This window comes from Crassostrea angulata, unplaced genomic scaffold (genome assembly GCF_025612915.1).
Source record: "Crassostrea angulata isolate pt1a10 unplaced genomic scaffold, ASM2561291v2 HiC_scaffold_253, whole genome shotgun sequence".
In the NCBI taxonomy this organism is placed as follows: domain Eukaryota; kingdom Metazoa; phylum Mollusca; class Bivalvia; order Ostreida; family Ostreidae; genus Magallana; species Magallana angulata.
Window position 1 is genome coordinate 6,661 of NW_026441806.1, and position 72,089 is coordinate 78,749.

A 72,089-nucleotide genomic window follows, 5' to 3' on the forward strand; every position below is an offset into this window, starting at 1 on the left:
TGTTACAAATTGGACTTAGACAATTTTCCTCTAATTTGCCATCTGTACATGAGCACATGGATAGTGCTTGGAAATGGGCAGTGAATGAGATAATTTCCAAGGTGTATTCTTATAATGGAACACATTTATGGTAGTGAAAAGCATGTGAACCATTTACTATGAAAATAGTGAGTACAAACTGGGTTTTTACACCATTTATATGATAAAAGATGAGATATTGATCAATAGCACTTGTTTTAAAGTGTTTAAACAGGACATGTTTATTATTTATCTTTTAAGTTCAGCTTACTCTGATGAGTTTATAACGGTGAAATCCTAAGATATAATAGAAACAAGGTAGCTGAGTTCAATGGAGAAGACCTTCAACCTATTTAATGTAGAGCGCAATGGGGTATTTGATTGGGAGGAATAATTATTGATGATGTGTAATGATTAATGAATGAAAAGTGTGATCTTGATCCCATTTATAATGCGGAGGAATGGTGCTTGTTAGAATTGAAGACTCTGAAGGAGTTCAAGAGCAAACTGAAAATGTTGTTACAAATTGCACTTAGACAATTTTCCTCTAATTTGCCATCTGTACATGAGCACATGGATAGTGCTTGGAAATGGGCAGTGAATGAAATAATTTTCAGGGTGTATTCTTATAATGGAACACATCCATGGTAGTGAAAAGCATGTGAACCATTTACTATGAAAATAGTGAGTACAAACTGGGTTTTTACACCATTTATATGATAAAAGATGAGATATTGATCAATAGCACTTGTTTTACAGTGTTTAAACAGGACATGTTTATTATTTAACTTTTAAGTTCAGCTTACTCTGATGAGTTTATAATGGTGAAATCCTAAGATATGATAGAAACAAGGTAGCTGAGCTCTATGGAGGAGACCTGAAAGCTTTTTGATGTAGAGCGCAATGGAGTATTTGATTGGGAGGAATAATTATTGATGATGTGTAATGATTAATGAATGAAAAGTGTGATCTTGATCACATTTATAATGCGGAGGAATGGTGCTTGTTAGAATTGAAGACTCTGAAGGAGTTCAAGAGCAAACTGAAAATGTTGTTACAAATTGCACTTAGACAATTTTCCTGTAATTTGCCATCTGCACATGAGCACATGGATAGTGCTTGGAAATGGGCAGTGAATGAGATAATTTCCAAGGTGTATTCTTATAATGGAACACATCCATGGTAGTAAAAAGCATGTGAACCATTTAATATCAAAAAAATGAGCACAAACTGGGTTTTTTACACCATTTATATGATAAAAGATGAGATATTGATCAATAGCACTTGTTTTACAGTGTTTAAACAGGACATGTTTATTATTTATCTTTTAAGTTCAGCTTACTCTGATGAGTTTATAATGGTGAAATCTTAAGATATGATAGAAACAAGGTAGCTGAGCTCTCTGGAGGAGACCTGCAAGCTATTTGATGTAGAGCGCAATGGAATATTTGATTGGGAGGAATAATTATTGATGATGTGTAATGATTAATGAATGAAATGTGTGATCTTGATCACATTTATAATGTGGAGGAATGGTGCTTGTTAGAATTGAAGGCTCTGAAGGAGTTCAAGAGCAAACTGAAAATGTTGTTACAAATTGCACTTAGACAATTTTCCTCTAATTTGCCATCTGCACATGAGCACATGGATAGTGCTTGGAAATGGGCAGTGAATGAGATAATTTCCAAGGTGTATTCTTATAATGGAACACATTTATGGTAGTGAAAAGCATGTGAACCATTTACTATGAAAATAGTGAGTACAAACTGGGTTTTTACACCATTTATATGATAAAAGATGAGATATTGATCAATAGCACTTGTTTTAAAGTGTTTAAACAGGACATGTTTATTATTTATCTTTTAAGTTCAGCTTACTCTGATGAGTTTATAATGGTGAAATCCTAAGATATAATAGAAACAAGGTAGCTGAGTTCAATGGAGAAGACCTTCAAGCTATTTAATGTAGAGCGCAATGGAGTATTTGATTGGGAGGAATAATTATTGATGATGTGTAATGATTAATGAATGAAAAGTGTGATCTTGATCCCATTTATAATGCGGAGGAATGGTGCTTGTTAGAAATGAAGACTCTGAAGGAGTTCAAGAGCAAACTGAAAATGTTGTTACAAAATGGACTTAGACAATTTTCCTCTAATTTGCCATCTGTACATGAGCACATGGATAGTGCTTGGAAATGGGCAGTGAATGAGATAATTTCCAAGGTGTATTCTTATAATGGAACACATCCATGGTAGTGAAAAGCATGTGAACCATTTACTATGAAAATAGTGAGTACAAACTGGGTTTTTACACCATTTATATGATAAAAGATGAGATATTGATCAATAGCACTTGTTTTACAGTGTTTAAACAGGACATGTTTATTATTCATCTTTTAAGTTCAGCTTACTCTGATGAGTTTATAATGGTGAAATCCTAAGATATGATAGAAACAAGGTAGCTGAGCTCTATGGAGGAGACCTGCAAGCTTTTTGATGTAGAGTGCAATGGAGTATTTGATTGGGAGGAATAATTATTGATGATGTGTAATGACTAATGAATGAAAAGTGAGATCTTGATCACATTTATAATGCGGAGGAATGGTGCTTGTTAGAAATGAAGACTCTGAAGGAGTTCAAGAGCAAACTGAAAATGTTGTTACAAATTGCACTTAGACAATTTTCCTGTAATTTGCCATCTGCACATGAGCACATGGATAGTGCTTGGAAATGGGCAGTGAATGAGATAATTTCCAAGGTGTATTCTTATAATGGAACACATCCATGGTAGTAAAAAGCATGTGAACCATTTAATATCAAAAAAATGAGCACAAACTGGGTTTTTTACACCATTTATATGATAAAAGATGAGATATTGATCAATAGCACTTGTTTTACAGTGTTTAAACAGGACATGTTTATTATTTATCTTTTAAGTTCAGCTTACTCTGATGAGTTTATAATGGTGAAATCCTAAGATATGATAGAAACAAGGTAGCTGAGCTCTATGGAGGAGACCTGCAAGCTATTTAATGTAGAGCGGAAAGGGGTATTTGATTGGGAGGAATAATTATTGATGATGTGTAATGTTTCATGAATGAAAAGTGTGATCTTGATCACATTTATAATGCGGAGGAATGGTACTTGTTAGAAATGAAGACTCTGAAGGAGTTCAAGAGCAAACTGAAAATGTTGTTACAAATTGGACTTAGACAATTTTCCTGTAATTTGCCATCTGCACATGAGCACATGGATAATGATTGAAAATGGGCAGTGAATGAGATAATTTCCAAGGTGTATTCTTATAATGGAACAAATCTATGGTAGTGAAAGGCATGTTAACTATTCAATATGAAAATAGTGAGCACAAACTTGGTTTTTACACCATTTATATGATAAAACATGAGATATTGATCAATAGCACTTGTTTTAAAGTGTTTAAACAGGATATGTTTATTATTTATCTTTTAAGTTCAGCTTACTCTGATGTTTTTATAATTGTGAAATCGTAAGAAATGGTAGGACGTGAAGTCCATTACCTCAATTATAAAAAAGAGAGCGCAAAAGGGATTTTTCTAATGCTTTTATATGACAAAACATGAGATATTAATTATTAACACCTGATTTGAAGTGTTGAGACAGTTTGTGATTGCCTGTTCTGAGTAATTTGTAAAGATAAAATCCTCAGATTTTATGGACACAGTTATTTTTATTATTGTGGTTCTTGTGATTTACTGTCTAGTAACTCAAAAGCAGATGCAATAAGAAATGCTTAATCAATGTTAACAATTCGACAACATATCTGCTTTGATTGGATATAAATTGCAATACAAAATTGCAAAAATCAGATAAATAACTCATTTATTATCAAATTAAGCTGAATATACACACACAATTGAATTTCATCTAAAAATACGGCAAAAATATTGTTTCAGTACTCACTGCCATTTATTAGAAAAATACATGTACATGTTAAGTTACCGTAAAGGGTTTTTTGTAAATTATGTCCAGAGAGTAATTTGGACATTCTAGGATAAATTGAAATGTATTTTCTTTATTGCATACATATATTTAGCGTGTGATAGGAATGATGAAAGATCAGTGGTAATACAAACTAAAAGTACACCTTCTGTTTTAATATCAGAAGTATCGTGTAAAAGCTAAACATTCTGCTACTGGAAAATGATCTAGACATATGTTTATGCTTCTGTGCTGAGACGCAAACTCCTAATGGAAGGGAGGTAATGTTATCTGGGTCATCGGTTCACGTAAAGTGCATGATTGGAATGCGGTTTTTCGTTAATTCAGACTGAAAAGACTCAAATAAAACAGAACAACTTTGGTAGATTATATATCCAGACTAGGACTTGAACCTAGATAATCCATGATGATTTCAATTATCATGGCTGCTTTTCCTTAAGCTATCTGGATGTTAATCAAAAATTGCCGTTTCTTTTTATGTATATAGATATATTTCAGTTAATTTTTTGTAGTTTGTTTTAAATATGAGAGAATTATCAATTTTTTGTAGATAGTGAATTGATTAAATATAATCCAATTCTCTTCACAAGTACGTATCATTTTTGCTATGTAAACAAGGATTGGGTCATGAATTTGTTTACGTTTGTTACATGCACTAATAATCTGTTTTAAGCAAATGTCTCCATTGTTAGTTTGTTAAATGCATAAATAAATATTATAAAGTGACGGAATCAAAACTATATTTTCTATTCAGCATCAAATTTAAGAAAAAAAACTTCGTTTACATTACAAGGATTAGAGTGTCTACAAACTCGGGTATTATGTTTTTCATTTATATCACCGTTAATTAATAAACCAATACTATTATGAACAATAAAAAAATATGAAAATGTCCTTCTCCATAAACAGCATATACACATCATATCTTTAGATCACTGTACCGTAAAAAATACAAGTTTTATATAAACAATTGAATACTTATCTTTAGACGTTTAATAGCCTTCGGCTTGCCTTTCCTAACTCCTTAAGTTTATCTATCGTATGATACATAACCAATTTCTAGACTCCACAGAGAAATTTTCCACTATTAATTGACACAGAAACAAATAATCAAAAACTTCTTAGCACAACATTTCGAGGCGAACAAAGACGCCATTTTGTAATGACCTATATTGTAACATTTTCGATGCACTGAGCATGCGTAGTTATATACATCAAAACAAACTGCAAAAGTTGCACAGGTAAAATAGAAAAACAATGATTATGAATAAAAGCAGGAGAATTAACGCAATATCTTTCAATCAGAGATGTAAAGGCAGTCCTGGCATGGATAGATAGTGCAACCATCTTCTTATGTATGTCATTTAATAAAGAAAATTGACAAAAACCAGCATAGTCCCGTAATCCTGTGTTTTTACCCTATTCGATATACACTTTGAGAGGGTACCCACCTTTGATGTCTAATTACTGTTCTTGTATATTGTCTATATGAATAATTTATACACCGATTGAAAGCTGAAACATTGTAGTTTCTTTTTCGCTTAACAGATTTACGGATAACTAAACGACATTTAAATACAAAGAGCATGGACTTGCAGGCTGTTCCAAAAACAGCCTGCAATACCGAGACGGCGCTAAGCCGTATGTTTTTCATACTTCAGGTACAGTCAAGTCGGTAGTCGTATATATATATATATATATATATAAATCATTTATATATAAATCATATATATATATATATATATATATATATATATATATATATATATATATATATATATATATATATATATATATATATATATATATATATATATATATATATATATATATATATATATATATATATATATATATATATATATATATATATATAATATGCAATTATAGTCAAGCACATTTGTCTCAAATTTCTCTCAATACCTTCTTTGTTTCGGATGTAGCGGACGATGCATGCAATGACAATAACAATTAGAACTAGTCCTGCGCTTCCTATTCCAGCATAAATTGCGATAGAGCCACTCTCTGTTTGATTCGTTGCGATAGAGCCACTCTCTGTTTGATTCGTTGCGATAGAGCCACTCTCTGTTTGATTCGTTGCGATAGAGCCACTCTCTGTTTTATTCGGGACACCAGGTTGACAAGACGGATCCGCAATATAGCAGCGACGTTGTTTGTTGATTTGTTGACATGCTTTGTCTATTCAAATGAGCAAATCAATAAATAAAAGAAGTGTTTTAATAAATCTTAACAGGAGGCCTAGGGTCAGAAGCCCTCATTTAAGCAACAATTGTCATAACTCTTAAACAAATCAGCTTTATGGCGTCAAATACAAAATAATAGATTAATCATAGACACATCAAACCATTTTGTTGTTTTAATTTTTAAGAAGATAATGTTCGAAGATATTTATTCCATTGTAAAAATAAACTGACCCACCTTCTACTATGGTCCAAGTCTACCCCCACTCCCTTTCCCCCGTTTTTGTACAAACGTGAATTTACAATACCTGAAGATGCTTTCACACGAATTTCAGCCTTTCTGGTCAATTGAGTTTTTTTAAGGTATATTCAAATATTTCCCAGTATTTATTAATAACAACAAAGATTTACTTACTCATGTTTTATCATATCCCCTGGAATCATGATTTACATAAACCTAAATCTTTTATTCTTGACAAGTTTCAGTCCTTTTACATGTATTCATGATGTTTTTGAGCCATTTTTTCAAGATTGTTTTTCTTTAAAACATGTCATTTTCCTTACATGCTGCCCTACCCTCACCCCGGGATCATAATTTGAACAAATCTAAATGTACTCTACCTGATGATGATCCTTCATCACAAGTTTCAGTCTTTCTTGTCAATTGATTTTTACAACGAAACTTTTAAAGGTTGTTTCTCTATTTTTTTTCTATTTCTTAAAAATTTCACCCCTTCATTGTTGCTCTACTCTTGTCTCGGGATTCAAAAGCAAACCAAAATCTACATTTCCGAAGATGCTAGCATACAAGTTTTGGTATTTCTAGCCTAATCGTTCTAAAATAAATATTTTTTTTGCAATCCTCCTCCCGACAAAAATCATTAATTTTAAATTATCTTCCCTTGAAAAAGGCATTACCGTTTGTTTTTAAGAAACAGGAATGCCCTTCACATAAGAATATTATGTGCCAAATTTGATTGAAAGTGATCCAAGTGGATCTGCAGAAAAGGTGAGAAATGTGAGGTTTACAACGATGACGATTGCAGACAATGGGAAAATGTTGTTCAGAGGTTCAAATTAAATAAGAGTTTTACGGGGTCGCTTGTTTGAACATTGTCTGTGTTTTCACAGGGCGGAACACAATCTTTCTGCAAGTCCTTAAAGGTGGTGTAAAGGTGGCGTAAAGGATATACAATTTTTAAGCCACCTTTAAGTCACCTTTAAGCTGAGCTTATAGGTCCTTAATGTCCAAACTTCTTTAAGTCACCTTTAAGCCATCTTATAGCCACCTTTAAGCATCTTTAAGTGGCATTTACGCTGCCTTTAAGTTGTCTTTAAACCATGTTTAAGTTCCTTTTAAGTCAAGTTTGATCAAATTTAACAATAAAAACGTATATTAAATGCATAAGCTCTTTTATAGGGATTGGAGGGGGTAATCCGAGTGATTATATCATTTCCAAGGAAGGAGGGGGTGTGTTCCCGGCGGTTTTAATTGTCGCTCCATTAAACATAGATTGCTATCATCAACAACGCTACGATGGACACAGATTTCCGTTTAAAAATTCTTTATGATTTCTTTTTTGGTTTCAAATTTTTTCAAAATTATTGCAGGGGTGAGCGCAGTCTCTGTTTCTAAATTTGTGCAAGAAATTATATTTAATTATGTTTGTTTCCTATTATAAATTAATCGGTGAAAAAAATAAATCTCTCTCTCTCTCTCTCTCTCTCTCTCTCTCTCTCTCTCTGTTTATACGGTTATTAAACAAAATAAAGATAATGAACTAAAAATGCATGATTTAATTTAATAATCGGTTTAAGGTACGTATTTGTTTTTCCATTTTAACCATTTCTTGGTCTAATTCTAAATCTGCTAGATACATGTTAAAGATGAAAAGACTTTCAACTGCCATGGTTATATCGGACAGGATATTACTGCTTTGTTTTTCTAGTTTTGTTCGTTTGTGTATATCTAATTAGAGTCTATTGTTTGTCCAACTTAAGAAAATCCCTGGAACTAACACAGAATATTCAAGGTATACACACCAATTGTGTTGTGTTCCCAGGTGCAAAGCAGGGTTTCTAAAGGCGTTGAAATCTTAGTATGTACGTGTATATGATAAGTCTAGTGAATAGAAGTTTATTTGCATTTGTAATTCATTTTCAAAGCAATATTTCCTAACTCTTGGTTTTAAAAATGTTACGTCTACAAATTAAATATACACGTATGTAAGAGTAAAGTCTAGAGGCTAATTAATTACTGTACCGGTGATCATAAATAAGGGGTTACTTGTTTAAATATATGTATAAGAGTAAAAGAGGATAACAAAAAATCGTTTTTCAAAAGCTTGTGACAAGAAAACTAGATGGAGTACAAGTTTCAAATTTGGAAATATTATTCTGTAGACCCATTCCTTCATTTTCCAATAAAAAACCAATTTTTGATAAAAATGTCATTAAGACCCCTTTTTCAAGAGAGCGGTCCATATATATATATATATATATATATATATATATATATATATATATATATATATATATATATATATATATATATATATATATATATATATATATATATATATATTCGTAAAAACTCTCAAATTGGCATATTGTCATCTAAACAAGACCAAAATCTTGCTTTCGATGACGAACGGAACCTAGCGCGATGGTCAATCTCTACATTGTCGTTTGAGATACAGTTTGAATACAGTAAAACGGCAGTTTGAGAGGATCAGGACGACACATATTGCATATATATTTACATATAATAAGCTCAATCATTGCTATAACTCTCAAATTGACATAAACTGTATAAATTTCATCCATTGCGAATTTTGTCAGGAACAATACATGTACGTAGGTAAAATCGGAGACCTCTGCAGGCGGATAAAAACAATCGTTTTTCCATTAAATCCAAAATTAAGTAAATTAAAGAACCTGTCAGGAAACATTTCTACTATTTTAACTTATATGGCCATAAGTGGAAGGACATGATAGATTTAGTTATTTAACCCACGTTGGACAGATGCGAAGAAAAAAAAGGAAAAAAAAATTGGATGCATAAATGAAAGCCATTCCGCCCTGACAATAAATTGACTTCACTAAACTGAACATTTACTAAAGCATCCTGATATTTTGGTAGTATCACCATATCATCTCTTGGCACTATGTACAAACTACCATTTACTTTAATTAACTTAACTTGTTTACCTTTTTTCTAAATCGTTTTAAGGGGGATGTGCAGCCATCTTGTACATTTGATGATAAGAATGTAAACGTTTTTTGAACTGGCTTGTTTCTGCCCGAAACTGGCCAAAAATGAATTAGTTTTGGAACATATTCTCTCAAATGTTTTAGGTGACTAGGAAAAATAGTTATGAACGAGTCAATCCACCTTGTGATTTAAAATACTATGTATAGCTTATTAACATACACCTTATTATTAACACAAAAGGACTATTTAAACCTTGCAGTCCACTTTTATTATTCGAATTGATAGAGAAAGTTCGCTATAGCAGGATTGTTAGGGTTTCTGACTCTGAATATTTGTATTTATAATGTATCTATAAGACATTAAAGGAACTTGGACACGATCTGAGATCAAAAATTTTATTTTTATCTTTTATGTATAAAATGGTTTACTTGTGCATTTTAAATGACTGACCAAAATGAATGGAATGTTCAAGTCAAGGTACGAGCGAGATACAGAGGTAAGAATTGCGCGGCTAGGTTGAGGCAACTCCGAGTTTAATGACCGTCACATTTATGATCAATTTAAAAATTGGTTTTTTTTTAAGAAAATAGTGCGGAATATTAATACCAAGGGAATTTGTTCACGAAGATATTATTTTTCTACTTCGGACTTTGAAGATGCCGTGCCATGGTATCACGTGACAGTTAAAAATAGATAACTTTTTTACCTTAACAAAAAATTAAAAAGTGTAACACTACCCCAAAGTTCATTTTCATGTTTGCTACAATAATTCGATCGGCAATTAGTTCATGTTTATTAGTATTACTGCTAGAATCCTATTGTTAATCGTATAAAATAAATATTATAAAATTTTTTTGGAAATCCTCTCAACTTTTATCATTTCATTGTAAATACTACGTATTTTTCATTTAAAACAACGAAGCACAGGATTCTAGCAGCACTTTTCAAGTAGTTTAGGTCAAATACCGTTGATATTTACCAAAGTCATTTTTTATATTATCCGGGGTAGTGTTACACCTTTGCCTTTTTTGTACACACTGACAGAGGAAAGGCTGGTCAAGCCATATAAATGTCGATCTGCTTACCTTATAACACTCGCTGATTAAACAAAATATCCATGCCTGTATTATCCTGATTATATTCTAACTGACACTCATCTAAATCTTAAGTACCTGTACGAAATAAGTCTTATATCGGCATTGTTTACACTGCACTCCGAGGATTTGTCTCCAGACATGATCTTCTCTATAAGACATGCTTGTGACGTCTTTAATGATAATTATACGTAATAGAAAGAAATCGTAGATATATTCAGTTAGAAGAGTTTTTAGTGATATTTTATGCCTGTAGTTTTTATATTTTAAAACAGAAATAAAGTAAAACAATCGACATGTTTCTGAGTAAAATATGACATCATGCTGCTTATTGTTACGTCATATCGATCAGAGGAATTTGATCGCTGAGAGTTGCCTTATTATACCCGCGTGGTTGTTATGTAAACAAAGCTCGAGTCTTATAGTTGTTTACAAAAAATGTGATATGGAGAAATACCATTTTTTAGACAAAATGATATATAAAAACAATTAAAACTTATTCAGTATCTTTATAAATACTATTATCAACAAAAGAAAGATACATTTGATTGAATGTTACACCAATGCAACACATATGTAAAAATGACAATATTCGAACTTTGTTTACAAAACAAAGAATTACGAACTCAGTAACTTGCTTATAACTTGATATTTGACTTTTAAATTTTGACACAGCATTAAAAACTTCTATTTTTATCAGTATAAACATCAAAAATAGAAAAATAAAATTTGAAAATGTTAAGTCAAATCGTGTCCAATAGCCCTTAAAAGACGAATACTAATTTATCCCTATATATCTTATGTACAAAAATATTTCTAGTTTATAAGCCATCAGGATTTTTTTTTAACTAGTCAAACTTACGTCTTCATACATAAAACGTATAAGTCCTTTCATAACCGTTAACATTTCAACATTTGTGTTACTATCTTCAGGAAACTTATAAAATTCTGAAAAACAAAACTTATTTTGTAGGGAAAAGTATCATTCATTATTATTTACGAAACAGTCCAGGCAATTAAAAATATTGACATCTTTGATTCACTTTTCAACGTTAATCGTTGAACCGCGTGCTTTTCTTTTCATGAAAAATTGAGACCATAAGTCGTGAAATTGTAACCCGGTCACATTTTCCAACAGCTTGGTAAAATAAACGAGCTTAATACTGATAATCTAAAAAAAAAAAGCATACACTGAACATGTGTAGCTGCTACAATTTTATATTGACTGCATTTGAATATTGAATCAAGCTAAAGAGTTCTGCTTTGATTTGGTAATTGCTCTGTAACTTTGCTTTTTTTTTCTTTCTATGATCAGAATCATCACTGGAAGTGCAAAGCATTCATTTGGTTTCAATAGTCTGTTGTAGGGTATGATTCAGTCTATGTTATATTTTCTTGATAGAAGAAGACGTTTTTTAATTATTCAAACTACACTGTAATACCTTCCTGGACCCCCTTCCCCTTTTCCCTTGAATGGAATAATTGTCCGCTACATTGATATCATGCAATGTTAAATTTTGCTATCAACTTCTGAATGACCTGTGTAATATTTGATTTTAAAAATGCAGCGAAAGAGAACCAGAATCTGGATATTTAGATTGTAGGATCATAAGTTTATCCTGAACATCGTTATTCTTTCCTATTGTGAATCGGTGAGTCGATCCTGTCGTATCTTGCGTGTATGATGTTCTTTCGCGCGCTAATCCTATCATATCGTGAGCGAATCCTATCCCATCGTTTATCTTGTAAAAATTAACGTTGCGGGCACTGTATATATATTCAGAGAGAGAGAGAGAGAGAGAGAGAGAGAGAGAGAGAGAGAGAGAGAGAGAGGGGCTTCTTACATTTGTAAGCATTGTATTTGTGGAAATTGTCTTTAGGACATCCATGTGAAAATCTTGAACAGTCATGTCGAGTGACCCCTCCAAGAGAGACTTGTAAACAATGGCCTTAAAAGAAATAAGATTATATATCACAAACTACTCACCACTCTCTGCTCTCTGAAAATGAATAATAGTTTAGGTTGTAAGCATGAATCACGTTTTGTGTTAACACAAAAGATGTGTTTGAATCGCTCCGTGTTGCCAACTTATAGTCAGATCAATCTACGTAACTGTGCAAAAGGCGATGTAGCATAACTTAATTAATATGCGACCGACAGTTTCCATGTTCATTCTGGGTCTTACAGAATGGACCCTTAGGGAATCTGGAGCAAACCCTCTTCCATCACTTGACAGACCAAGAAAAGAACATTTGCAGAACCTCAACAATTTTGAACTGAACTCGATTTCATGCATTGAATTCAATCTGTAGAACAAACAGTTCTTTTTTCACCTATTTTTTAAATACATTTGAAAAAAATGATAGAAAATACTAATTTTTGTCTTCAAAATCCAGGAATCTACCGGTGTTGTAGAGCAGCCCCTCACCCCCTCCACCCCGGAAGACCCGCTGTTTGTAATAATCTTTCCCCCGAGGAGAAAAGCTACTATATAGTAGCTCTTCCTCCATAGTAGGGTTTCTCCTTTACGTTATTTTTTTTGGTTCAGGTTTTATAAAAAATTTAATGGAAACCAAGTAAGGATTAAAATAAATGTTTTAAACCCCAAGTTTGCATATAGATGTATTCATTTGTAAAAGTCGATTTTCGTTTTGCCGGTTTATTATCTACCAAAACTTTGCTAAACATTGAACATAATTGTATCATGGAATACATAGAATTTAATTTAGGTAATGGTTTGAAAATTTACCTGGTTTAACAAAGTTTACACTGTTCTAAGTTTGCAAATTTTTGAATAAATTTATCAGTCCGTTTGTCTGTTTGTGCAATTTTGTCAAGGCTAAATCTCTGTTTTCCAGTATCTTTGGAGGAACTGAAGGATCGCTAATGATGCCGAGGCAAGATGATTGAAATCACTCGAAAGTATTATCACTTCCAAGTAGATAAAAAATTCTTAAATGGTTTAATCAGAGTGGGCAATAAATATTCTTTGTTCATATCTAAGATTTGATAAAAATTATTTATATTAAATTTGGACTTGTAATGTAATGTTATTATGCACATTAATCAGGTGTCCAAGTAGCGTTGTAAACAATGCACACGTTTTTCACCGCTGCGACCCGAGTTCGATCCCCGTGATCGGCAGTGGTTAGATGTGATAGGGTATGGCGGTCGCCCGCTTGGACACGTGGGTTCTATCCGGATACCCCGGCTTCTTCCCACAACAATGACCCCCTAGCGCTAACACACGTGCCAACAAGCGGTATTAAATTAAAATGAAGAACTTGCTTATCAATCGTTGTAAAATAAAGTTCAGGGTTCTGGGATCAGGATCATAGATCTAATGAATCGATATATTTTGTTAATTCTTATTTCGTATGAATTAACATTGAATTGAACGAAGTTGAAAATAGTTGAGATCAATAATCAAAATATCTTCGATTTATCTTAAATGCTTCAGATTATTTTTTATAATTCTATCGAACTATATTAAAAAGTAAAAAAAAATGTAATTCGTCTATTATAAGATAAAAAAGATAGAGAGAAAAACAAGGATGAATGACAAACTCCAACATGTTCCGAATAGATTAGAGTCTCGATAAAAACGAGCCTTGAACGACAGTCTATGACCTACTTTACATTTACGAGTAAAACAAAAAAATTATGCAATGATTTTTAAAAGGCATAAAACATATATGCAAGTTTACTTTAAATCCATAAAAATAAGCATACTTTTTAAATTATTAAAAAAAGCTATCCCGCAGAAATGCAGTTACAAAATTTAAATGTACATGCATATCAAATAACGGACCGCCTTCTGGCGGCTCGTAATAAATGTAAAAAAGAAAATACAGAAAAACAAAGGAAAAGTATGTATTCTGAACATATTATATATGCATTGTATACTGGTTTAACATGCGACAAGCGACAGACCGCATATTTTACCTACTTAAGTAATCTATTATTTAAAATTAAAAAAAAAAAGCTGTTAACATTTGTAGTATTCTTCCGAACTGAAAATGAAGTCGGTCGTAAAATATAATGTTTTTAAAATAAATAATCATGTTCACATTTATTCATTTAATTAATGGTTTTAGTCGTCCTTAAAATACATACATAAACTTGATTAATGAGCATTCATATATTCAATTACTGGTATTTCAAATTTGAAACAAGTGTAGATCTATTTTAATTTTTCATATCGCATAATATTGTACAGTATGGAAAAAAAAACCAATAACCTATTATGACAATATATTTAAGCACTAGCAATGTCATTTTAACCAATGGATAATATTGCTAACACATACAAATTCTTCTTTTGCACATATAAATAGGTAAACTATTCTAATGCTTGGACGGTAAAATGGTGTTAGGTTTTAAAACAAACTCTCTAAAATGGTGTTAGGTTTTAAAACAAACTCTCTCTCTCTCTCTCTCTTTCTCTCTCTCTCTCCCTCTCTCTCTCTCTCTCTCTCTTTCTCTCTCTCTCTCTCTCTCTCTCTCTCTCTCTCTCTCTCTCTCTCTCTCTCTCTCTCTCTCTCTCTCTCTCTCTCTCTCTCTCTCTCTCTCTCTCTCTCTAGGTAGGTAAGGGAAACGAAACAGAACATAACAATTACAATTTAATTTACAAGCCCTGAGTAAAACATAAGATTGATCGCTATACATATTTCCTAAATCCCGATTTTGAGCGTTCACTTTATAAATGTAGTCCCTGTTCACTAATCATAAACCTTACTATGTTTTGATTTCCATTCAGACTTTTTATCAGCATAAAAAATTTAAATGAAATTCCCTGCCGTTTGCAGCTGTTTATTATTATGCTACTCGACATATACACACACCCCTGCGATTGTGTTTGGAATGTTTTCTTTATCGTTACTAAATATGGAATAAATCCAGAGGTGCTCGAATGAAAGATCACGAGACTTCTCCGAGATCTGTTAAGTTCCTGTGAAGTTTCATATAAATGTTCGGAAAATATTCTCAAAATATGTAAGTACTGTTCGTTTTTCATATTATATCTTACATTGATTAATGTTAAAACACGAATATATATTAAGATGTATGCCTTATTTCATCATCTAGCAGTTTTATAAATTAAACGATGATACCAAGAACCGAGTTATCGTTCGTGTTCATCAACTCTACACGTGGTTGAAAATATAACATTGGTTTGCTCAATGAAATTATAGCCATGTTTGATGCCAATGGTGTGCAATACTATGCATTAAAAAAGATTGGGTGTCTGTTTTGTTTACCGGGTTTTCTAACGGAAAAATCCGGTTGTTAACATGGTGAAAATGGCGGGCGGGCGGGCGGGCGGGGGGGGGGGGGGGGCGGCTGCCAAAAGGGTACCCTCATTGTACCGATAACTCCTCCTACAGTTCTCAAGATAGGAAGTTGTTCTTTTGCAGATCAATTGTACATATTTCAGAGGTGTATATTGCTAGGATTTGATTTCCGATAATTTATGAAAAAAATACCAGCTTTTTAACTTAGTCATTTTTTGGCAAAATGTTGCATATACATGTAGGGTACTCCATTTCCCTGGATAAGGGTTGACATGGATTATGGATACAGTTTACATAAAAGAAAACCCGGTTTGCTGTCACATTGACAGCTTTTCACTGGTTTTCAAACTTATTATATCAAGCCATTTTCAAGGAACATTCTGCAAAATATAGTATAGTCTGTTTCACTTTTGATGTTATTACTAGGTCAGGCGCGGATCAAAAATTAATCCTATTGGGGGATCGCTACTAAACATGTTACATATAATTCAGAAATTAAGGGAGATAAAGTTTAAAAATTAAACGTCTAGATTTTATATTTGATTTCAGGTACCTTAGGCCACATTCTATGAAATAGACATTAAACACGAGGCACAATTTTAACTGCAAAACTGAAAAGGTCAAATATACCACGGGATTTAAAATTCAAATAACAATAACATTCGCAGGGGTGACACAGGTGGCCAATATTCACACATCGCCACGGTCACTCTGTCGCGTGTAAAGTCTGAGCCTTGTATGTTAGTTCCGAGGTGTCTCTTGATCACAGACAAACACACGAATGTGTGGTGTACTTGTACACAAAGGAGACAGTACATCTTCTATCATACACCATGCTTTTTTATCATGGACTTCGAATCAGAAACAAGACAATTAATGATCAATAAAAAATTGAAATGCAGGTTTTAAACACTGGTCATATCAGCGCGTACTATTTTAAACACATTATAAAGTATTTGTACGAGAGAGTTCAAACATAATTTAAATCGTACCAAAATAATTCAATAATTGTTATGTCGTTCTTAAACGTATTTGGACTTTTTTGTAAGGTTGTTTTTGGAATTGTTTATATTTTTGTTAATTCGTACTTGCATTCATTCGGATTTTGTTAAGTCGTATATGGGCGTTTAAAGGATATTGTGTCATGTGACCCCTCGGTAGATTAACCACAAGGGAATATCCGAATTTTCACTTATATTTCCATATACTTAATCTTTGACATATTCACCTTTATGGAATACCATTTTTACCGAAAATAAGATTATATGCAATATATATAACTAAATTTTCAGTTGGTGTTAACGGTTAACTTCCCCCCCACCCCCCCCCCCCAATCACTTTTAGCATATAAAAGTACTTAATTTTTCACATATGTACCTTTATGGAATACCATTTTTACCTAAAAAAGATCATATGCAATAAAAATAACTAAATTTGCAGTTGGTGGTCACGGTTATCTTCCAGTCCCCTTAATTTTATCGCCATCCCCCATAAGTTTATAAAACGATTAAAATAATAAGAGCATAAAGGTACATTTTTTCTCTCTACTACATGTACTTACTAGTTATTGTATTTTAAACATTTCTAAATGTGAAAGAAGAAAAATGTACCTCAATGCACCAAAATAAATGCGCTCAATTCCTCAAATTAAAAACATTGAACAATTTAATTGGCCTTCTCCGTTATAGACGATTGTAATTTACCAGATACAATATTCATTTCGTATGACGTTTCATATGCTTACTCACTTGATTGAAGAATTAACTTAACTGAAAAATATTGTCACGTATGTTGAAGAGCTATAATTCAAATGACTGTATTGGCAGGCATGTCGCTCTATTGTACCAAGGCCCATCCATTCTGTTCATCTTTATTAATAAACAACAAATGTGTACAAACAAAGATGATTTTCCGTTGCAATAATTTTTTTAAGAACACCGATAATGCTTTTATCCTCATAATAATAATGTGTCAGGACTATGTAAACTGTTTAAAAGGCGTCGTTTTCATTTACTTGTGTTTGAAAAACTATCAAACTATTGTGTAGATTCTATGCAATTCATCGTTGTAGAAGGGGCACCAGAAAGTAATTACAGCATATCATCCTTTTCGCAAGACATTTCTATTGATCAACCAAAATTTCAGCGTCATTCGAAGAATTATAAGCAAGATACATAGCTTGGTTTGATTCATGTTTTTGTTTACATGAGTTAATTACATTCAACTTAGGATTTCTAAACTTGGTATTTCCTATTCAGCATAGCTGCATTTAAAATATAAACAAACTAAAATATGACCTCAGCTTTGTGTACAAACATATAGTAGCAATGTGCGCAAAGCTCTGTATCTTAATTATAACTCGAAGCTTGACTCTCAGGTTAGTAAAATTATAGGAATTTGTAAACAATTAAAACAAGAGAAAACTGCACTAAAACAAAAAAAAACTCATTATTTTCATCACATATATACTTTAGTTATATATTTCTAGCAGCGAGCATAATCTCCGTTTAATTTGAAATTGCTGAGCATCTTCATAAAACATGTTGCATTAATCAACCATTACGTAGAATTCGTACCGAATTAAACGCACCAACATTATATGACCCCCCCCCCAATGGTGGCCCCACCCTACCCCCTTAAAACATGGTTTCAACAAACTAGAATAAATCAACACTACCTGAGGATGCATCTATACAAGTTACAGTTTTTCTGGCCAATTGGTATTTGAGACGAAAGTTTTTTAAAGTGTTTTCGCTATGTAAAATTCGACCCACTCACTGTGGCCGCACTTTACCCCCGAGATCATGGTTTGAACAAATATGAATCTACATTACCTGAGGATGCTTTTAAACAAGTTAAAGCTTTTCTGGCTAACTGGTTTTTGAGAAGAATATTTTAAATGATTTTTTTTTATACACTTGTATCTAAAAAAAATTATCTCCCACTGGGGCCCCCCGGGTATCATGGTTTGGACAAGCTTGAATCTACACTACTTGAGGATGCTTCAACACAAGTTACAGCTTTTCTGGCGGATTGATTTTTGAGAAAAATATTTTTAAAGATATGTCTCTGTATATTTCACCTCAGATGAGCTTATAATTAGTTATGTCTCTACTACATGTACACACACTTAGTATTTCCATCAGCAAAATTAATCTCCGTTTAGACTGAATAGATAAGAGGAAACATCTAGCCTAAAACCCATTGCATTAATCAAGTATTACGCAAAGATCATACCGTATTACCATTAGAATTTATATTTTAGCTGTTAAACTACCGTACCTGTTAATGCATCTTATTTTCGGCAAGTAACAGCTGTCTTATTTTCCGACGTCTATTTTTGATTGATAATTAAAAATTACAAAATACAGGCGATAGTTCTTCTAAGTTACAAACCGTAATTCATGAAAACGAAACGAAAATCAAACCAAGCTAAAACAACCGTCAAAGGTGAAAATGTCATCGCATTGGAATATGTAATCTCAATTTACTTCACAAAATCGGCATTACTGTATCTTGCATGTTTCGAATATTCCTTTCGCACGCCCACTGTTCCAAAACAACCAAATTCATCTTTGTCAGATTGACCCATTTCTCATACGTTCAAAATGGCCATTTTAAAGAGGTTTTTGAGATATGGAAAACCAAACCCGAAATTCAACTGATTGACCTCCATTCTCTATGTCTTGATATTATTTTCGTAAATTACTCAAATTTGAAAAAAAAATAGCCCTTTATTTTGCAATTCATATTTCCCTTCCCATAAGGATAGTTTATGCTAAACTACGTTGAATTATACTCAGTAGTTATTGAGAAGAAGATTTTTAAAAATACACCCCCCCCCTTTTTCTACAGTTTCGAGGTTTTCTCCGCTTTGAATAAAGATTGGTCTTTCATTTCTGCAATTTATATTTGCCTTACCATAAGGATGATTTGTGCTAAATTTGGTTGAAAATGGACTAGCGGATTTAGTGAAGAAGTTCAAAATGTAAAAAGTTAACAGACGGACAGACGGACGGACGGACAGACGGACGACGGACAGAATGCGATCAGAATAGCTCACTTGAGCTTTCAGCCCAGGTGAGCTAAAAAGGTTTTAAGTATTCCATGATACCTATGTTCAAATTTCAACTTTGCACATAAAAAAAAATCGACAAAAAAACATATAGAAAGGAATGCTGGTACATGTATATGCAATTGTGGGGTGTACAGACATTGATATTAATCATTACTGTGTTTCCATTATTTATTTTTATGAAATCTAAACAAAAAAAGTGAAGGCGAAACCTTACAATGGAGGTAAACACATGCACTATATAGTAGCGGCTTTTTTTCTACGCAACTATAAAGCAGGTTTTCCGGGGAAAAACATGCATGTACTATTGGGCGAAACCGCTCTACAACACCGTTTCTTTCACTTTCAATGAATTCATAAAACTGAAGTAGCGTATGAAGCAAACATTAAATTGAGAGATTTTGTAATTCCCTTTTTTCGTGTTGAAAAATCTGGCGGTGATTTCATATTGAAAATAAGTTTGCAAAAGGTCATCAACTAAGTATTACATGTATGAGTAATACATGCCATCTGAAATGCCTTGAACAAAGAAACAATTATATGTGTACATGATAAATGATTCAATTTAAGAACCCAGATATAGATCCATCATCTATGTTTTGTAATACTTTCCACACACACACACACACACACACACACACACATATGCATATATATATATATATATATATATATATATATATATATATATATATATATATATATATATATATATATATATATATATATATATATATATATATTTGTATTGTGTTTTGTTCTATATTATTCATGTTCATGACTGTAGTATGGCTTAGTCTTATCTAAAATTGCATCAAAAATTGTTAAATTAATGATTTCGAACCCTCACCCCCAAACAAACTCAAATATAATCTGTCGCCCCCCCCCCCCTCTTCCCCTGGAAAATTTTCTGGATCTCCAAGTATGTATATCTCCTCAAACTATAGATAAAATGAAATTTTAAAAACTTAAAAACCTTGCATAATTGACAAATGATCTATTGAGATATGATCAGAAGTCATATTTTTTTACCTTGAGATCAATAACTAATATTCAACGACAAGTTAAAATTAATAACAATAAATGATTCAAATTATAAATGTTTATACTCCACATCCACAACCCCCCCCCCCCCCCAATCAAACCTGATTCTGAAGATTCAGTCTTCTTACATACTCACATGTGTACAGTAGCACATTTTAAATCATCTCTTGATTGCTTTGTCTCTACTAATGCACATTGACCTTTTTGAAATTGCTTAATTTAATTTTTGAGATTTATATACAAAATGTTATATGCATATGTATTCGCCTATTTAGAGCAATTGTAAAGTCTCCTAAACACAGCAGTGTCATTATTAGGCTAGGAATTGCCCACATAGATCAAACAATACATATGAATTAGATAAACAAATTTATTATTTCTACTTCTAGAATGTCAGGGTGTCTCCAAGGGGGCATACCCTATATACAATTTGATGCGCAATTACACAAAGAGCAAGAATAAATTATATGGTTTAGGGATGAGGATCTTAAAAATTATCAAAATATACAGTATATCATCATTTTCTATTTCCCAATTTGTTTTAATTTCAATCTGGCTTTGCTAATTAATAATCAACGATTTTTTTCTTTAAAATCCGAAAATCATCTGGATTATTTGGATTTTACAATCATGCGCACCCGCTTTACATTCACGCTAAATCACGGTAGGCTCTTTAGTTTATGTTTCCACAATATCACATTTGCATGGGTAAACTTACTACATGTATATGTTCTGTTCAACAAAAAAATACGGGAGATAACTCTAGCTCAGTGCATTTATTATGAAAAATTTCTAGCGTTCCGAAGGTCAACATGGTGTGTAAATTTGAAGCGAGTAGAAAACGTTGATGAAAAAGTGTTGAAGTCTTCATTAATATGAATTCAATTTTTAGATGAAAGGTATTTACAGCCTTAAATGGTTTGTTATGAATAATATGACTGTTATCTTCAATGCAGCTTCATTTATTTTCTCCAAAATTGTTTCGTAGCGATTCTGCAATTTGTTGCTACATTACGGCTAACGTTATATGAGAAGCATTTTATCAATCTCTCACCAGAGGGCATATTACGCTTTGTTCCAACACAGTGAAGCTTGCGGAACGCGCCCTCTGGTGAGAGATTGCCATTTTAACTGTGGTATAGGCCTGTTCCGAGACACAGTTAGTTATTCTAACTAAGCAGAGTGTTGTGAAATTAATAGCAGTATTGTATGCCCAAAGCTTAGTTATGTAAATGTCAATAACACGGTGTGTCGATGTATCTATTCAGTGAGTGTCGGATATCATATGGAATATGTCAACCCGTGCACGCACGGGTCAATGTCAAGAGTAATTAAACTTTATTACAAGACAAATTGAACCCTAAGTAAACAAAATTCTTAACCCGAATTTAAATGTACAGTTTGACATTTCTCTGCTGCTTGCCCGATCTGCAGGTTAACGATTTAATTTAAAAATAACGAGTCGTGGGGATATAAAATGATATTGTTTCCTATATTTGCTTGTAGATGCGGCAAATGAAAGATATATGGACATATTAGATAAAGCAAGTAAATTTGAAATATTGATAGATGAACAAAAAAGGCATTTCTTCATTTGAAATGTGTGTAAGAAGTCAAAATTGAATATTAAATTATGTTTGATTTGCTTTACTGATAGAGTATTAAAAAGAAAAATATAAAAGATATATGAGCACTCCAATTGTGTGATAGAACAGATGGCACATACACTTTACATACAAAATAATCTAAAGCCCCTTTCACAATTGGCGCACGAGCAGAAGCGACCAAATATTCGTGCGACCGAAAAAATTAGAAATAATTCGTCAATTGTAACCAAAATAATCGCATATGAAAAAAGTATTCGTACGAGTTTCGCACGATCTAAGCGAGCGTTGTGCGATGTAAACGCATTGAATCTTGCGATATATCTTGCGTTTGTATGCGTCTGTTATACAATAGAAGCAACTGTTGAAAGATAATACGATAGGAACGCGCGAGAGACTAGGTGATCGGACGATTGAACGTGCGCCAGTGTGTGGACGTGCGATTATGCATTCCATGGTACGAATGATCGTGCGAGTCAGAGGGGGTATAAACACCGCCAATATTCAGTAGACATAGTTGAAAGCGAGAAAAGATGCCGCACAAGAAGATACAGATATGCAACAGCATGTATTATTATACCTCAATATGATTATTCTATTATATCTGATTGGTCTAGAAATTCACGTGACAGGGCGATGTCATGGGAATGGAAAAGCCGATATGAGCATACGATGTAGACAAATATGATTAAATCAAAAATATTTAATCATTATGATTCTCTTTTTATCTCAGAACCAACTTAACTATCTATGAAAGAAAAGTGATCCAGTTACATGGGAAATCAAACAATCACGACGTTAATGTTGCAACTGTGGAAAAGTCAAACATTATTGAAATCAACGTATTTTGTGTAATCATATGTTGATTGGTATAATAACACGTTTTTTGCATTAATGTTCAGGGAATATGAAGATTTATTCCCCAGAAAAAAAAAACATATTTCTCTCAGGCGAACCCCTCGGGAAGAATAATTTTTTTCTTGAGGGAATAAATCTTCATACATGTATTTCCCTCATCATCATGCAATGAATGTATATTGTAAATGTTTTCTGAAACAGAGATACTTATACAGGGTATATATACTAGAAGCAAAGCATGGCATATTGAGGCTGATAAGTCGTGCAATGATAGTAAAACGTTGCAAGATTACATGAGACACGTTGAGCAACAGTCTAACGGTCGCAAAACAGACGCATAAACACCAGCAATTTATCTTACGATCTTTATAAATCGTGCATCACTCTTGCAAGTACACAAAACGTTGTAAAACGTTCGTACTAATGTTCGTGCGTTGCACTTTGATAATTTGGATCGCGTTCGGTTGCATCTGAATAGTGTGCATGTCCACTATTCAGAAGAGACTTGATGCGACCAGTAAAACGTATGCAACAAATGCGAGAGCTCGTGCAACGTAAGCGAGGGCTCGTGCAACGTATGCGAGAGCTCGTGCGAGGCTAAAAAATTTTGATCGCAAAGTGGTGTAAAGTGGTCGTGCGCCAATTGTGAAAGGGGCTTTAGAATGCAAATAGTTTTAGATTGCATTGAAATGACGCACACTATTATACTTTAACTACTACCTGATTATAAGTTGCATACTATTTATACTCAAAAGAAAATGAATGGTGTATATAAATTAAAATTAACCAGATGGTTTTAAAGTCGAAACTATTTTCAGCAGAATAAATAGTTTTTTCCTACTTAAAAATAATTCCTCTGTGCGCTTACTGTGTAACCGTTTGCCAAATCAAACTACACAAACTAGTTAACAATTCTACATGATAAAATGTTTTAATTTTAAATGTATTATTAATTAAACATTAATTGTTCAGTGTGTTAAACAACATATATCAATTTTATTAAATGCATCACATACCTTTTAATTCTATTCCCATTCTACCTGGGAAGCAAAATTCTACCAGGGATGATTTTTCCTCATTTGGAAGACACATATACTGACTGTTGTTGTATGTGTCATTTTTACAATCGAGTCTTTTAGATGCAGTTTTGATTCCAGCTTCAGTATTTGGGCAAACATCAACATAGCCCATACCTTAAAAGAGTTTAATTCAAATCACATGTTAAGATCATAGCTAATCTAACAAGCTTTTTTTCTAAATACAAGAACAGTATAACTTCTTCATTCATATTTATTAAGAAAAAAATATTATGAAATAAAATATGTTTGAGAAAGAGATTTACAAAGCAAAATATCATCACATCAAATAAGTTCAAGCTATCTTACGTAAAGACTAAATGGTTTACTCCCACCTACACTAAACACACTTCTAAATTTACTATTCCCAACTTGACAAAATTTTGAGTGGTCGCCTGTGTATAGACTGTTTTAAACTTATTAACTGTAATTATCACCTGATATTAACCTAACGTTGCCGGTCCAAAAAATCACAGTCTAATGCCCGGCGGTCCAAGAGATCGCAGTCTATTGACTGGCAGTTCAAAATAGACATAAATATTTTATTTGTAATAAAACAACAAAATCCTTTTGATTAGGTAATAAAACATATTATTCATTGAACAAATAATTGAAAAGATGAACACTATATCTGATGTGCATTTTCATAATATGTCGCGGTTTTGTGTTTAGATCAATAGTGCTGACATAAAAAAAGTTTTATTTCTGTTCATCTTTTCAATCATTTGTTCTCCAAGACCTTGATTTTTTAAAGATATATTAGGGTTAAGTATTAATGTTTCAAAAACCAAAATGATTTGGATAGGGAGTAAACAAAATTCAAATAAAGTTGTCTATCACTCAAGATGGAAACTTGACTGGAAAAAAAATACGTTTGATATGCTTAGAATAAAATTATCGGTAAATTTGTCAGACCTGGTTGACCTAAATTATTTACCAAATCTATTTGAGATTAGAAAATTACTCCAAAGGAACTTGGACACGATTTCAAATGAAAATTTTATTTCTGATTTTTATGTAAAAAATAGTCTACTTTTGTATTTTAAATGATTCACCAAAATTTGAATGTTATGTTACAAGCGAGATACAGAGGAAAGAAGTAATTGTTATGTAAACAAAGCTTGAGTCTCATAAGTTTGTTTACAAATACTGTAAAAGTAAAGGAATTGCCATTTCTCTATCAAAATAATTTGTGGAGACAAGATAGACTGATTCAATGGGTTCATAAATAATTTCATTCCAACAAACAGCAACATCAGATTGAAACTTATACCAATATAACAAATATGTGAACATTAACGGGACTCAAACCTTGTTTACAAAATAAAGAATTCTACCCTCTGTTACTCGCTTGTAACTCGATTCTTGACTTTTAAATTTTGTCAAAGCATTGAAAACCTCTATATTAACAATTCTAGACATAAAAATTAAAAAAATTTTCTTTTTTAATTTTGAGCTAAAATCGTGTTCAAGTCCCTTTAAATACTGGAAAGTAAGAAGGATGACTCCAATAGGCAAGACCTACTGTTCTGAAGACGCTAATAATATCAAAATTAAACCACTTAGTTCTATCATTGCCAATGCCTAATGATAATTTTCAAAATATGATGAGAGTGACATGTTTTAATTTCTAGGGCACAGTAAAAAAAAAAGTACTGAAGAACTGCCGGGAGTTGATTTTATCGATTATTATTTATTTAAGAATCAACGATATATTATTTTGCATGCAGGTAGTTTCCTAAAGTATATGTATTTGAATTATGCACATTTTTAAAAATATGAATTATTCTCCGACAAGAATTTTGCGAAAACCCCATATGAATCATGTTGTGTAATATTCAAAGAAATAATTCCATCAAACTACGTATCAGTTATCGATATTTCAAAGAAATAGTATGGATCCAAGCAATATTGAACTCTAGTCTCGTTCAACCAGACGCTCGGCAGTCTCCGTTAATCTACGACAAGCGAGAGAGACTCTATGCTTGTCGGAGATTTACGGATATATCGAACTCTGGCGTAGGAATACATACAACGTACGACTACAAAAATATCTAAATTGTTCGTACCATTTAAAATTTGACTATTTACAAGGCATCTATAAAAAAAGTTTCCTTGAAAAACAATGTTTTAGAATACATTACATCGAATTTATCGATTATTTGCAAGGACTAAATGTTATTAGCGGTGTTAGTTTTTGCTTAGGTCAAGACACTGTTTAACTTTCGGTTTGTCTGAGTAATTGCATAGGAGAGTGGGTTTAAAATCGTCTACATAAAATTTAAAACTGCACTAAAATCCACATTTAAATACTAAATGGGTCCCATAACCCTGTCTTGAAGTAGCTTTCCTTATGCTCGACTCAGGTTAATGAAAAATAAGTAAAACAAATATGAACAGTTGGTAAGAACAAATACGGGACAACCAAAATATTCAAATAGAAAATAAACTTATCTTTCTTAAACAGTACTTTAATGCAGGGGGATTCCTATTGTGTGATTAATATAACTTTCATGGTAAATTTGTAAGTTACGAGCAATTTTTAGAAATGAATATAAATTTTTTTATTGAATTTTGCGGAATTATAAAGGACGTGACCTCAAGAACAAAATACATTTCACTTGTTTATAAAGCCTTTGGGCCACATATCCACTCTACTATAAGAATATTTTTTTTTAAATGAAAAAGAATGCAAAGATATATATCAATTGCTGGTATATAATTGTAAACAAGTTTTTACAGCAGTGACAAAATTACAAGGTAATGGAAATATTTCTTTCTTCAGAAAATACATGGAGTGGCATATTTGAACTGTCTGTTAAAATTACACAGAAAAAAAAAATCGGTGGCTTCAATTCCAAATACTCCATAGAATATTTCCAACAAATGAATATCAAAATCTATTCAAGTTTAATATTTTGAATTCTTCATCATGGATTTTTTTGGGTGAACTATATAGAAACAATTGAACATCTTTTCTGATTGTGTACACGTAAAAGAGCTTTGGTTTAAGATAGAAGAATGGATGTTAAGTATATTAAATATTTCTGTTTGCTTTGATATAATACCAGTCTTGTTTGAAACAAGAGGCCAATTGTACTTAACGGTCACCTGAGTACCATAGCATATACACAAAATTGTGGAGGAGTCTCATAAAAACATTTAATTGAGTTTCCGCCCTGCCTGAATTCTTTTGGAAAGGATTCAATCCTAATGTTTAGCACAAGACCTATCACTCGTATCATAGTATATGACCTAATACTGAAAAGTTCCACAGTTTCCATATAAAGTATAAACATAAGATAATCTTCTTGACATCATTTGTACACTATGACATCACTTGGTGATCACTTTCTATATAATTATTTTTAATATACTAGTTCAACTATCTTCAACCTTAATTTTAATGCTGTATATGGAAGTTTAATTTTGGGGGCGAGAAATGCATAATACCGCACATAATCCTATAATTTCGGTCATGATAACTTCTCCGGGTAAAAATTGATGAAGAGTTATAGAAAAAGACTTGATTTTCTTCCCTAGAATCAATATTATTGTACTTCTTTGACATGTTTCTGTATTCTCGTTAACATTCTTTAAAACGTTACGACAACAGTAACATGGGACATACTTTATGCTTTTTAATTAATTTCCTCTCAAATATATAATTGTTATAAAGATAATTGTTATTAAATGGATATAAAAAAGTAAAAACAAAATAAAATAAAAGAAAGCAAATATACCTGTTCATCTGTACTGAAGTATGAGAAATTAAAACATTCTTAAGAAAAACCCGGAAGGTATCTATTTGGGATTCCGAGTGCGTACTTTCTTTTTACATGGGTAAAAAGGCCTACTGCTTTAAATACACAATGCTTATATACATATACACGTACGTTGAAAATTAAACACGAGACTAGAAGCCAGATGTTCAAGAATGTAGAAAGTCTTAATAAGCGCACACATATTCAAAGATTATAAGTTTAGATCGTCGATTCTTTGCATATATCCTATAATTTTTGTTTGTTTTCAAATTACTTCTACTGTGGTTGGTCTGAATATTGTAATGGAATAATACAACAGTGCTAAAAAAATCTGTTGAAATATCCTACAGTGATTGTGTGAAGAATATACCCTTTTATGTAATTATATAAATAATATAAATTTCTGAATCATATTAGATTTCAAAAGTCAATTATGCTTGAAAAATGAAAAAAAAATATTTAATGCTTAATTGTATTTAGAGGTTTTAAAGAATGTCGAGCTAAACGTATTATTAACCCATAACATGTATTGTATTTGTTCTTTGACTTAAAAACTGCGTACTACAATTTTTTTGTTATCAAAGTATTGCTTGTTTTTTACGGTGTAATTAATAGTAGTTTGCTATTGGTGACACCTGAAACCATCCAAAACCAACAACCAAAACAAAGCCGATGCGTCATAAACGTGTTAAAAAAAAGAACCTATGTTTTTGTTTGCCCCCTCTTCCCATCAGTTTATTCTTCCAATTTGTTTCCCATCAATTGCATTTGTAAATACAAATGCTGTTTAGAGAGGTTTATTGATAAAACAGCTGACATGTTTATTGTTGATTGTCAACACATCTGTAAGATAACTAACCGTATTGATCGAACATGCCTCAAAGTCAAAATAGAACGTCGACATCAGGGGCTGACCTTTAAAAATGGCAAATTTACGCGTTAGGCTGTGATGTTGAAACATTAAAAAGTGATTTTTTTTTTTTAAATTTTTGAATTTAATATTTAGTTAAATAATATTTTATAATTAAAGCATTGTCGAGTTTATATCTACATATAATACCTAAAAACTACAAGAGATGGATCCAGACGGCATATGAATAAGTTACATGCCACAGATCTCAAACAGATGAAGCAATTTCTACACGTAGTATAATGTATTAATTTGTCTATATCATATTATTATAAATGTCTAAGATATTCGGCATTTATATTTTCCAAAACACATAGTCGTTATCATTGTATTGCTTGCCATTAAATAGATAACAATGATTGTATTTGAAAGGAAACATAACAATAATAAAATGCAAAAAGGCAACTATACCTGTTAAATTTACACTGGTCTGGGACGGCTAAGAGTAATATCTCATCTGAAACAGAAACCCGGAAGGTATTTATTTGGAATTTCCAAGATCGTACTTTCTGTTTACAAAGGTGAAAAGGCCTTGCATTTTAAATACCCGAACATGATATGCGTTGAACAGTAAACTTTTAGTAGGTTACAACCAGCTATTGAAGAATGTTAAAAATCTTACAAATTGCACAAATACAATACCCAAGAGTATGCATTGAAAACTCGTTATGCACAAAGAATGAAGATAAAGAATGGTTAGTCCTTTTTTCCCCTTTTAAATTAAATTTAACTTATGACGAAACATGCTGATTCATTTCTTGGAAATTCTTTGTGTCTATGTGTTTATGTGAATACGATCGATTAGAAACCATTTAGTAAGTTTATGGAAAAGACATCCTACTGTAAACTTAATAATAGTTATTGTCGGCAACAAGAGTCCAGTCATATGATCTCAAAGAAAAACGTATTTGTGCATTTAATTCTGTGGAGAGAGAGAGAGGAGAGAGAGAGAGAGAGAGAGAGAGAGAGAGAGAGAGAGAGAGTTAAAACAATAATTAAAAAGCTGAATATATTAGCGAAATAAATCATGAAATTCTGTTGGTTTTTGTCATCATGTCACAAGTCAGCATACTAGCTTTTCAATGACCGAACAAAGATGTGCATTAACAACAAGTTGCATCTCTATTGATGGTAGTCACTTCATAATCAATGAATCATCTCTGGTAAACTGACAAAATTGCCTATGTACAGTTGTCCGGAGAAACAGCAAATTAATCGCAACGTCAAACTAACGCAACTCATTACGCCTATATTTCAAACATTACAAACGAAAAGAAAACATGGACCTCTTGTTTTTTCATATCTTGTTTTACTTTAGGAAACCAGTAATTAAATATTCTCTTCATTCTTAATTTTTTGCTATCAAAATTTGAGTCATTGTATCCAATAATCAAATTACTGTAAAACAAAATTATACAGTCATTCTATGCACATAGTTTACAGCCGTAAATTTCGTTTGTGTTTAATAAGAACATGAGATTGTTCCCCAGTTTTGAACAATATATAAACTTAACAATCGCTCACTATATCAGCAAATGCTAAGAATTAAAGCGCAGTCACAAAATGCAATTTATTATCCAGTTTTCAATCGACTTGCTAAGGTAAGTCAATTGGAGTCGATTGTTGAGGTGGTCACACGGAACGATTTTACAACCGATTTTCTATTCAGAAAACCTATTCAATATTATTATTATGCGGGAAAAAGTCATTCTGATATCATGATTCTCACCAGAGCGTCGATTGAAACGTAGACATACTTTAGAATTTCAAGAGCATTTTAGACTTAGCTTTCGACTTTTGACAACACGATTTTAGTCAAAAACAAATCGGATGAGGAAATTTGATGGAAAATCGGATAAAAAATTTAATCGTGTGACCGCGCCTTTATAATAAAAATATCATTAATGTCAAGGGTTTTAATACCACACGTAGTTGTTCTTTGTGTTCATTCTTCATGTTCGAATCACAAGTAGAAAATGCAGATGAAAATCAATGTATTATATAGGCGAGCGGGCATGCGAAAGTGAGAGAGAGAGGTCTGTAAAATAGTTTGGTCTTCCGGTTCGGCGATAAAAACTTTAACAAGGAAAACATTTCGGCACTACAATTCAACCATTAACAAGTTACTATTTCAACTCTCAGGGAAAGAGGTCTGTGGGGAGACCAAGAACCCGGAGAAGATCAGCGGAGTCGGATGCAAAAGACGCAGGCCCAGTTAAAGAAAGTCGCCTAAAACAGAGTTCGATGGCGATGAGTGGTTGCAGTCCTATGCTCCCAAGGAGCGAACAGGAATATGTCAAGTAAGTCAATATCAAGTAACTGTTTTAGCAGTAGTTGATGTACTTGTAATAGTATGACCACATGTACTAGTTTTTTGTATAACTAAGTACGTAAGTTAATCAATTATTATAGTGACGTGTATTTTATACATTGAAGAATATACATGTTAATAAATCAAACACCGAGCCCATTTGGACTACTAGTATTAAGTCAATTACCACTAATGATTAAATCTAAATGCATGCTCGAAAATTTACCCTGTCTTATTTTAAATGCAAAGTATACAAGCATTCTGTTTGTCTTGGAAAATTACAAATGAGAGTTTGAAATAGTTTGTCTTGGGTTATATTAGCGAACTCATTGAGCCATACATGTACCCTCGCATTGCCTTTGCTCTGAAACATCAAATCTGTTAGTTGTTCCATCAATAAGGGCTGTGAAATTTAAGCATTGAATACTTATTTCGGGATTTAGTTGGCCGTATAACACACCAGGCTGTGCAGACAAATTGAATACCGTGCATTCATATGAAAATAGACGATTCAACAAAGCTGTATCTACCTTATGTAACTCTTATCTTGAGTAAAAGGAAATAAAAAAAAAAGGTCGGTATCTTTCTTTTAAAAAAGGATTATGACTCATAAAAAAAAACTTTTTATTTAATTATGGACACTGGATTCTAATTTTTTTTTTTATTTTATTTGGCGAAATAATACTTTAGAATGATAAATTTTGTAATGAACTACAGTTTCTGTTATGTCCCAATGCACAGTTTTTATGAATTTTGTCAATATAGGCAAATTACTTGAATTGTTGTCTGGTAGACAAAAATTTAATTAAAGTCCGTTCGTTTTCATATGACCTTTTGTGAACCCATTCGACATCCTCAATAACGCATGCGTAGATTGCTTTAGCAGAAGACATGGCCCACATGGGTAGGCCAACTCGCGTACGAAAACGTGTTCTCATGGATTCAGCCAGAAAATGAGATCGGCAAAACAATCAGGCGTCTTACAATAATACCCCTGCGAATGTGTTCGGAATATTTTCTTTATCGTTGCTAAGTATGTAATAAATACAGAGGTGTTCGAATGAAAGTTCACGAGACTTCACTGAGATTTGTTCAGTTCCTGTGAAATTTCGAGCAGAAGTATAAGTGTTCGGATAATATTCTCAAAATACGTAAGTACTGGTCGTTTTTCATATCATCTTCAATTGGGATTTATGTTAAAACATGAAAATCGTTTAAGATGTATGTCTTTTGTCACCATCTAGCGGTTATTTATATTAAACGATAATATTCAGAACATAGTTATAGTTCGTATTCAACCACGTGTAGAGTGGTTGAAAATATAAACATTGGGTTGCTTAATAAAATTATAGCCATGTTTGATGCTTGTGGTGTGCAATACCATGTTTTTAGAAAAATCATGAGTGTCTGTTTTGCATAAAAACTTAGTTTATCGAGTCATTTACAAGGAACATTCTGCATAAAATAGTACAGTCTGTTTCACTATTGATGCTATTACTAGGTCAGGCCCTGATAAAAAATTGATCCTCAGGGGGATTCTCCACAAGCATGTTAATTATTGCAACAGCAGACAAAAACTATTTTTTGCATTGTCGCATTTATTTCTAGAACACATTTTATCCACCATTTAATCCTCTAAATTTTATATTTGACTACAAGTACCTAGATTCTATGAAATAGACTATAAACACGAGGCAGGATTTTTACTGCGATATTGTAAGGGTGAAATATAATCACGTGGTATAAAATTTAAATGCCAATAACATTCGCAGGGGTGAATAAGGTGCGTGTAAATATCGGCGTCCAGTTTGAACGTTGGAAGGAGTTGAAAGACACCCTGAAGCTCGAGAGTCATGCAGATATCGCAAAAGTTTTACTGGACAAGTGAGTATTAAAGTTTGAATAAAGAGTGATAATTCACGATATTATACAGAATATTTCATCAATAAATGTAATCAATGCAGAGAAAAACATGCATGCAATCTATAATTCCTTTCCGAAGCATCTTTATCGATATTATTAGTTAATGAGGTGACACAAGGGGTATATGTCACACCGAAAAGCATTGTAATGATAAAATTAAATTAAAACTTTGAAAAACGATATCGCAGTTGTTTTGTCATGTATAACCGATTCATATTGCACGATAGTTAAGGTCTTCCGTTACCCACGGAAGACCTAATAGTGATTGTGAGGTTTTCTCCTCCTTTCTTATTGTTTTTGCTTTGTTTCCATTTTCCTATTAATAGGGTATTCCGTTTCCAACGGAAGACCCTCTTGTTTTTCTTTGGATTTTTTTCCATTATTATTATTCTTCCTCTGACTGAAAAAGGTTGCTAATATCTTAAAAACTATCAAACCGATTTCAACGAAATTTTCAGGACTTGTTTGGTATCGTAAGTTTTTGAGGTTATTAAACTTTGAGCCTATGACGTCACTTCCGGTATTTCATATTGATAATTTTGTAAATTTTTAAGGATCATTTTGTCCATGCATCAGATCTCCTCCGAAACTAATCAGGAAAAAGCTTGAAATTATCAAAGATTGTAGATGAATGTCCGTAGATGTACCCATTGTATTCAATTATTAAAATTTCGCAAGGTCTGGAAGCTCGCATGGACCTGAAAATTAGCAGCAATTTTTTAAAACAAATGTTGCACATTTCTTGAATATCTTTTGATGTATGAATATTTTGTAAGACATGTAAATGGAAAAGTTGTTACAATTTTTACGGGATTTCATTTGATATAAAGAAAAAGTGGCTAGCCTATCAAATTAGGGACCAGGAGAGGGCTGTGAAGTCTTTATACAATAACTCTTTATTCAACTATTACTATTAAGAAAGAGGATTTTCATTTGTATCCTCTTTTTTCAGTGCAAAATGAAAAATGAACGCAATGCAACGTAACAGAAATGAACATGAATTTTATTTATTTTTGTTGTTGAACACAACATAAATTTGTGAACCTGCCATTTTTTTTTTTTTACAAAAAGCACATTTTACAGTACTTTTAAACCTTCATATTCCACAATAACAGTCAAAATATTGGTGACTCCACCAACTTATTTCATCAAATATCTCACTTACGAATAAACTTGGTGGGTCCACCAATGATAAAATATTGGGGAATTAATTTTTTTAAAAAGCATCAAATATCTCATTCACACAAGGCCCTGGTAGTTCCACCGAAATTCAATTAATTTTTCCGCATATAGTTTTGTATTTCATGCAAAGATTTAGTGAACCCACCAACAAAGCAATGATAGCAACACATGTTATCAAACATTTCAGTTTTAAAGAAACCTTAATTTGTGATTCCACCTAAAAGCAAATATGCTATAATCGTTTTGTCTTATACTTTACTGATTAAATTTGGTGAACTCAAATTTTCATTATCAAAATATTTGGTGGATCCATCAAAATGAAATTATACAAACAAATATAGAGTACAAAGTTGGTGCATTCACAAAAAGTTTCTAAACATTCATCGATGGCACTAAATAAAAAAAAACCCGCAACACATGTCAGTTTATGTACAAAACAAAAAAGTTGGTGAAGCCACCAAAAAGATTGACAAAATTCAAAATACCCCTACTTGGTGGATTCACCAGATATCAAGTTATATAAAAAACCAGATTACAAAGTTGGTGGATTTACCAAAGAAACTCCCGGCCGTTAACAATTAGTTTATCGCTGATCATGATATTGAATACATAATTAGTGGGCCCACCAATATGAATGCTATGTTCAGTTTACATAAACGATCAGAAAGTTGGTGAATCAACCAGAAAGATCAACATATCATCATAACTCATAATTACCCTTGAATTTACAATGCCATCAAAAAAGGGAAAAAACTGTAGAAAGAAATTTTAGAAATAAACCTTTTGCAGAGCAGAAGAACTTGATCAACATCTGTTAGTTGGAGACTGCCAATTGAAATTGGAAAAAGAGAGAAGCAATGACTTGGTCATCCAGAAATATGCTAAAATATTACAGGAGGAAAACCAAGAGCATTATACATTGAGGTGTATCAGTAAAGAAGGGACAGGTGACAATATCTTAGAAAAGGGTTTGGGGCTAAAAGAAGGGAGAAAGTGTGCAAGATTAAGTAACAAGCAGAAATCATATCTTGAAAACAAATTTAACATTGGCTTAAAATCTGGTCGGAAAGAGGATCCTGTGTCAGTTTCCGAGGAAATGAGAAGTTTGAAAACTGAAAATGGAGAAAGGGTCTTTGCATATGAAGAGCTCCTGACAGCACAGCAAATTGCAGGGTTTTTTCGAGAATGTGCAAGAAGTCCCAATCAGCAATCAGCGAGTCTTTATTTGACAGCATTCACAACATGCTTTGAATTTATGTATTGTCGGGGTATGTATTCGAAGATGTACTGTCAGGTCATTTTATAAGCATTTTAAGTTATACGTATTTACACTATAATTGTTGCAGACTGTGAAATAAGCATTAAATTCTTATTTTGTGATGCCGTCGGGCCTATAACCCACCAGGCCATGCAGACAAATTGAATACTGTGCGTTAGCGCGGTATGATAATTTGTCTGCATGGCTTGGTGTGTTATAGGACCGACAATATACAAAAATAAACAATCAATGCTTATATTTATATTTCTTTAACTTTTTTAACTTCTTGACTTGTCTGCAAATGTGATTAATACCTTAACTTACTGTAAAATACTAATTAAGGATAAGTTCAAATTAATGGAAGAGCCATTGTATTAATCATAAGGGTTAACTTTGATTTTCGCTTGTTGCACTTTAACAGCGTTTCACGTTTGTGACGTCATAATAAAACTCTTCGTTTAACATTTCAGTACCCTGTGTGTGTTACAGTGTTATACTTGCAGTAGTTTTCCACACATTTTACATGCAAAAAATATGTGGAATGTAAATATAGAATTATGTTTCTCAATCAAATGTACAGACAGATATAATATGTGATGTAATTCATGTACTATTTCTGCATTTATTATAAAGGTCACCATTTGTTACCATAGTAACCAGATGTCAAACTGAAATAAAATACTTTGTTATTTTCAGTACAATACAACAAATATCATCAAAATATGTAAAATATTGTTTCCTGTATTCATTACAGAAGACAATGAATGACTTTGAGGATTGTTTTCACAGTGTTTCTTATTGTTTTTATCATATGAGCATGAACTTTGCTGTCATATTTTTGGGAGTTGATTTTTAATCAACTCTCCTATGCAGTCACTCGGACAAACCGAAAGTGAAACAGTGTTTGGACCTCAGCACAAATCATTGCTCCTGACAAGACCTAGTTCTTGAAAATAATTGATGAATTCGATGTAATGTATGCTAAAGCATTCTTTTTCAAGGAAACTTATTTACAAATACCTTAAAAATAGTCAGATTTTAAATGGTACGAACAATTTAAATATTTGTTGTAGTCGTATGTATTCCTACACCAGAGTTCAATAAAGTCTCGTTCAACTCGACGCTCGGCTGTCTCCGTAAACCCTTGTCGGAGATTTACGGCGTCAGCCGAGCGTTTGGTTGAACGAGACTAGAGTTCAATACTGCTCGGATCCATACAATTTTCGAGAAATATTTCTACCACTGATACATAGTTTGATTGAATTAATTTTATCCTTTAATATTATTTAACATGGTTCATATGGTGGTTTCTCGATATTCTAGTCAAAAAAGTTAAAAAATTCATATGATAAAAATATGCGTAATTCAAATTAGAAACTACGTATACATGTACTTGTCATGCAAAATAACATATTATTGATTTTGAAATAAATAAACATCGACAAAATCAACTCCCGTCAGTTCTTCAGTACTTTACTTATTATATGGTAGCATATCTGATGAAACATTGAACAGTTGTTATGGCAACTAATTCAACTACTACATGTAATTGTGAAAAAAGGAAATTTTCTTGAAATACTCATTTATTTGTTTGCCATTTTAAGAATTGTTAGTCAAGTAAAGCTCATTTTGCATGCCATTTTACCATGTCATAAGTCCTGAGAGGAGCCTATTCTAAGGGGACCGTTAGAGTCACTATGGAGTTGCTGTGGCAATTTGTAAAGTTTCAAAGTAGAGTATCATTCATTTTCAAAGAATTATTTCCCAACTCTGTGTTTTAAAATGTTACGTCTACAAATTAAAGATACATGTATGTAAGAGTAAAATCTAGAGGCTAATTAATTCCTATACCGGTGATCATTAATAGGGGTTAATTGTTTAAATATATGTATAAGAGTAAATATGTCACATACCCAGCCTGGTACATCATACAATTATATGTACAAGTATATGTATACATCATTTCCAATTGCCACATGCAGTAAATACGTCACCCGTTATTGGTAATATTGTTTGTTATAGAATTGATAGTCAAAAAATCATGTATACAAGTAAATGTTTAAACATACTGGAACGGCGCCTTGATCATGAAAACCGGGAAAATTACGTAGAACTAATACCCTAATAGTTTCAATGCATTTAATACAAGAAATTATTTCATCTTCTTCCTTGCATTTCATTTAGCTGTGAATTAGATGAACGTTTATCTACTCGGTTTAAATTTATTTACTAAATAAGCCTAACAGTTTCCATAATGGTATAATATATTTTTTTTCACTGAAGACCAAGTTCCGTGTTTCATTCTAAATATATGCATGCATGTAATTTATAAATTAGATATGATTGATTGTTACAATTTGAATGGAAGTCGAAATCTTTACAAGTAAAAAATACACATTGAATACATTGATTCAATATCTACTGATAAATAGAATATAAAAACCTCACTAAATGTGTAAGTAGCCGTGGCGCAGAGGAAGCGAGGTGATGTTGGTAAACGAAGGGTCCCGGGTTCAATCCTCGTCTTGGGCGTTTTGATTATTTTTTTTTCATTTTATTTTCTAGAACAAAAACCGTTTTTGATACCTTTTCTTTCAGTATCATATAGTTAATATATTTTGTTGGTAAATTAAGCACAAAATTGAATTAATTTTTTTTTATTGGCTTAAAGGTGGCTTAAAGGTGGCTTAAAGATGGCTTAAAGGTAGCTTAAAGAAGTTTGGACATTAAGGACATATAAGTTGTCCTTAAAGGTGGCTTAAAGATAGTCTTTAAGCTGCCTTTAAGCCATCTTTACGCTTTCTTTAAGCCATCTTTAAGCAACACATATAGCTTAAAGGTAGCTTAAAGGTGGCTTAAAGATCGTCTTTAAGCTACCTTTAAGCATCTTTAAGCTATCTTTAAGGAGAACTTAAAGATGGTCATTCATCCTGTGCATTGCAGTGTGTTTGTTTCTTTTGTCTTATGTAAAACTTTCGCTTTCAATTATATCTTGTAGTAAGTGTTAACATTTCATTGTACATACATGTATTTTAAGGGTTGTTGCTATGGCAACTGTTTTTTTTTTTTAATTGGATGATAAAGTTTAAAGGCACAATATAAGTTAACTTCAAAAATATGAAAAATTGATAATTTGTTGGTAAAATATCTATAGATTATGATGAACTTACACATATACCACAAATATGAAGTTTTCATAAATTTCCATGGCAACCATTTTCTAAAACCATGTAATTTTGTTAAGGAAAAAAACACATCTGCAGTTTTTTTTATATTTTATACATAAAGCATTTAATAAAAAGAATATATATGTTTAATTAATATGTCATAATATGGCTCAAAACTGAGTTTTTTCATAAATGTTTCAAACACCCAAGTGGTAGTTTTTCAACAAACAAATTGGTATATAACCTGTTCATGGCTTGCTGATATTGTGTTTTATATTTCTTGTACTAGAACTAATCTTTATGTAAGAAGAAAGTGTTTTGTACAATAAAAATCGTAAAATTTGGTTTTTTTAAAATCAAAATATGGTAAAAATAGTGATTTTTGGGTCCTGGACGCCATTTTTTCGGGGGGTTGTCGTTTCCATGGTAACGGTACCTAAACTTAGTAATTAGTAGTCAAATTTGATGAAAGGGTATCAAGTTATCCCTATATGCCAAATTTCATCAAAATCGGTGCATGTGGGTTTCCATCACTATTTTAAGAATGTTTGATGCTTACAGAGAATGACTCTTAAAAGGTGGTATTAAAATGTTGGATATAAACAATGTTCTACTGTCATTAAATGTTCATGGATAAAGAGGTTAACAAAAGATAACAAACCATGAAGGGATATTTTTTAGACATTCATGGCAACAAAGGGGTAAAGCATTTGTTAGACTTTGGTGACAAATATGTACAAAACATAATAAATCATATTAATAATTTTTAGAAAGATGTTCTACACTCATGGTTAAAAGTTTTAAGAACAATTGACTATTCATTATCCACAACAAATATATGTGCTATGCCAGTCTGGTACAATACAAATATATGTGTTGGTAATGAACCTATCATTGTTTATAATTGGTATAAACATGGTATTAAAACTATAGGTGACTTTCTAAATGAAGATGGTCAGTTTTTCAAACAGCATGATTTTGCACAAAATTATAGACTGTCTAATTTATGTACAATGCTATACAACAGTGTAATTAATGCAATATCTAGTTTCCTTAGATCTCAGTCAATAAAAAGATCTGATGTTAAAAAATATTACTATCCATACATTTCATTTTACTTTGAGTATGTTTTATTGTTTGAAAAATGTTCGAAAATCTTGTACAATCTTATTAATAGTAAAGATATTATACCAAGTTCAATTCAGAAAAGGAACACTGGACTATCCATGCAACTAGAAATTAATGTTTCTGTTAAAGAGTTATTTAAAATATGTTTTAAAACAAGTGCTGATACCTCAGTACAATGGCTTCAATACAGAATTCTATTCAGAATGTTGCCTACAAAATACTATCTTAAAAAAATCAATGTAAGCACTGATGATATTTGTTCTTTTTGCAAAGAAGATGTAGAAACAATTCAACATGTATTTATTAAATGTTTAGAAATACTGCCATTATGGAATAAACTCAGCATGCATATCTATTGTAAAACTACAAATAGAATTGGATTTAATGTTAATAATGTAATATTTGGTGATATGCCTCTAAATCAGGGTAACAAAGTTGTAAACTTTATAATTATTATTTTTATATTTTTAACTGTTTGAAACAAAAAAAGATCCCTTACTTAAAGGGGCTACTACAACATATATATTTCAAATATAAGGTTGAAAGATACATATCAATTAAATTATTTGAAATGTTAAAATTTGACAAACATTGGTCAAACTGGAAAAATATTTTTGAAATTTAATTTTCCTGTAAACAATTATAATGTGTTTCTGATATTTATGTGTGCAAGTGTATGAAATGGTGTGTGAGTGCCAATAAATATTTGCTTTGTTTCTTTCTTCTTGTAATAATTATGAAAATAACAATAAAAAGAAATAAAAATTAGTTTCATGATTTGTTCTGTTTAGATAATTTATTCAACATTGACAAATATCTATACTTAGTGGTTGTAAAAGTCTTCAATGGGATATAAACTATAAATTTTCATTTTATTATTAAAGAAATACTTTAGAAGTATATTTAAAAAATAATGAAATTTTCTGGTGGATATTAAGATAACTAGCATTTCAGAAAAAAATGCATTAGCTGCGTTAGCGTTTATGTGGTGCTACATTGTACATGTAGCCTTTATTGAAACAGTTACATGTATAGTGATAAATTTCTAGCGCCCTAGACATGTGTTTGTTCAGTGGGACTTCAGATATACGAACGTCAGATATCCGGTCGCTTAAGTTTACGGGCGATTGTATTTGGGAACAGTCATTTTATACGTTATTTTGTCTCATTTATTCGGAATCCCTCGTTCCGGATCCGGAGTGCCTATTTTTACTACAAAACACGGTTCAACTATCAATGTTGCTTCATTTGACCGGACGGTAACATTTGACGATGCCCCATTTAATACTACAGAAAATATACGTCTGTCAATTGAGTTCCACACCATTTTCAGGTGTTAGACCCTCTTGAGTAGCTTGTATAAACACTTTAATGTCCCACTTCGCTTTCAAACTACCGACAGTGCTTATAGTTAGATAGGATTAGTCACGCCTCACTGCACGTGGCTTGGTTATCTTGTCCTGCACGACTGTCAAGTGTCATCGCCTTTTAAAGTATTCCTTTACTTTAAAATAAAAACGCGCAAAGTTAATTTTAAAAAACTGGAAAGTTTACATATCAAGGTGGTTAATCTATTCAAAGAAGTTATCTGAAACGAATTGCCTCATAAATGCCTTGTTAGATTTAGTCAAAATCGGAAGAAGACTAGGAAAACAAAATGAAAGCATGCTATATCATTGAAAGTGAATCGGTGGATTTGGCAATTTTCTAGCTGGTAACAAATAATGTTATTTTTCAAATAAACTTTTTTGAAAAATAAATTTATAAAATAAATCATCAATTATTGTGGAAATTGGCGTATCGTAAAATGTATCTGTATAGAAAAAAAACGCAAATAAGAAACTATCGCATGAATTCAGCTAAATTTGATTATTATTATTATAGTCAAGTTAATATTTTAGTCAAGTTGTTATTTAAGTCAAGTTAATATTTTTTTCCTGATGAAATAACGATATCTAGTGGTGTTCCTTACTTGTATTACAAAAGGTGAATTTCAACAGACAATTTTAATTTGTTGCTTCTTTTATTTTTTTTTTTTTTGAAACATTTTATTGAAACTTTTTTACATTTTTACATACATGGTACAAAAAAAATTAATATATAGCGTATTATTATGCAAAAGAGTTATATATGATAGAGAAAGTAAAAGGAGAGAGAACAAAAAAAAAGACAGACAGGCAATATCATCATGTACATCAAACATAAATCAGCTATTGTATATTTTACTTCTAGTACTAACTATAGTAGATTTTGGGTTTATAATTCATAAGTTCTATATAATAGCTAATATATATGCTACCTACAGCAAATCACAAATTTCTTTCCATTCTATTTCATATTCTAAATATTTGCAGTTTTTTAATAACATAAATATCTGAATAAGGAATCTGTCGGCAATTATGATACTTAAACCAAATAAGTCAAGTTTTTGGATAGGTTTGAACTTACAAGAAAAAATGTATTGTTTTACAATAAGTATCAATAAGTTCTGAACTCTGTATAATTTATTATTGTTGTATTTACCAAAAAGTATGCTTTTTTTATCAAAAACAAAAGAGACATTATATTTTGTTGAGATCAGCTCTTCAATTCTATACCATATATCCTTAACTTTAGGGCATTCTGCAAATAAATGTTCTATTGTTTCAATGTTTAATTGACAAAAGCTACAAAGAGGAGAGTCCTTGAGCCTAATTTTATAGAGATAATTATTCGTAGGAACAATTCTATGTAATATTTGAAATTGCATCCATTGGAGTTTAGATTCAAGAGTAACTTTAAATGGAAGTTCAAAAATATTTCCCCAGTCAAATTCATTCATATCATATCCTTTCTCTCTCCAATTTATTTGACTGGCTTTTTCTTTTCTCTAGTAAGTAAATTGTACATATCTTTACATCTTTTTTTGCTTTTGTAAAACACTTTTAGGGGCATTGGTATATATGGCTGAATCTTTTGTTTTACTTGTGTCATATTACATGTCCCTATATATTCAAAAATTGCGTTCCTCCGTCCTACATATTCTACATAATTTGTTTTTACCTTTGAGTTAATAATTGTTTCATAAGTTATGAAATTACCATTTAGATCAAAAAGGTCAATAATACAAATCATACCATTATTAAAATATTGTTTTAGAAATACATATGCCTTGTTTATTTTAATTCTTGGATTATACCATATATGTTCAAATGGAATTAATTCTTTTATAGTTATCTGGCAATCAGTTATTTTGGTCCAGCTCAGGAGAACTTCTTTCCAGAAACAATTATGTATTAGTTTACATATTTTTAGAGTATATTCAGTACCTCTTGACCATAAGTTGCTAACACTAGTATTCATTTCAGCCTCTAAAATATGTATCCATTTTGGCGATGAATGAAGAAGTATTCTTATCCAGGTTGATTTAAGTGCTAACATAAATTCCTTGTAATCGATCATCTTAAGCCCTCCCTGATTGTAGTCTTGAATGATTGTATTTTTCTTAATTTTGTGTATATCTGACCCCCAGAGATAATTAAATAAAGCTTTATCCAACTTTTGTATTAATTCATGGTCGGGGTTTGGTAAGGTTAAAATCAAATGATTCATTTTGGGTACAATTAAAGTTTTTATAACAACTATTCTTCCAATTGGAGTTAATTTTCTTGATTTCCATTGTTTAATTGTTTGTTCGATTTCCAAAAATTTACTTTTATAATTAAGTTCTGGCATTTCCTGTAAGTTAACTGAAAATTTAATTCGTAGCAGATCAAAAGTTGTATTATTCCAGGTCAGTTTCCATCTAGAGTGATGAAAAACATCTTTTGAAAATTTTTTACTGCCTATGCAGACCATTTTTGTTTTCGTAAAGTTAATTCTTAGACCTGAAATACTCGCAAACATATCTAATTCTATAAGAATCCCATTTAAATATTCTGGTGATCCATTTGTAATAAGAGATGTATCATCTGCGTATTGAGAGATTTTATATTCTTCTCCAGCTATTGTTATACCTTTAATATCTTTGTTATTTCTTATAAAAATTCCTAATATTTCAGCACATAATAAAAATAAATAGGGTCACCCTGCCTACAGCCTCTTTGGGGTTTAAAATATTTTGAAGAGAATCCATTTTGTAAGACACATGAATTTATATCATTATAAAATGTTTTAACCCAATCTTTGATAGGTTGACCAAATTTGAATATGTCAAGTGTCTGATAAATAAAATCCCATGATATCGAATCAAAAGCTTTTTCAAAATCTATCAACATTAGCAGACCAGGTATGGAATTTCGTTCTGTATAGTTCATAACATCATATATAATCCTAATGTTTTCACCTATAAATCTCCCTTTTATAAAACCTGTTTGATCTTTACTTATAAATTTTTCTAGAAATTTGTTAATGCGTTCTGCAATACAACCTGAAGCTATTTTATATATGACATTAAGAAGACTAATAGGGCGCCAGTTTTTCAAAAATTGTTTAGGTTTTCCGTATTTTGGTATGCAGGTTATAATCGCTAATTTATTTGGTTCTGAAAATTGCATTAATTCTTTAGAATTATTGATTGCTCTTGCAATAAAAGAGCTTATATCTGTCCAGAAAAACTTGAAAAATTCACATGTAAATCCATCAGGACCAGGAGTTTTGTCATTTTTCATTTTTTTTTAAAAACTAAGAATTTCAGACTTGGTTAATGGGCCTTCAATACTTTTAGACTCTGTATCGCTCAACTTTTGAAATTCAATTTTCTTTAATTTTGTAAAAAAAAAACGTCTGACTCAATAATTTTCTTTTTTTTGTATAAGTTTTCATAAAATGATTTTGTTTCATCTAAAATTTTAAACTGGTCAGATACAACTTGTCCATCATCCTTAACCACTTGAGATATTTGCTTGCTTATGTAATTTCTTGATTCTAGTGAAGTGAAATATTTAGAGGGTTTCTCTCTATCTTCTATCCATTTAATCTTTGCCCTAATACACTGACCCTGCATCTTTTTTTTCTTTCTGATAGCTTCAAGCTCTGTTTGTTTATTTGTTAGCTCTTCTGTGGAATAATTTTATCAAGTTTTGTTCTATATCTGTTATATCTTTTTCAAGAGCTGACTCTTTTTCTCTTATTTTCTGTTTTTTAAAGGTTGCATAAGAGATAGTTTTCCCTCTAATTTCTGTTAATAAAATATCCATAAAAGTTTGATCTTTGATGGTAAATTGTATTGTATCATTGTCTATATTTAATAAGTTATCTGCATTATAAACTGGACATGCATATTGTATTTTAACATCATTTATTGTTTTCTTAACTATATCAACATAATCTTTATCTGTCAATAGTGAGTTGTTGAACTTCCAGAACCCTCTGCCTCTTTTTAAGTTATTTATTTTGCAGTAAAGGACTACTGGGGAATGGTCTGAGCGATAGCTATTTTCAAATTTTACACATGGGGTCATTTTTTGTAAAGATTCTGCTAAGTATTATTTTTATCAATATTTCAAATGAGCTGTCAAGATACATATACTGAAACTTTCCTTAACATGTGTTTATGTAAAGAACAAAATATTTCAGAAGAATATTTTAGATGATCAAAATTTTTTACTATGATTAAGACTTGTGCAAAAGTTTTCTTCGAGATGAATGTGGTGATAGGGGCTTGGGTATGCGATAGCATTGCATATTTACCCCCCCCCCCCCCCTCCATAAAAGGCGATCTTCGGAAAACTGTAGTAATATAAACATCAAAAAATAATGAAAAGCACGAGCAAATAAGGGCCAATAAGGCGCTTAATTATAAACAAATTACATAAAAAGAGCGCTTACCACTAGACTAGGCACTTTGTCGTGAACCAAACATGTAAACCGGAAGTAGTATCTGCGAACTAATTTCAAAATCGGGTAGACAAGTGCAGAAAAAAATCCGGAAAAAGATAGCGCACTTTTTGTACAAAGTTGGTGATAAAAAGAAAGTATAAAGGGGGGTAAAACCCCAAAAACAAAAGACAAAATCAACAGAAAAAGGTCAATGTGCAACATTTTGATCAATAGTCCATAATGAATATTATATATTTAACCACATGGAACCATATTGATATTATGATAGTATATTGTAAAAGGTATGAGACATACTTTTTAAATATTGAGTAGAAAAAGAACGACGTCTACAGATTGTATGTAGTCATGTACGTAATGTTCCACGGGAGTGATTAAACATCGGTGTTGATAGAGTTTAATCTTTTAATTTTGTAATTCACTTGCGCCGGTGTCTTTGATATGTTTTGATATAATTTGTTGCTTCTTCGTATTAAAGCCAAAGAAAACAGTATTAATTCTAATTATAAACAGTTACTCTATAATTTGTGACAACAATAGATACATTTCAGACATCCAGACGTTTCACCTATCCGAACAATTTGACTTGGAAACGAAATCGTCAGGATAACTAAGGCTCCACTATATGTATATTATACTGTTCGTAATTCCAATTATTTTTATCATGACAATGATCAAATATGAATTATAAGGAAACACAAAGCATTTTATTAAAACCTCAATAAAAATTGTGCTTAATGAAATTTCATTTGTCGTGGTCTTAGTTTTCGAAATTTGGCTGTTGATGAACTCTTGGATGTTATCGTCCCGCCTTTAAAGGCAATTGCTATGATCTAAAATGTGCGGTGCAGTTGCGCATGCTGAACGGTGTCTATCAGGTAAGTTACCCTAATGTAGCGGTCATGTTGACGTGTCGTTACATGTACATGACGATTTGGACTTCATGATAATTTTTCCATACTTCCGCTTGCACTAAATTCCCGGTCAAGCCTTAAAATGATTTAGTTGTTTCTTTAAAAAAATCTAGCAATCTGTGATGAAAATTATGAATTAGGAAAATCTGTTTTATTGTTTGGGACTTAATTTTTAAAGATTTAAAGTAAATACAGCAAAAATTGTGAAACGAAACAAACCAATTGTGAGCCAAGCTCTGCTTGGACATGCAACGCCAACTGGTTTTGAAGCTTCTTTGACAGACATATGCATGTGCTGCATTTGTCTTAATTGTTTTTCACATTAAGTTAACGGAAAGCGTTCCGCGCTTTTCTACAAAAACTGTCATGGTCAAGTAAATACTTCGTTATACTCGATTTTTTTACCTGAACAGGTAAAGCTGACATGAATTCGTAAATACGCATTATTTCCCTTTTATCTCCGACTACCGCCATATTAGTTGTCAATTTCTATTGTTCTGCTCATCGCTACACACCCCCTATATAAGGCCGAGAGCACTATTAATGCTTCACCGCATTCAGGAATTTCATACACCCGAACACGTTACTTTGGACGAAAAGACTTGTAAAAACGCGTTTTAACAAAAATAATATGACAACCACTGCACTGGCAAGATATATCCAATAAACAACGAAACAAGACAGACTGAAATCCAGGCGCAGATACTTCGAAAATTCCTCGATAATTGTTGACCGTTTTCCTGTGTATGTTATAACATCGCACATGCGCGAACCACACGCTGTGGCAGATCGAGCAATGTCAATTATCACATGGATTTTAGAAATGGGGCGTTTTTAGCTCACCGAGACGAAGTCAGGGGGAGCTTATGCTATACCCTCGGCGTCGGCGGTGGCGTCGGCGTCGGCGTCCGGACCTGGTTAAAGTTTTTGTTGCAGGTCCTGTATCTAAGCTATTACTTGTCCTATCTTCACCAAACTTGCATGGATGATTCATCTGGACCTACTGATGGACTTGAAAGACTTGGATGCTGAATCTGAGTCCTAAATTTCAGATGCTGGAGGAGGTTAAGGTTGTTGGACCAGGTTAAAGATTTTGTTGCAGGTGCCCTTTGATAGCAATATCTAAGTTACTGCAGGTCCGTACTTCACCAAACTTGCATGGATGGTGTGTCTTATGATACTGATGCACCAGACAGGCTTGAGTGCTGAATCTGAGCTATATGTTTCGGATGCTGGAGGAGGTTAAGGTTTTTGGAGCTGGTTAAAGTTTATGTTGCAGGTGCCCTTTGATAGCAATATCTAAGTTACTGCAGGTCTGTACTTCACCAAACTTGCATGGATGGTGTGTCTTATAATAATGATGCACCAGGCAGGCTTGGGTGCTGAATCTGAGCTATATGTTTCGGATGCTGGAGGAGGTTAAGGTTTTTAGAGCTGGTTAAAGTTTTTGTTGCAGGTGCCCTCTGATGATTATATCTTAGTAACTACTTGTCCTATCTTCACCAGACTTCCATGGATGGTGCGTCTTATGATACTGATGCACCAGACAGGCTTGAATGCTGAATCTGAGCCATACGTTTCGGATGCTGAAGGAGGTTAAGGTTTTTAGAGCTGGTTAAAGTTTTTGTTGCAGGTGCCCTCTGATGATTATATCTTAGTTATTACTTGTCCTAACTTCACCAGACTTCCATGGATGGTGCGTCTTATGATACTGATGCACCTGACAGGCTTGAATGCTGAGTCTGAGCCATAGGTTTCAGATTCTCGATATTGTAAAGTTTTTTGGAACAAGTCACATGTTTAATAGATAATAGTACTTTTTCAAACTTGCGTAGTTGATTAAACTGTAGTATGAATGAATCACAGAGGAAGCTTCAGATGCAGAGCTTGATCTCCATTATCAAGGATGCTAAAAAATATATCTTAGTTATTACAGGTCCTAACTTCACCAAACTTGAATGGATGGTGTGTCTTATGATACAGATGCACCTGACAGGCATGGATGTTGAATCTGAGCCATAGGTTGCGGATGCTGGAGCAGCTTAAGGTTTTAATTGCTAGTGCCCTCTGATGATGATATCTTCATTATTACTGGTCTGAACTTCACCAAACTTGCATGGAGATGCGTCTTATGTATACTGATGCACCTGACAGGCTTGAATGCTGAATATGAGCCATAGGTTTCGGATGATGGATAAGGTTTAGTTTTTTTGGAACAGGTCACATGTTTTATAGATGATAGCTTGCATAGTTGATTTAACTGTATTATAAATGAAATGCAGAGTTTGCTTTAGATGCAGAGCCTGATCTCCATTACTAAGGATGCTAAAGAAATCTCCTACCTCATTCAAACCTGCTCGATAGATAGATGTGTTTGTTGATAAATGATATAACATGATTCCTATTATATAGAATTGTATAGTATGAAACAATATTGTTTAATATGATACAATATAATATCATATGTAATATTATAAAAAGTTATATGATACGATATGATATTGTATAATTTTTTAAAATATTTTTAATATGATATTGTATCATGATATCGTTATGTATAGTATTGTATATTATGATACAATATTGTATAATATTATATTGTATTATTAATTTATTATTTAATCACATGATACTGTTACATAAGATATTGCAAAATATAGTATTGTATCCTATGATACTATATTGTATATTCTATAATATTGTATCATATGTTTTTGTATAATATTATATTAGTTTCTGTAATATAGAATTATATCATATGAAATTGTATAATATGATACTGTTATATTATATAATATCTTATCATACGATATTGTATAATATGATATTGGTTTACAATATGATATATTATCACATCACATGAAATTGAATTGCATGATATTGTAAAATATATTATTGTATCATATGATACAATATGTAAAATATTATATTGTATTATATAATATGATATTGTAATATAATACTATATCGTTTTATATATTATGATATTGTATTATTTGATCAAATACAATAGCGTATAACACAATACAATGTCATATCATACGCTACAATATCATATCTCATCATTGTTGTTTATTATGGTATTCTTTTGTATTATATGATATATGTTGTAAATATGATAGGATGCAATATTTAATTTTACATTATTGTATTGATTAACATATGAACATATGATTATCATACAATTTTTTAACAGATGATATACGATATTGTGTCAAAACAGAATCCATGAAAATCCAAGATCATAAAGTATGATTTTCATTTAATATGATAAAGGTGGTCTCAAAAAGGTGAAGTCTCATAAGGGTGATGTCTCGTCTCGGTGAGCTTTCTAATCTGTAATTACCTATGTTTGTAGGAACGGATGGAAACGTTGTTACTTTCTTGGATTTACTATCATTTAGCTACTGTGTTGGATGTAGTGTCGCCGGGGTTTTCAAGAAGATGCAGACGTTATGCACTCTGTATGAACGACACACGTGTTCGATGTGCATGCGAAGTAAGGCAGCACTGTCTGTGCAAAATAATACGGATACCTTGAACATCCTTTCAAAGAATAAATATATTTTGTTTTTCATTGGTTGTTGTTTTCTTTATTCTGTATTACTACAATGTGTAGTTCATGCATTTAGAAGTCCGTGCAACGCGAATGCCTCGATCGGAAAGCAACCGACCGTAACTTTCTCAACCGGTATATATACCCCAGTGGCAGTAGAGGAGCGATCGAAACTAATATGGCGACCAAATGCTTTTATGAATTCATGTCAGCTTTAAGGATTTAAACAGCAGTCGGTAGTGACAACGACTTTAAAAACATGATGTTGCACATTAGAAATTTTAAGCAGTATATTTACATCTAACGTTAAATTATCATCAAAGAAAATTATATATATATATATATATATATATATATATATATATATATATATATATATATATATATATATATATATATATATATATATATATATATATATATATACACATACATACATACATACATACATACATACATACATACATACATACATACATACATATATATATATATATATATATATATATATATATATATATATATATATATATATATATATATATATATATATTATTTTTTTTTCATTATTGTTTTTTTTTAATTTGTATCAATATACATGTGCATTGTATGATCTATGTGTTTAGTGAAATACTGCGGATAACGTCACAACGTAAAAAATGACATCATAATGATAACGTCACTACGTCACACCGCGCCGACTCGTTGTCTGCGTTTTAGCATGGCTGGCGTATGGTTTGTGAGAACCGGAAAATAATATCTCTTCTAATGCACAACCTGGACCAAAGGAAATGCCCCCTCCCCCAAAAGAGCAAGACCAATCATACTTTTTCTTACTCTGTCATATAAACATGGGGCTCATTTAACATAACTGAGTTTTGACGAAAATCTATCTTTAGACCAAAATTTGTCATAAGATCTCATCATAGCTCACAAAATTGTCATATCTTAGGATAATCTTAAAAACTGTCATAATTTTAAGACAACAAAATACAGGTCCTAAGTCCAACTTTAACATGGCGAGAGCTTATACCTTGGTCCACCACCGAAGGCCGTGTATAAGTCGAGTGCGCGACACATTGTATTTTCATGCTGCCGTTAGTGCTAATTAAAAACAAAAATCAATTAAACACATCAGTAACATCCATGTGTTTTTGGTTTTGTTTTTTTTATTTTTAAAACATAAATCGGGTAAAAAGCTACTACAGAGAGCATTGTTCTCTGGTATTGTATAATATTCAGGAAACCGAGGGAATATGAATTGCTTGAAGTAAACCGTGTTTCTTTTTTTACTTATAATTGAAATTATGACAGAGCACCAAAAGAAGCATGTACTTTATATATATTTTTTTCATTCGGAGTTAATTAATAAACGGCAATATATACTGCGATATGGCAAATTAAAAGGAATGGGGCACTGAAAAAATTACTAGGATATGATCCCAGAACAAAATTTTAGCCAGATGATGAACATTAAAAAATAGATACCATCTGGTGACATTTTACAGTAGTTTTCATGCATGTGAAAGACCAAAACTAAATCCTTTGACAGAAAAACAAGAACTGCATGTAATAACTTTTTTGAAAATAATGGTAATGCTTCTTTGACCGTGTTCGAGATAAAGACTTCAGTGCACCCCCCCCCCTTCCCTGCGCTTCAACTCCTATTGATGCCTTTTTTGAATCTTCTGTCTCCTTCTTCAGAGCATTTCCAACAGAGACATTCTTTCTTGAAACTAAATTTCAACTGTGTCTGTAAAATTAGACACCGCACCTCGTAGACATTTTCACATGGTTCTGACTGCACGGACTTTCAAGTCATTACATGTTGTATGGTCACAAAGAGCATCTTCTGTGTGTACAGGGGCAAATATAGCGCTAAACGAAGGAAAGATTTATAGGAGTATTATATGCTTTATGAAAATACTTTTTATTCTTTTAGTTTATGTAAAATTTTAGTATATAAAATATATCAATGTTTAAATCACGAAATTTTATCATTATTATATTTTAGACAACTCAGCTGGTCAAGCGGATTTCATAACTAAAAAAACTGGAAGACCACAAGTTGGTAAAAAAAAAAAGTTGGTCAAAAATACCTCCTTAGCTCGAATCGAGATATAGAATCGTGAATGTTTTACATTTCATAACTTATAGTTCATCGTATGAAGATGAAAAACAGGTATGTATACAATGTTAATATTCTTAGGTCTATATTGTGTTTAATTCTTTGAATATTAGAATTATAATGTAAACTATAATGTAAATCACAATCGTAGTTGTATCTATAAATAAGAGAAAATATTAGAGAACATTACGAACAAAATGATACATGTTTTCCGCGATACAATATTACATGTATGATGTGGTACAAGTTTTTACTTTGTATGGAATAAAATGTAAAAATTAAGATAGTGTTCACCTGTCCGAAAAAAGGAAGCTTTTTAAACATACAGATAATTTAAAGCTACATAGTCCGATTTTTTTTTGGCTATTAGAGTATCAAATATTTTTTTCCATGCAGACCAAATATATCAAAAAGTTGCCCTTTTTACACAAGCAAAATCCGTCTACTTTCAAAGTTTGAAATATTCAAAGTAGATAAAAAAAATTATGTATGGGAGCACAAAAAACAAAACAAACAAACAAACAAACCAATTCAATCTTGGGAATGTTAAGGAAAGGGAACCGTTTGGTTTTGTCCCCGAATGATTGGGTTTATTCAACCCGCATGTTATGTGTCGATTGTATACAAAACACTTTTCCGAATATTAGTGAATAAAATGTACCGATTTTTATATTTGAAATGTGTTCAAAGTCGTAATACAATCATACCCGCCTTGACCTCAGCAGCGAATTTTAATTTGAGACGAAGGAAATCAATACAATTTATGTCGTTTGTTTTGTAAATAAATTGCGTATGTATCACTTTTTCATTACAAGAATAGAATTCCTGGGACCCCCGCCGGTCAAGCAGTATACTAGATCGAGTCTATCGACCAAGGCTGATTTAGGAACTTGACATTTGGTATAAATTTAATGAAAATCCGTCAAAATTTGTAGGCATGAGAGCGCTTACAAGGTCAATTTTTGGATAAAACAGAGTCATTATTGTGGTCAAAGTCCCATAATTCCAACAAAAAGTATCGACCAATGTTGATTTTCGACCTTGACCAAAGTATTAGTGGTATAAACATTTGGTATAAATTTAATGAAAATCCATCAAAATGTGTAGGCATGAGAGCGCTTACAAGGTCAATTTTTGGATAAAACGGAGTCATTATTGTGGTAAAAGTCCCATAACTCCAACAAAAAGTATCGACCAATGCTGATTTTCGAATTTGATCAAGGTAATCGTAGTATAAACATTTGGTATAAATTTAATGAAAATCCGTCAAAATTTGTAGGCATGAGAGCGCTTACAAAAATGTGTGACGGACGCCCGGCATTTCTATGTCCCCGCTCCGCGTTGCGGCGGGGGACAAAAATATGGCTTAATTGGCCTGGAAAACTACTGCAATGTCTATCACAATACACATACTTAGCATAACCATCGTACACAAAATTTTAAATGAAACCGGGCATATCAGCTTTAAAAATTTCACGATAAGCTATTCCATATACGAAATCATTAATACAGTCATTTGGGATGTTTTTATTCAACTTGATTGTAAAATATGTGTAAACACGCATGTTTAATACAGTTCGTTGTTTTGGTCCAACAGAAGGATCATGCTCGTTCATGTGCGGACCTAGAATGGGGTGCTTGGACACCTCCTTACACATCTTGGAAAATTCAAATTAATAAGATTACATACATGTAGCAAAATTCCCGAAATAGGCCTCAAACCCCCTCTCCAACTTTGGAACAAAATTATCCCTCGGACACTCCCTGGAAAGTTTTCTGGATACGTTACAAACATACATGTACACTGTACCCATTTTCTCTCTTAATAAAGCGATAGCATACAATGTAATGAGAAATGAGTATTGAACAGCATCACATAAATGAATGTTAGCAAGAAATAAGGAATAAGGAATCATTCTTTGAGTAATATGAGGTGATAATTTTGGTTGGGGCGTGATCAAATCCAATAAATCCAGAAGGGCTTTATGGTCGATTTGATCCCGCCCCGGCCGAAATTATCACCTCACAATATTAAAAGAATGATTCCCTATTATCTATATCTATATAATTTCCTGCCATCGTACGATTAAACATTTAGGTATAAAAGAGCAAACCCCGCTGGCGCCTCAATTTGGCGTCATTTGTATTATGGGTTATATAGTTCAATATCGATACGTAGTGTTATCACAGGCAAAGACACTGGAAAATGTAAATATGATAAAATTAATCAAAAATTAATTGTATGTCATTTCTTCTTTAAACTCTCTATATTGTATAAAAATAACATTGCAGGTGGTGACTGTTGGAGAGTTTCATTTGTTCATGTTTTGTACATTGCAGTGCGATACATCATACTTTCTAAAACACGAAACGCGGGGTGATTCGAAATACCCCCAAATGACTGTACAAGCATAAACTTGGATGGGCGTTTATACTTTAGAAAAAGAGCGATTTCATAGAAATGATTATCAAAACGAACAAGGAATTGCTTACCAATCTAGCACAGTCATTTTTGTCTGTCTGTCTGCTTATTTAACACACATTCAATATCAATTCCTTTTTTTGCGAATTTCTTAAACTGCATCATGATAAACCTTTACAGCTGCAGCCAACATTTTGCGTTTTACTAGTTAATTGGTTACTGAAAATTATCCGCTATTAATGACAATGGTTGTTACAAAAATATCGTATCAATGATGCATACAGTCTCTAAAACAATATAAGTTATAAATATTTTATAAAATCGCTTTAAAACATTAGGTTTTGTGCTGATAATTACACATATAGTTAACTGTTGATCTAATATGGTTTGTACATGATCAGTAAATCCCGTACGCTGCGAGAGCGAATGGAGATGTTTTAAAAATGTACGCATTTTTCGGGGGGGGGGGACTTAGTACTGATATTTAGACAATACACTTTCGTGATAAGTATTTGATAATCCCACCCATTTTTGGTTCCATTTTTCACAATTTGAGGGAAACTCGCCTGTTAAAACATGCATGTCATAGCAAAAAATTCCGATGATATATGAAGTCAACCTAACTCTCTCTCTCTCTCTCTCTCTCTCTCTCTCTCTCTCTCTCTCTCTCTCTCAAGAATACAGATATATTTTTCTATCGTGAAATTTTGAAATTTATATCTTATATATATGCAAACAAAGAAATAAGAGATATATGCGTTAGACCTTATAGAACTACATGTAATTACAATTTCAATGATTAAAAAAATCACAGAGTTCTGATCATATAGAAAAGATCCATATATATGACACTGAAGGTGCAACGCGGCATACAGCACAGTGAATTTTTAATCAATATTTTACAACGCTGGTCTTATTGAAGATATAATCTTAGCTATTACCTTGACTGACAACGATTGGTTTTGTATTTGGCATATGGATAATGTATTGGTATAAATCAGATAAAATCGAGTCACTTGAAAGCAAAGACACATTTTTTAATAAGTATTCTGTTACTTTATTTTTTTTATTGACAAGTGCTATACGTGCATTTTCTTATTAAGTTTTACACAGAACCAGGTTTTTTTTCAAAAATTAGAATATCGTTATACATGTATGCGTGGATTATAGCGAGCGCAGCTCGCCGGCGCGCAGCGCCGGCGAGCGAAGCGAGCTCTAAGAACCAGTGTGCGCGGGAAAAAGAACGAGCTAAAGCTACAGTTCATCAAACAAATTGTTTTGTCTACGTCCCATAATGCTCTCTAATGTTTAGCTATTTCAGTATAGACTGCGATACCTGCCTCATTGACGTATGATTTGTTTTTAATTCTTTGTAATATAGAGATTATATAAATATTCACTAGCAAGAGCCATACTTTACTGTCATATCGATTCATCTTTAAGTTAATTGTGCATGCATGTACAGTAAGTTTATGAGTAGGGAGGAAATAAACAACAGGACATTTTGAACTAAGTAAAAAGGAACAAAATGAAAAAATAAACAGTTAAAAAATGTATGTAGATATTGCATATAGTCAGATCATTTAATTTAAAAACAGGGACCTCTCTCTCTCTCTCTCTCTCTCTCTCTCTCTCTCTCTCTCTCTCTCTCTCTCTCTCTCTCTCAGGATAGGGGGTTGCGCTGTATGTATCATTACCATTAAAATTAGTACTTTTGGCATACTTATTGGAGAGCAATACTCTCTCAAAAATTCACACTCGGTTGACAATGATGCAAGGTATGTTTATTCTTGCTGCGCTCGCCAGAACGGCAGCACCGTAAAACATATTAGAAAAGGATTGACAGGATAAGAAAGTAATTATTTTAAAAACTGCACGTACTTGCTAAAGCTTAGGAACATGCTTCATTAATTAGGCAATTCATATTTTTTTTAAAGAAGTTGCTTTCCTTACATTTCGTTTTCATTTAGCGACAAAAAAGAAAAAAAGAGAATGGCGTAACGTCTTAATTGAAATGACAAAAAAAAGGATAAAAAGCCATTGTTTTCGATAATATCATTAGAAATTATCAATTAAACACAAAACTACATCCCGCAACGCTAAACAAATGGTACGGCGCGTTGTGTCAGATTGTTAGGTCAAAGCATGAATTTGATAACGTCCTGCTTGGCACTGAAGCGTAAGAACGTCTTTTTTGACGTTGCACCAACAGGGTTAAAAATCTTCAGACGTTTTACAATCGTTAAAACTATGACGTAATTACGTTACCTAGTGATAACGTCAACAATAATACTATGACGTCATAATGCTTATTGAAGGAAACAATCATAGAATAAAGTTATATAGCGTAATATACAGTAAAACAAAATCAAAGACGATGAAACAGTATATATCAAACTATTTAACGAAGGTTTTAGTGACTTTATAAAATGTTTTTCTTTTTCCCTTCGTTCAATTGCATTGTCAGTATAAAGTTTATAAAACGGAAAAACTGAAATTGTCCGTGGCCACAAATATCAAGATGTTCACTTAGTTTAATTTTTCTGTACTCGGGTTGATTGACGTGTTGTTTGTGTATACGAATACGAGTGCGTAAGGTTGTTCCAGTTTCTCCTATATAAAATTCGTTGCATCAGCTACACGTAATGTTGTATATAACATTTTTAGAGGCACAAGACATGTTCGCATTAACAATAAAGTCCTTGTCCCCGAACTTGAACGATTTCCCGACTTTAATATTTTGGCAAGTTTCACAGCGGGGATCGTTACACTTGCTGTCAGAATGAGATTGACGTTGAAAAGAAGACTTGCAAAGTATTCTTCGGAGATTCCTGGGTTGTCTTTTACTGTTGATGAAGTTGTATTTTTCAGCACTTCGGACATTTTTTCATCAGTTTGTAGAATGTTGTTAAGTTGACGTACGACTGGAATAATATCAATATCATTCGGATTATGCGTAGTTACGAGTGGTAATATCTTTAAATCAGAGGTGTTATTTTCAGGAGGATTAATAAGATTTTCCCTGTTCAGTGCTAATGCCTTTTTTATACCATCGTCTATGATTCCTACTGAATACCATTTTTTTTATCAGGCTTGCTTTCAATTCATGTAAACGTTCATTTCTTTTTTCGTTGTCGCTAACTATGGTGCATACACGCCTTGCTAAGTTGTATGGAATTGCGCGTTTATTATGGCCCGGATGGCAAGAACTGAAATGAAAGTACTGATGGGTATCTGTTGGTTTGTACATGTAATACATGTCGGTAGTTATATTTTCCCCGCATTTAGAAATAAGCACATCCAAAAATGGAATACAGATCGCACTTTCATCTAGCGTAAAGTTGATGTTTGGATCCAGATTATTTACAATGTCTAAAAAGACTGTTAAATTGGCGTCGCTCTCGTTCCAGATGACAAAACAGTCATCAAGATATCTTTTCCATTCATTTTTTATATTTTGTGCGGTTTGATGATTAAATTGCCGTCTAGCTTTTTCATACATTTTTCTCTTCTAAGTATCCAAATGTGAGGGTGGCATAAGTAGGGGCCCTTTTAGTCCCCATAGCCGTTCCTTTAAGCTGCAAATACTGTTTGCCGTTGAAAGGGAATGTGTTGTTTTTAAGCACTAAACTGCTTGCCTCTAGGATAAACTCTCTGTGCAAACGGCTGTTTTGTGGATATTTATTGATCCAGTATTTGAGGGCATTGATACCGAGATCTGTGGTTATGTTTGTATACAAATTTGTGACATCCATAGTGACAAACTTTGCATCTTTTTTTTTTTTTATAATTTATTTGTTTATGTCAATGTCAAAGCACAGTATAAACACAGATTAAGTACACAATCTCTGCTTTCAGTATTTTGATTTAAGTATAATACAGTAGAGAAACAGTTACATAATACAAAAAATGCTTTTCTAAGAATATACGCATATACATATGTGCATACATATTTATATTTGCACAATGTAGACATAAGCATACATAACATAGTTGCATAAATATACGTGCAATGAGATTGAGGTTTATGAAGAGGATAGATAAAAGAAGGGGGAGGGGTAAATGGGGGTTGGGAGGGGGTAAATGGGGGGGGGGGGTGGGGTATATGGATTTATGTTTCTGCTAAAAAAGAAATTAAATTTTAAACAGCTTTAGTTTTTTAAATATATATGTGTGCGTGTATAATGACCCTTTTATGATAATAGACAAATATAGTTTATTACAAATATCTTGCCAGTGTTTTTCATATTCATTGTATTTACAATATTTCAGTAGTAAATATTTTTCTATAAACAACCTATCTATTATCGTTTTCTCTAGACAACCAAAGTACATGTACAGGGATGGAGTTGTCGTTTGTTTGTATTTAGATGCAAAAATATACTGTTTGACAGAAAGAATAAGTAAATTCTGCAGTCTATAAGTGTTTCTGTTTGTATATTTTCCAAACAAGACAGATATTTTATCAAAGCAAACAGATATATTTAATTTATTTAGCATTCATTCTTCTATCTTAACCCAAAGCTCTTTTACATGTACACAGTCATAAAAAAAGGTGTTCTATTGTTTCTATATAGTTCTTGCAAAAAGTGCATGATAAAGAATTCAAAATATTTAACTTAAAAAGATATTCATGTTTTAGAATTATTCTATGGAGTGTTTGGAATTGGAGCCACCGGAGTTGTGTTTCCTGTGTAACTTTAAAAGAAAGTTCAAATATTCTACTCCATGTTTTTTCCGAAAAAATATTTCCATTAGCTTGCCATTTTGTCACTGCTGTAATAGCTTGTTAAAAATTATATACAAGTAATTGATACATATCATTGCATTCTTTTTCATTTTTAAGAAATATTCTTAAAGAAGTGGGGATATGTGGTCCAAAGACTTTATCAAAAGGTGCTATATGTTTTGTTCTTGAGGTCACTGCCTTTTTAATTCCACAATATTCAATAAAGTTTGTTTTTATATTCATTTCTAAAAATTGCTCGTAACTTTAAAATTTTCCATCAAGGTTATATAAATCACACAATAAGAAGATGCCTGCATTGAAGTAGTGTTTAAGAAAGATAGGTTTATTTTCTATTTGAACCTTTGGGTTGTCCCATATTTGTTCATACCAAATATTATCATTTTTATTTTACTAGAATTTTCATTAACCTTAGTCCAGCATAGAAAAACATTCTTCCAGAATGGATTTGTAATAGTCTTACATATATCAAGAACAAACGAAAATCCCCTTTTTCACAGATTACCAGTATAACAATGAATTACTGACTCGAGTAATGGAACCTATTTACTATTTGAATGTAGTATTCGTCTGATCCATGTGGATATTAGTGCAGTTATAAATTTCCTATAGTTGATCATCTTCAGCCCCCCATGTCTATAATTCTGAATAACAGTGTATTTTTTAACTTTATGTATTTTACTGTTCCATAAAAATTCGAACATTTCGCTCTCAAGATCTTTCAAAAAATTATCATTAGGCATTGGGAATGCAAGAACTAAATGGTTTAATTTTGGTATAATAAGTGTCTGAAGAACAGTAAGACTGCCGATTGGGGTCATCCTTCTTACTTTCCATTGTTTAAGTAATTTTCTAATCTTTGGTAAATAGTTTAGTTCAACCATGTCTGGCAAATTTACTGAGAATTTTATTCCAAGCATATCAAAACTATTATTTTTCCAGTCGAGTTTCCATCTTGAGTGATGGAAAACTTCATTTGAAATTTTTTTAACTTTCTATCCAAATCATTTTAGTTTTTGAAAAATTTATTCTTAACCCTGATATATTTGCAAAATAATCTAAGTCTTGGAGAATGCCATCCATAGATGTTGATGAACCATCGAATATAAGAGATGTGTCATCTGCATATTGAGAAAGTTTATATTCCTCTCCATCAATTACTATGCCCTTAATGTTTTTGTTATTTCTTATAATTATGCCCAAGATTTCAGCACACAGTAGAAACAGATATGGGGATATTGGATCACTTTGTCTACATACTCTTTCCGGATATATATAATCTGAAATGTGTCCATTTTGAATGACACCAATTTTAAAACCATTATAAAAAGTTTTTATCCACCTATTTATTGATGGTCCAAAGTTAAAGAATTCTAAAGCTTTGTATATAAAGTTCCAGGAGATTGAGTCAAAAGCTTTCTCAAAGTCAATTAACATCGAGAGGCCAGGTATATCATCATATTCAGTAAAGTGCATAATATCATAGACCAGCCTAATATTTTCACCTATTAATCTGCTTTTTAGAAATTCTGTCTGGTCTCTGTTTATTAATTTATCAAGGACAGTTTTTATTCTTTCAGCAATACAACCTGAAGCTAGTTTATAAACTATATTAAATAAACTGATAGGACGCCAGTTCTTTAAAAACTGTTTAGGCTTTCCTGCTTTTGGTATACACGTTGTTATGCTTAACTTGTTTGGAATTGTGAATTGTAGTTGTTTATATGATTCATTGATTGCTCTTGTAACAAAAGTTCCAATATCCTTCCAAAAAAAATAAAAAACTCACAATTAAAACCATCAGGCCCTGGACTCTTGTCATTTTTCATTTTTTTAAGAAAATGAAGTACTTCAGCACTAGTTATCTTTCCTTATAAAGCATTTGACTCTGCATTACTTAATTTTGGAACATCATAGATTTTTATCTTTTTTCTTGAATAGTAATGGATTCATAAGATTCTCTACGTTTATACAGCTTTTCATAAAAAGTCTTTGTTTCATTCAAAATGTTTACTTACAAGCTATTATGGAAACCATCCTCTCTTTCAACCATTGGTATTATTTTGCAAGTATAATTTCTAGATTTCAGGTTAATTAAATATTTTGATGGTTTTTCACCCTCTTCAATCCATATTGCTCTTGACCTAATACTTTGTCCTTTAAATCTATTTCTTCTTATATCTTCATATTCCTTTTGCTTCTCCGTTAAGGTAATTAAAGACTGTTCTGAAAGATTTTGTTCCAGTTTAAGAATCTCTTTTTCCAAATTTTGTTCGTTTTGTAACTTTTTCTTTTTTTTTAAAGAGGCATATGATATTGTTTTACCCCGAATTTCCATATATTAGGTATCCAGAACGAGTTGATTGTTGATAGTAAATTGAATGTCATCTAGCTTGATAGTTTCTATATTTTTTCTGTTATAAATAAGACAAGAGTATTCAGTTTTAACATAGTTAATCTTCTTTTTAACACTATCTACATATTCTTTATCATATAGTAGGGTGTTATTGAATTTCCAGAATCCTCTACCCCTTACAAATTCATTTAATTTAAATTGTAGCGTTACTGGGGAGTGGTTTGAACGACAACTATTATTATACATTAAATAGTAAAATATTTATCTCCTGCACAACGACATCTAAAATTAGTAAACTACCGGAGCTATTCTTGTGTATTTTGTTTATTTTAGATTCAAAATTGTTATTAAATAGTATGGCAACACCTCTTGAATTAGATTTAAATGAATTGAAAAAAGCCTTACATCCCTATTGTGTTTGTATAAAGTTTTCATCTTTTTCTAGAAAACGAGTATCTTGAAGGAAATAAATATGATCATTTTTACTTTTAAGGAATTTGAAAATGTATCTTCTTTTGTTTATGTCACCTATAAACATCTTGGTTAACTTTATATGGTAAATATCTCAGGAAATCAAGATCATCTCGAACATAACTTTTTACTTCTAAGCATAAGGGTTTTAGTGATATATCCATACGATGACTCAATCGTTGTGTTGGAGCGTTAGGTCCTCCCACTATAGGTCTAAATGTGAGATCGTCCGGTTTGATACAAGTAATATATGCATTATTTTGCATTTTAATGGCATTAGTAATTGTTTTAGACTTATGTATCTTAGGAAGTCCATAAAAGACACTTTCCCGGAAATCAAAATCCGTTAAAAAATCCGCTTCTTTGGTTGCTACATTGGAGGATGTCCGGTGGTCTTTAGGTAATCGTTTCACTTTTTGAATGTTTTTTTTTTTTTATCATTGATCTCGGCTATTTCGCAATAAAACTCGTTGTTGTTAAGCATCTCCAGTATTTTATTTTTGTAGTACTCTGCTTTTTTCTAAACTTTTACTTTTGTGATTTGGATATATATATATATATATATATATATATATATATATATATATATATATATATATATATATATATATATATATATATATATATATATATATCAATTACTTATATGTATTGATTCTTTTGAAATGTTCTGTTAATTAAAAAAAAACTTGTTTTAACAGTATCTAACGCAATATATCGGTTTAGCATGATAACGTCCACAACTAAAATAGAATATTATAAATAAATACACGAAGGAATGATATAATACAAGTATACACGGAGTAATAAAGGAAATTGTTTGTATGTGTGGTTGCTATTTCATAGAATGCCATAAAAACCAACAGGAAGAAAATGTATTGTTTCATGATTTGTTTCCGTTGTTTTATTCTAAATTATGTTAATTGCAATCTGCCAGTTTTGAAAAACATGTACCAATATTAACTTCGATTTCCATAACAAGTGTGTTGTTTCAAACACATAGATACCGGCATTACAATCGTTGAAGAATATTTCGTTTCCGGAATTTCTGCATAAGAATTTATCCAGTATCTGTATTGCCACAATAGTATCCACTTCAAAGCAAATTAGATTAATTAATACTTATCTAAATATAATAAAGATTATGTTTGGTACATCTAGAAGGATTCGATAAGTTCTAGTAAAAGTAGACTTTGTTGAAAATAAGATCAAGTATGCTACAAGAATAAAAACAAAAAATCATAACATACAACGTAGAACTCATTAATTTAATAATTACATCTTTGTTGGTTTTTTGAAAAGAGAAATCAGTTCCCAAAGGTGGAAAAGCATAACGAAAAAGTTCAAGTAAATAACATTTTCACCAATTCATCATTTCAGTTTTAAAGCGATGTCTGTTTATATTTTATAAAGCGACACTATCCGTATTTTGTAGAACACTGATTGGATGAAGGTATAAATCTGATTTAATACTGCCAGAAAATTCACCAATTGATTCAACTGGCTTGTCATTCATTTGTTGCATTAAAACACTATCTTTAATGGACAAAGGTGAGTAGGAAAGTTCACGTCTAGGCAAATGACAACGCATTTCGTATTCTTGAGATGTGTTTGAAATAACTGGCGAATGTCTTATTTCTAACGATTCTTCAACATCATGATAAACCGACTCTGCGGGTCGCTGTATTCTAATATTAGACCTTGTTTGAGGATGTACTCTTAAGGTGCGTTCCTTTTTGTACTTAACATCATCTCCAGATAGAGCAGATGTCACTACATCTTCCTTCTTGTTTGAAATTGTGTTAGTTCTTGTAAATTTAGACCTCTTGCATGTATATATTTGTAAAATTAATACAAACAAAAACAGACCTATTAAAATTCCACCACCAGCTAATACATAGTTTGTGTTGATTTCTCCGTTCGTTGCAGGCTCCTCAGTAACGGGCACAGTGTTTGTATTTAAAGGTAGCGATACTTTGTGTGTAGGAAATAAACGTTTATTTGTTTTTCCCGTGGTAGACTCTGTAATATAAAATGTTTGTAATTGTATAACTTTCATTAGGCACTAAAATATCGTAACAATGTAATTTGATAAGAAAATAAATAGTTCATACTTATAGTTCATACTTTTCATTTTGAAAAAACTGCACACGCATAAGTTCCTTAAAATCTACTTATTAGTTCACCATTTGATATAATTTTAAAATTGTTCATATATGTTTGTCTAGAAACAAATTTACTTGTTTTCATATTGATTAAAATTATCCAGCAGAAATTACTTTAGGAGTAATGATATTTTATTATTAAGAATTACTTGTCTGACTCACATAAGTAATGATTACTAAAACGTTTTTATTTTAAAATTGCACCGGGGCACTTCTAAATCAAAATGTTCGATGAATTGCCACTAATTAGAAAAATCTTATGTTGATCATGTAGTACATGCACGATGCAACGTCATATAACAAGAGTAGGTATTTTTCAACAAAAGATAGTTATAAATTCGTGTTAAGGTGAAATGCAATTCTTACATTTTATTTTTAAGGTTGTTAAAATATCAACTGAATTCTATTGTTTAAAAGATGTTTGTACTTTTGTTCATTGATTGTTTGGATTTATTGTGAGAAAATGCTATTTAAGAAAAGTGGAATTGCTTGACAATCATACTTGAATATTAAATTATTAGTCAGTAATTAAATGTCGAAGTATCATGTCAAATTAAATCTATAATTAATTATTTTCTCCATTTGATGCTATACCACTCTTGACTCTTTTAGTTGATACTTCGGAATCAGTTAAACATCCGTCAACATGGTCACAGTCTTCATCATCACACTTCGGGAGGCATCGTCCAGCACACTCTATACCAAAGGTACCAGGGGGACACGGATCATTGCAATATATACCAAAGAATCCTTTTTTACATGCTGCAAAAGGTTAGAGATATCAAAATAATGACAACTGGTAACCAGGATGTCAGCATCTTTGTTAATCAAAATATTTTCGCGAAAAGGGAATTTCTCTCATTTCAATAGCAATATATACACAACAGTCATATTGTTGACCTTATGAATAGGGCTACTTTGGAAAAAATAACTACACTTCCCTGATTTTAATTGTTAAAAATGCAAAATTCTCTTAAAAACTTACACATCAAAATACAAACAGTGTAACATTCTGTTAGAAATTGATATTAGATTATGAATACATTCATAAACATAAAATCCTTTCTTGTTCGGATTATTATGTGAAGTAAAGTACAACGATAAATAAACATGCGTATTACCCATTTGACTGTTTTGCAATCTTCTTCCTTATTTCTATTGCTGTTTAAATATTTGATTTAGGAGCCTCGGAATCATGACTTAGTTAAATGAAAATGATTGAAAATCTAAATTTCCTCTGAAAACACGCTTTATGAGGAAGTTATTTATGCAAACTGGCTTATTGGTTTTGATGTAATTTTGGATTTGATAATTGATTAATGACAAACATGATTGTACGCAAGCATATTGCAATTAATAATTAAAAATTATATTTCCCCTTATGATGTGCAAACCCTCTATGTCATTACTGAAACGTTTACACATGCACATATTGCCGCTAATATTGTCAACTTGGTCTTTTTTTACAAGAATCCTGTGGCAGACAAAAAAAAGGGGTGAACCCGGCTTCTCTCACACCAATATTGTCAAAAATATATAAAATCATACTCCTTTTGGCACAAAATGAACAACCTGCAAGTCTAAATCAATAATTTTCTGGAACTCATGGATTTTGTTTTTACATTGGAATACTTTCCTGATTTCAACGATAAAGTATGTGGAAATCACATTTGTTTAGCGGTGTTGCTTTCAGAAAACTTATTTTAGTCACGCTCCCAATGGATTCAAATGTGACCAATCAACCAGATTTGAGTAATTGGTTAATATACTTGTCTTCCTAGTTTATTATAATACACGCTGAGGTAATTTTTACAACCTCAATTTCTTTATCTCATTGAACTTAATGATGTTAAACTGTTTAATATACAGCCATTCCTCACACGAAGAAATAAGAATATTTCTCTCAGAAGAGTTTGATGGTTTACTGCGGTAGTAAACCTACAAACTGTGTTAACATCATTTCTTAATTATAATCACTTGAACAAATATCACAAAAGTCCAACTTTAAAGACTTCAATCCCCCCTCCCCCCCTAAAAAATATATATATATATAATATGTGAGCTTTTGCCCCCTCCGCCCCCACCAGGACGTTGCACTTGACCCGCTGCCTACAAATGGCGCACCACTTACTCCATATCCTGGATCCTCCCCTGAAATTATTATGATTTATTTGGTATCATTTGATTGTACGTATAACTATCGACCTATAAATGAGTACTGTTTGCAGAGTTAAAAGAACATGTTTGCATATGAAGGATGACTGTTGGCGGGATTCCCTAGCCATTGAATTTACATCCGTATGCTCAATAATATTAACTAAACGAATCAATTAATAATGTTTTCGTTATATGTGATTAAATTTCAGTCCGCAATATAATGTCTAATGTATGCTTAAACAGTTTACCCTTTTTATCACTAATCAATCATTTTAAAATAGAAAAATGTTAGAGCCGAGCTTGGTGCAAAGCAACGATTAATATCTTCCGTTGCAGGGTGACGTGTCGTGGTACAAATTGATATTCTGGCCATGATTCTATATTACATGTATACCTGTAGGCCCTTACTATGAGACACAACTGCTTTTTTTCGTTGCTTATGCTTCGCGATGATGTGTTTGTGAAATACATTTGCTCTCAAACATAGCCAATTAATGTAAAAATTAACGATACTTTATATATAACCGAACAAATAAAATAATTATTGCTATTTTTGTATTCATATGCTGATATTGTATACCGCCTAACATTTTTGTCTTAGATTAGGTAAAAATGATGTCCTGGGTCAAGAGATCCTAGCTCTTAGGGCTTAGATAACTTTTTTGTTTCGGAATTATCAGGCACTTAGATATTTGAATTATAATCGATTTATTATTCTTTTTCCGCGACTATCTTACTCTTGAGCGATGCTAACTGACCTACAATTTTTGAAAAGAGAAACACAAAATGATAATCTTATATAAAATAGAATTTTTTTCATAAGCATATCGTTTCTGGTTTGCTCAATACCTTATTTAGTAAATACTATTATATCAAATTTCCCTTTCACGTTCCATTTTCTTTTTCGGGTTTTATTGGCATCTGGTAAAGTTTCAAGATCAGACTGTTTCTCAATGCTCATACTAGGACAGCTTAAATATAAGTAGGAAGCTTGCCACCCTCCCAATGACTTCTGTGTATTGTTGCTAAATTCCTTGTTTTTTAAATGTTTAGCATAATGTCAGTTGTTTTCAACAGCTTTCAAATCTAAAGGAATGAAGGGATTTCTATAGTTTATACATTGTGTGAATTTACGCACTATCTAAATGAAGAATAGTTTAAACCTATTTTTTCTTCACATACAATCAGCACAATTTTAACTGTACTTTAGTACTATAATTGATAAAGTCATGAACATAATTAAAATTTATATTCACTTACTTTCGATATTAACATTGAAGGTTCCTGTGTTCATGTATTTTAGTCCACATAACGCGCACACTTTGCTAAACTCCATAAGACTTGGTTAGAATTCATCAAATAGCTGTAAATAATTGTCACTGTATCCCCCCCCCCCAAATCTTCATAACGGTTTACACATGTTTAAATTTTGTAACACAAAGTTAGGCATGACCGTTGTTGCCAAATTCAAAACTCACAAAGCGCGAGCCTCTGAGGCCAGAAATATGATAAGGGGTACCCAAACAGAAAAAAATAGCCTACGGGATTATATCTATGACTTGTGTGTAAATCATGGTTTTGAGATGATTTCGGTATAGGGAAATTTCACATGCAAATGAGATAAAGGGGAAGGAAAGTCAAAAACATATTTTATTTATTTTAATAAAGTGGTGTAAATTATCACATGTGGCCATGCTGTTTTGAAAATAAAATACGTAATTAAGCTTTAATGAACGTTTGTAGTTGGAAAAACCGTATTTACTTGAGGCTGACATGATGAAGAACTCTTCTGTATTAAAAACCAAACAAAAAATTATTTTGACGTCACAACATCTATTCCGGATTGGTTTACATATACAAATGAATGTTTACAGTGCTCTGAATATAATTAACGCTGGTTTATACATTTCTGTTACTCAAATACTTGACTAAACAATGTTTGAGTTCACACATCAATCTTAAAAATAAATACATGTATCATTTTATGCATAAATATATGCATTTTTAATATGTTTTACGGTGCTACCGTTTTGGCGAGCGCAGCAAGAATTACACATACCTTGCATCATTGTCAACCTAGTGTTGTTTAGGTATCAACGAATGTCAAAGAATTTTTAGAGAGTATTGCTCTACAATAAGTATGCCAAATGTACTAATTGTAATGGTTATGATACATACACAGTAACCCCCTACTCCAAGAGAGAGAGAGAGAGAGAGAGAGAGAGAGAGAGAGAGAGAGAGAGAGAGAGAGAGAGAGAGAGAGAGAGAGAGAGAGAGAGAGAGAGAGAGAGAGAGAGAGAGAGAGAGAGAGAGAGAGAGAGAGAGCCCGGTCCCTGTTTGTAGGTGTGTAATTTCCCACTTTTAAAATGTAATGGTTTGACTATATGCAATATCCACATACATTTTTTAACTGTTTTATTTTTTCATGTTATGCCTTTTTATTTAGTTCAAAACGTTCTATTGTTTATTTCCTCCTTACTCATATACTTACCTGCCTATTGTAATTGCATGCACAATTAGTTTAAAAATGGATCGATATGACACTAAAGTATGGCCCTTGCTAGTATATATTTTAATTATATAATCTCTATATAAAAAAAAAAATTAAAAACAAATCATATGTCAATGAGGCAGGTATCGCATTCTATACTGAAATAGCTAGTACACTCATTAAAGATGTTTGATCCACCTCTAAATTTAGCGCGAGGGCACTGTGACGTCATCCAAAACTTTGTTCGTCTTTGTTTATCTCGACTCAATACGAATGTATGGAAGCATGTAACAAATCTTTTGAGTCTCTCAAAAGCATATGTGGTACTCAAAACGTGTCTTCAAATTTTAAGACACCGTAAATTTCGAGTTTAAAGTCGGCCATTATTGGCATAGCACCACGGGTGAAAACATTAGAGAGCATTATGGGACGTAGACAAAAAAATTTGTTTGATGAACTGTAGGTTTAGCTCGTTCTTTTTCCCGAGCACACTGGTTCTTAGAGCTCGCTCGCTCGCTATAAGTAAATGACAGCTGTTAATCTGCTATCATTCAAAGTTAAAAAACGACCTCGATTAAATTTTTTATTCCAAGTCAAGTTCATCGCTAACTGAATAAATGTTATAGTTGTAATCGGGATGTTTAAAATTCATTCTTTAAAGTCGGAAATACCATGTCGAAAACAATTGTCAACCTCCGCTTCGCGTCGGTTGACAATGGTTTTCTCGGAGTGTCAATTTCAACTGTTATCCTCCAAAACAGGCACTATTTATATAATGTTGATAAGACAAACGGAATAGATGGTGTGACGTCATAGATTAAAGTTCAATGGCAGCCCCCCTGGCGGCGGGAAATTTAAATTAAGCGATCGATTTTCTTGATTTATTTATTGTTCCGGGGTTTTTAATGAAAATAAATACAATTTACAATTATAGTAGATGATAATTAATTCATTTATTGTACAACATATTTTTACATGGCCCTGCTATGATCTGTTGTAACAAACAACTCATATCAAAACCATGATCCTGGTATGATCTGTTGTAACTAACAACTCGTATCAAAACCGTAGGACAATAATCATTATACAATAATTTTTTACATAAAAAATGAACACTTGATTTATAATTTGCAACAGACTATTATATTCTTTTAATATTTGAAATACATTGTCAATTACTAAATATGAAAAATAGTATTCTATACATATAAGTCACATGAACGTTATCGTTCATGTATCGTTAAGCCAATATAATCTGAATTAGAACAAAGGATCAAAGCCCTCCATAATTTAGATGATAATTATACTGTTATTTCAAACTCTTCTAGCAATTATTACATGAATTGTACAAATTAAAATATTACATATGCATTTCATAACCTAGCTGCAGGTCTGTAGCTCCCGGTCTGAACTAATGATACATGTACATCCATGCATTAGTTGTTTGCTTCACTTAATAAATCACTTGATAGTGTATTGTAAATAAGTCCTTATAAAATATTATTTACCTCAAGTGAATAAGAATATATTCCCCCAAATTACTTCCATAAATTAACTTTATAAATATGCCAAGATAGAGCTAGATGCCCAACAATAACAAATTTTCCTGACAAGTACATCACATTTAGGCTCCAAGATGAACATTCAAAATTTGCAAATCAACTTCCTGTTATGCAGAAATCTTAATTCTTAGTGGTCAGGTTATCTGGCAGTTAACGAATCATTTCAAACGCATGTTCTGTTACCTTTTAAGATAATAGCACATACCAGAATCACAAGAAAATCATAGCAGACTCAAAACCAAGAAACAAACCACAATAGAATCATACTTCCTTATTTGTCATCTATGATTTGGGTGTGATTCATTAAATGGATCATGTCTAAATCGTTGAGCAAAACCATGAATTTGTAAGTTTGATATGATTTTTAAGTGATTTTTAGCTCACCTGAGCTGAAAGCTCAAGTGAGCTATTCTGATCACATTTTGTCCGTCGTCCGTCTGTCCGTCTGTCCGTCCGTCCGTCGGTCCGTCTGTCTGTCTGTCCGTCTGTAAACTTTTTACATTTTGAACTTCTTCTCTAAAACTGCTTATCCAATTTCAACCAAATTTGGCACAAAGCATCCTTATGGGAGGGCGAATATAAACTGCAAAAATAAAAGTCCGATCTGTATTCAAAGCGGAGAAAACCTTGAAACTGTAGAAAAAGGGGGGTGCATTTTAAAAAATCTTCTTCTCAAGAACTACCGAGGCAAATTCAACGTAGTTTAGCATAAATTATCCTTATGGGAAGGACAATATAAATTGCAAAAATTAAGGGGTAATTTTGTTTCAAATCTAAGTTATTACGAAAATAATAATAAAGGAAAGGCGTGTTTCAATCAGTTTAATAGCATCGGGCTCGGCATCCGATAAAATGGGTAGGCAAGACTTGGCCTGGGCAAAACAAAAGATTGGCAGTTATTAATCTGCCAATCTCATTAAAATTTCAGGATATTTGATGGACTAGTATATTTGTATCTGCTGTAGATATTGCTGCAAAATAGTCCGTATTTGGAATTGACGATTGCCGATCTGCCCCGGCATTTATTTTGCCACGGCCCGGGTTTGCATACCCATTTTACCAAGACTCGTATTCCATACTTCTAAAATGAGGTTCTTTGTTTCAAGCAGCCATGACATTATACGAAAAAGGGTCGATCTGACTATGATGAATTTGCTTGTTGTGCAACAGTTCGCGTATGAAGGGAAATTTTGAAACAT

At 32.1% G+C, this 72,089-nt stretch overlaps 1 protein-coding gene across 1 annotated transcript; it reads right to left on the reverse strand.

Moving 5' to 3' along the window:
* Nucleotides 1-5,923: 5,923 nt before the first annotated feature.
* Nucleotides 5,924-29,605, reverse strand: LOC128169897 (uncharacterized; the record flags this gene model as incomplete). Its single annotated transcript, XM_052835929.1, has 4 exons — nt 29,547-29,605; nt 24,402-24,578; nt 12,354-12,458; nt 5,924-6,199 (listed from the first exon to the last, which is right to left on the reverse strand). Coding segments are annotated over exons 2-4 (556 nt in total), but the record flags the coding sequence as incomplete, so codon positions are not given.
* Nucleotides 29,606-72,089: the final 42,484 nt, after the last annotated feature.